Genomic DNA, 72089 nt, shown 5'->3' on the forward strand with positions numbered 1-72089 from the left:
ACCTTGACAAATGCGTTGTGGTGTTCATTGATGACATCTTGATCTATTCTAAATCTGAAGAAGAACATGTCCAACACCTTCGTGTTATTTTAGAGATTTTGCGCCGTGAAAAATGGTATGCTAAATTCTCCAAATGTGAATTCTGGTTACCTAAAGTGACCTTCCTTGGGCATGTCATTTCAAAAGAGGGCGTTATGGTAGATCCAGCCAAAATTGAAGCCGTTGTTGATTGGAAAAGTCCAACCAATGTTTCTGAAATCCGTAGTTTCCTTGGCTTGGCGGGTTACTATCGACGATTTGTGAAGGATTTTTCAAAGATTGCTAGGCCGATGACTCAGCTGTTGAAGAAAGAGTCTAAGTTTGTGTGGTCTGAAGAATGTGAAAATGCCTTCCAGGAATTGAAAAAGAGGTTGACTACCGCTCCGGTGTTGACCTTACTCAAGAAGGAGTGGACTTTGATGTTTACTGTGATGCTTCTAAGCATGGTATAGGTTGTGTCTTGATGCAAAAGAGGAAAGTCATTGCTTATGCCTCTCGACAGCTTAGAGTTCATGAAATTAACTACCCGACTCATGATCTTGAATTAGCTGCGGTAGTACATGCTTTGAAGATTTGGAGACACTACCTCATTGGAGTCCATTGCAACATCTACACCGACCACAAGAGCCTGAAATATCTCTTTACCCAAAAAGAGCTGAACATGAGACAAAGAAGATGGTTAGAATTGGTGAATGACTATGATGCCAATCTAATTTATCATAAAGGAAAAGCTAATGTGGTGGCTGATGCTCTTAGCAGAAAATCCTGTCATTCTTTGAATTCTTTTCGGGACTTACCTCCTGAACTTGCTTTAGAACTTCAAAAATTGGGAGTAAGCCTTGTAAAAAGGGGCTCTCATCATCTTGATGCCATGTCACCAACCGACTTCCACCGTGAGATCCGTACTTGCCTTCCTAATGATCCTACTTTCATATCCATTCGAGCTAAAATTCAACTTGGGCAAGCAAAGGATTGTAAGATTGATGATGATGGGTATCTCCGTTATCATGGTAGAATCTATGTTCCGAAAGTGCAAATGATTTGAGAAAAAGAGTTCTTGATGAAGCACACCTTTATCCTTACTCCATTCATCCTGGGAGGTACAAAATGTACAAAGATTTGAGATTGCAATTCTGTGGCCTAGGATGAAAATTGAAGTTATTGAGTATGTCGAAGAAATGCCTCACCTTCCAGAAAGTAAAGATAGAACATCAAAAGCCCGGGGGTTTGCTTCAACCCTTGGATGTTCCTCTTTGGAAATGGGAGTCTATTTCCATGGACTTTGTGATGGCCTTACCCAGGACTTCCACTGGGAAGAATGCTATTTGGGTGGTTGTGGACCGATTGACTAAGTGTGCTCGGTTTATTCCCATTAGAGAGACCTGGGGTTTAGAAGTTCTAGCTGGTGCCTATGTGAATGAAGTAGTACGCTATCATGGGGTTCCTAAAGATATAGTTTCGGATCGAGATCCTCGATTTTGTTCTCGTTCGGACCGCATTACGAAGGCCTTGGGTAGTAAACTGTTGATGAGCACTGCTTTTCACGCTGCCACTGATGGTCAAACTGAGAGAACAATTCAAACTTTAGAGGATCTTCTTCGTGCCTGTGCCTTAGATTTCCAAACCTCTTGGGAGAAATGTTTACCTTTGGTTGAATTCTCTTACAACAACAGCTATCAAGCTTCCATTAAAATGGCACCATATGAAGCTCTGTATGGTAGGAAATGCCGTACTCCTGTCTGCTGGGATCAAACCCAAAATGTTCCAATGTTAGGACCTGATTTGGTGACCGAGTCCATTGAACAAGTTAAAATCATTCGGGAGCGGATGAAAGACGCTCAGGACCGTCAAAAGTCATATGCTGATGTCCGTCGTCGACCACTTTCCTTTGAGGTTGATGATCAAGTATTTCTTAAAGTGTCACCTATGAAAGGGGTGAAACGGTTTGGCGTTAAAGGGAAGCTGAGCCCTAAATATATTGGACCTTTCCTGGTGATTGAAAAGATTGGTCCTGTTGCTTACCGTTTAGAATTGCCTCCAAATCTGAGCAAGGTTCATAATGTCTTCCATGTTTCTCAGTTGAGGAAGTACATTAGTGACCATAGTCATATAATCCAAGAAGAGATTCTTGAATTGGAGCCTAACTTGGTGGTTGAAGAAAGGCCAATTCGGATTCTTGAAAAAGCCAATAAGCAACTTAGGAGCAATGTTGTGCCTCTAGTCCGTATTCTTTGGCGGTGTGGAAATGTCGAAGAAGAGACTTGGGAAACTGAAGCTTCTATGTTAGCTAAATATCCTGAATTATTCTCGTAAGGTATTCCTTTTCTTACTATTTTTCCGAGTTACTAAGTCTTGTATAATCATAATTAGTAAAGATAGTATTCTTACTATAGAATTTTAAACTAAAAGTTTGAAAATGCTTGTATGATTTTCAATGGTTTTAACATTAGTGAATGTTGAATCTCGTTGTTGGTGACGTCCCAATAATGGGTTTTCTCATTTATTGGTGTAGAAATATTTTTATATCTTGATATGAATATGGGTGTTCTTGTCTGATCAACAAGAGTATCACCTTCATTGAAAAAGATACCTATATTTTCTTATAACTATAAATTCTCCTTCTGAGTTTCGAGGACGAAACTTTTTAAAAGGAGGGGTGATTGTAACGCCCCGTAATTTCGGACCGTTAATATATTTCGAAAATAATTTATTAATCAAATAAAATTTGATATTTAAAGTAATTAAAGTAAAAATAATTCAAAGAAATATAATTTTATTATATTTTGAAGAAAAGTATTTATTTTGATAGTTTCGAAATGTTTAAAAATAGTTTAAACCGTGTAAAACTTTTTATTTCGAAATAAGGGCGTATCGGGGGGAAAATGACAATTCTTTTGAACGTTGGGTAAACGAAATTGGAAATGGGTCGTATGAATACTCAATTTTCTTGTAATCTCGTGTTTAAAAACTTTGGTCTTGACGGAATTTGCATTTGACTTACGGTTTTAATTATTATCGAAACGAGTCAAAACCGACTCGAAAAATCCCGACTCAAACCCGACTCCCTCCTTTCTTTCTCCCTTTCCCGCGGACCAAACCCCCCCTTCCCCTTCATTTTTCTAATTTTTCTTCTATCCTTCATCATCTTCAACTTCTAATCTTACAAACACCATTTCTACATAAAATCAAGCTAATTTGGCCATAATTTCTTCGTTTCTACTCGGATTTTCACGAAATTTACCTTTCTGGAATCCCCTCGCCGAGATCTACAACTTAGTATGTTCTAATTTCAGTTTTCATTAAGTTGTTTTAAGACAAAATTTCGGTATTTTCGGTATTTGTGCTTATTTATGGTGTTTTTATTGTTTAATTAGGTGAAGATTTGGAAGACGAGTTCGGGGACTCGTATATTGTAGAGGATAGCGGCTAGTTGTTGTTAGGGTTTCGGTTTTGAGGTGCTAATTGCTCATTTTCTAGCTTAAGGTAACATATTTCGAGTTACTCGACGAATTATCGTCACAATCTTTGTTGTTTTTGTATGTTTGGTGATTTTTGTTTGAGTAGTAGTTTTCACATGTTAAAATTTGTTGCATGCATGTTTAATTTATGCCTTTTGTTAGTTTAAATTAGCAAAGTTGAATTGGAAACGATTAATTAATGTTCAGACGGTCTTTTACTAAACAAAAATGGAAAAAAATGGTGGTGTAGGGGGACGGCCAGCAGCCGGCAGGCCCACGGCAGCCCACGACCGGCCTTGGGGTTGGCCCGGGTCGGTCCGTTGCTTGTTTCGCGGTTTTTCGTACATTATCGGTCATTTCGGGTTAATTAATGTAGAGTTGTATAAGTCACATAAGGGTACACTTTTAAATTGAACCATACTAGTAGTAGAAATTATTCTTATATTGGTAAAATTTAGCTTATATTAATAGTTATCACATGTTACAATAGTTTACAAAATGAATTTGTAAATAATAGGCTCAGAATGAATTGTATAGGGATAATTGTAATGTTTTGTTGATTGTGCCGAAAACTGAGCCTTAGTCCCTTTGACTGATGCGATGTCGATTAATTGAGTGATTGGTCGGCCGCAATTTAACCGTGCACTGTCGCAGGTGGGTTGCGGGTAAAAATTCGGTTGTATGAATTAGATAATCGGCCTTTTTCTTGTTTTAGGCCATTTATTATATCTCTATTTCACATGTGTAGTTAGTTGAATTTAAGTAGCTTCTTATATTTTAGAAACGGCCCTAGATTCCCTGAAGCCTTTAATTTGGTTAATATTGTTAGAATTGGAAATTTGTATTGAGGATTCTGTTGGTTTATCTGCTGAATAGACATTTATATAGCCTTTCACATGATAGAATGTTAGAATTTATGTTGGTAAGTCGGACTTTTTGCCCTCTTAAGGTTAAGTGGGTGTCTTACTTGACTTGTGTGGTGAGTCTTGTGTGGTGTGGGCTAAAGTATTCAAGCTGGGACTAGCTGGGACTAGGTCCTAGGTGAGTTTTTCGGCCTTCATCATAGATAGGTCTTTATAGTCTCTGACGAGTATATGTTCACTGCTTGATAGCCTTTGTGTTCCTGACTAGTGGATTTATATCCAAGTTGGGGCATGACCTTAGTTACTTATTTTGATAGTAAGTGGTCAGCTTAAGTACTAGCCAACCCTTTGGTGGACTCCTTAGGGTACTCACTTTGTTTTTAGAAAAATAGTGGGTCTTGGGTGCGGTGGTGTGTATCCGCATGTCTAGGTCTGCGCAGATTTTAGGCTAGGGTTGTGTTGTCTCTTGGCCATGTTTTATTAATATTAACCGCTGAGCCAAGATACCGGTTCGATTATCTTCCCTACCTCGTGGTATAGACTCGAGTTACAAAGTGACTATTGACGGGACTAAGAACTTATGCCTGTCTTTGATATATTGCCCTTTCTTGTTTGATGATTCTATGAATCATAGAAGGTGAGATGCAAGCCGGCTATGGTTGATAGAGTTTGGATTACAATTTGTTATATGTTTCACATGTTAGTTTAGTTTGATCAGTTTAGGGCTCATATGTTAGAATAATTGATAAGTGAATTATTTATTATCTTGTTTACATGTTTTACTACATGTACATTAATTTTGACGATTCGTGGCTGGGAGGACTCGAAGTTACTCCCCACTGAATTGTGGCATTCGTGTTTGTATAAAATGCGATTGACAGGTTGTTGATTCTTTGTTGGGGTCACAGACGAGCTAGTGAGCAAGGAACCTTGGACCTAGTTTGGCTATTCTTTTAGTAAACCTTTTCTACTTTGGTTTTGTATATAATTTGAAGGGACATATGTCTCCCTTTTCTATGTTGGTTTGTATCCTTATATTTCCGCGTCTTTAGTTATGTATGTAAATTAGTTTATCAGCTTTTGCAGGGTTTTTGACACTCTTCTTGAGTTGGATTGGTTGTGAATGGTTTAGGAAGAACCTTTTTTGAAATTGCAGGTTTTTGACTAGTTGAACCATTTACAAACATATCCTACCAGTTTTTCTGTAGAATTTACGTAATTATTTATTTAAGGCTAGATTTAAGGGTGTCACACTTATAGCCCAAAATTGGGTGGTCCTTGTGAGACGGACTTGATGAGATCACCGTAATGATGGAGATTGAGATATTTCTCTTAATGAATCTATATCCCTTTATTTGGGTGGTCCTATTGAGAAGGACTTGATGGATTCACCGCAATGTTGAAAGGTTGAGCCTTAGAGCTTTTAATGAATCTATATCCCTTTATTTGGGTGGTCTTATTGAGAAGGACCTGATGGATTCACCGCTATGTTGAGAGGTTGAGCCTTAGAGCTCTTAATGATTCTATAGCTCATGCGTGAGTGGTTTATATAGAGATATACTTGTTAGAATCACCTACGTGAGTGTGAAGGATTGGCCTCCTTCTATGAGAGACTAGGCTATCTCTCTAGAGCACTCGTGAGAATCCCAAGGTTCATTTGGCCATAAAATTGTTGAATTGTATCGCGGAACTCGTCTGGAACTTAAGGTGAGATATGTGTTTGGAATTTACCCCGGAGTCTAAGAGTTCAAGATTCGTTCACTCTCTAGGTGATGAAAGAATTGTTCCATTTCACTATGTGTTAATTCAAATCGAAAGATATTAATGCTTAAGTATCAATCCTTATTAATATGCTCAGAATTTTGTCTATCATTTGCATTAGTGGGGGATTGTTGGAAGTAATGCAAAAGGCTAGTAATGTTGTCTAGATACATTGCATTGTAGAGAAGCTTTACATTACCTCGTAAGAGAATCTCTCCACTCTCACCACTAAATGCATGTTTATAGCCTCATTAATTCCATGTTTATGGTAGTGGTTATGCCTCTTTATAGTGCTAATTAATCACTATAAATATGAGAAGTATGTAGTCATTTGAGAAACACATCTTCCATATATCTCTACTACTTCTCTATGATAATTTTGAGCATACCATATGAGTTCCAACTCCTAATGGTTGAGTACACAACTTTTAGGAGTGTTGTGTGACCTTGGGAGACGACGCCTATATCGATTTGTACCGTAGTCGGGGCGATTTCGTTTCTCATTCAGTGGCCTCCATACCACGACACAACAACAAATATTCTCTAATTATATCTTCGCCCCTATAGTGATACTATATTTTCCAACACGAAGCAATCGTCCAAATTGTTGTACTCACGCTCCCTCCGTGTATTGGGTTTTTGGGTTTCTTTATCTCAACTTGTCGGTAGATCATGACTTTACTCCTTGGAATGTCGTAACTTCAAATCCATACATGTAACCTTATTATAAAAAGTTATGATTAACAAAGTTTAGAAATGTGACATAACAAAAATAGAATTCTGCACTAATAAGCAACTCTCACAATTTATTGCATGAGAAAAATGGAGAGGGAGCAATCTCACCTTTATCTACAGTAGTAAGTAGATCTAACCAAACCACAAAATCTAGATGAAGCTATATTAGATCAATATATAAACAGAATCAAAAGGAGTAAGTTACTTCACCTTTATGTAGCATTGAACTCCTTTTATAAACTCCTAATTGTAACAAGCTGAATATAACAAAAAAAATAAATGACTAAAAGTCACATGAGTGTATCATTATTGCTAGAAAAAGAACTCATTAAAAATGAATTGAATTTGAATGTTTAACTAAGAAGAAAGTAGAACATAAGACTTGGTAGCCATCAAGCATATGATCCAAGGAATGAATTGTTGCGCATGCTATACTTCTGTGTTCATTTGCCAACAAATTATTGCCCATTTTGACAATCCAACATTACAACATTTTGCCTTGGATCCAAATTCATGAAACGCATGGCACTGCTGAGCAAACAGAATCAAATATTATAAATAATGAATCACTTCCAATATCTGGCATTGTTTACTATTCTTATTACACCATGTTTTCCCGAATGTATGTTCATTTTACCTAGACGCATTACTTGAATCACACTTAATGGTAGACCCAGAAATGCCATTAAGAGACATCAATTATTAACAACCAAGTAATCATATAAGTGACGAGAAAAAAAGAGAACTGAAAATGAAATTAACAAAAATTAAAATTAGGGTTTGAGTAATTGGAGATTTCAGTCAAAGAACCCAAAGAATCAATCCATTAAAACTTACAATTAGAGAAAACGACTAGTAATTTACTGCTAATAAGTCAAATAGAGATTATGTAACTCACCGATCTGATTTTAACAATAAAAGTTGAGATCTGAGATGTGGGGAAAACCCTTGTAATTGATTGAACTCACTACTACAAAATATCAAATAGGCATCACTTAATATGCATTAGATTTTTTAAAAAATTCGATGTATAAATTTATACATCAGTTATTTCGAAAAAACTGATGTCTATATGCTTATATAGATATGGGACTTTACAAGAACCCATGCCTATTTAAAATGAACTTATATATTATTTTTAATTTATAATGTATACATCAAATTAATAAAAAAACCGATGCATAGCTAAAAAATACTTGGCACAAGTCCCTGAGTAAGTTGGCGCCCATATTGTCCACATCGACAGATTTTATTTTAATTATACTCCATTATTTTCAAAACCCCATCTTCTCCACCGCAAAACCCAATTTCGCAATTTCCTTCTTACTCCATCGCTGCTCCTACCGTCACCGGTCATCATCACTGCTGCTCTAACTCGGCTGCTCCTTTATCCGGTACCTGTCATCTCCTCTAAATCGTATTCATCTTAATTTATGGTTTTTTATTTCTGATTGGATTTTGATCTTTTATTTCATTTTTTCTGTTGTGCACTTCAATGTTTTTTTGGGTTCATTGCTTAGTTCTGCAACTCTCCATTGATTGCTAAATACAACTAAAATCTAGTATCAAATTGAGTGAGGAAAATTAGGGTTAACTCTAATGTTAATCAATTTTTTAGTTCAATACTTAGTTTTCCTATTGTTAATTTAGGGGTTTGTCTTAATTTAGGGGTTTCTTGTTGTTATTTAAGTGTTGTTGCTGCTGTTGTTCATTATTGTAGGTCTCTTCTCATTTTTATAATTGGTTAAAAGAAATAAAGAGTAAGCGATTGTTCATTTTTATGTTTTAATTCATAATGGCCAATACATTTTGATGGTGTTGCAATACATTACTTGTAATCAACTGCAACACCTTAATGTCGAGAAGGCAACACTTTATTTCGTACTGCAATTTTTTTAATATGCATTTTGTAGAATACAATTTGTCAAACTTTCTCATTTCATTAAAAAGTAAACAATCAATATTCCGAATTTAATAATACATGAGCTAAAAGCGGTTCGAACTTGTACAAAAAGCTTAAGAATACAGTGTTCATCTAGTGATCAATATTCAGTAGGCTGCTTTTTAAAACATAGCAGAGTATGAAACAATAAAATTGGGCATCTCAGGTGGTTCTTAGAAGGAGAGTCTGGTTCTCAGGCTTAAGATTGACCATCAGATTTTGTTGCTTCAATATAATCTTGAACAACGTCAATGTTGTCAATCGATGACTTGAAAACAGCAAATAACCAGAGCAACGTGTTTCTTAGCTACTTCGAATTGAATAAAGTTTTAGCCTGCTGAAGATCATAATATATTCAAAACTTTTCTTCGTACATTCATGAGAAAATTGAGGACAAAGAGATTAGTAACTCGGTACTACAAGAAACACGCGTTTTTGAGACCGCCTAAAGCGATCTCAAACATTATAAAGAAGGTCTCAAAACCGTTTTTGAGACCGCTTTTTTGATTTTGAGACCGATAAGTGACGGTCCGAAAATCTGGTAACAAATTCCACTTTTTGGAACCGATTGGTAAGCGGTCGCAAATTTGCAACCAACAAATGCGGTCTCAAAATCTTACCGTGGACGCTAATTTGCGACTGTCTTCGGTCCTAATCACTTCTCCAAAAATCAATTTCAAAGTGGGTTTGAGACTCTTTTGTCGGTCTGAAAAATGAATAACGGTCTCTATTTTGTGTGATACGTTACTATAGCTGCCATTTTTTCTATTACCACTAATCAAATTAAACCATGCACAAAATCAATATCTAACTATCAACGGAAGTGATTAATGAAATTTCAATCGAAAAGTCTTATATATTATAACTAAACCCAAGTAATCCATACACTTAGATACTACTCCATATACTTGGCAACCAATCCATTACTCAAACATCATATAAGTCTACTAATCAAACACTTGAACACATCGTTAACGTCTAATAACTTCTAACGCACTTGCATTGTAGCACCTTCATTACCACCAAACGTATCCTCATCGGGGTTAGGACGGGGAGAATTGTTGTGGCAAATAAGTTCGTGTTGCATTAGTAGAAAACGTTCCTCCATTGTCTTCATTACATCTTCTCTTTGTGCTTCCAATCTTTGCTCAAAGAGTAAGCGGTCATCTTCATGCGCTTTCTATAATTCTTCACTCACTTTCTCTAATTGTTCACGCGCCTTCTCCGATTGTTTTACTCTTTCCTCTAATTGCCTCGCCACTCCGGGACAATAGGAAGTAGCAGCCATAGATGTCAGACAATAGGAAGTAGCAGCCATAGATGTGAGTTTGTTTCTGGACATCTGGCTACTAGCTGAAACAAATCACCTTCTCCCAATTGAAACAATCCTGTAATTAAGAATACAAGTAAAAATTAGTCAAGTGTACAAGCCAATTGAAGTATGTAGTTAGTAGGTTAGAGGATCTGGTGCATTAGTGTAAAATAACTGACAACAATAATTCCCAAACATTCCAATTATCATACTAATTCATGCTGCTATATACTCCAATAACAAAACTGACTAAAAAGGGTAAAATAATCCACTCACAGAAACATTGAAAAAGTAAACAAATTGGCATCATTAGAGGGTCAATTTCAGATGACAAATAATAAAAGCTTCAGCTAAAATCAGTCAAAACATGATCGGATCAATCAAGCTCTTTTTAAGAGCAAAAAAGTGCATCTTCTTCAAAATTAGCAGATACCCACTTCAGTAAAAAAAACCTCAGTTACACAACCATTTCAGGATACACCAGGATGATGCCATTTTCTTCATCTTCTTCAAACATCCAGTTTCTTCACCAAACTATGAGTACAACACAATTGAGTAAAAATGGTAATGCAATTAAGAAAAAGACGGAGGAAGAAGGTAATGCAATTGAAACAATACATACGCCAAAGTTCTTGGACCACCTATCTCGTACAGATTGAGGAGTCTTTGTCCAATTCATGTATGGTACAGATTGAGGATTACTCATTCAATTTATAAGAATAAATCATTATAAGGTAAAAAAATTTAGCTGTCATAAAATTTTATCGCCATAATAAGGTGGCACTGATCTGCCTTTGTAATTTCTGCATCAAAGATGGATAAAATTTAAGACAATAATGCACCTTAAACTATAGACAACGTCACATAATTACAAGCTGAAAAACTTGAAACAATATGTTAGCATTCTAAAATTAGAATCCAGCATTCTTACACCTATTGCCTGTAATCACCTACGGTCAAGTACCAGAAAGAAGATAGACAAGCAAAACCGGCATGCTGCTTATGGTTTGTGTAGCCAAGAGATTGAGTAATGTAAACTTCAACAATATGGCTTCCAGCATTTCTTGTGGTGTCAAATTTCTCCAACAAATTCAATTTTAAAATAAAACAAACTACATAATATAAATACAAGAGTGTAATAGAAATGCTATCTTCAAGCCTTCTTTAAAACTCAATTTTCCATCTATAATTCAAACTGATATGATTCCGAGTAATACATAAAAGCATGGCTACCAATACTCTTAGAAACTCGTTTTCTTCATTTGGAAAAACTTCAACCAAAAGAAGATTATCAAAAACATAAACCAGAGAGCATGTGAGACAGAAATTTGGTTGTTGTACTTTTTAATTATTATGGAGTATTGTATTTTTGGTATGCGTTTTTTGTTTAAATGATATACAATTATTTATGGTATGAGTTTTGCGTTTATTTTTAGTTGTTATCAACCCATAGTGTAATAACTTGTTTGACATATTATGCTTGTGACTGTATGTTCTATAGGTTTATAATTTTAATTTTTAGGTTAGTTCTCTTGAAGTATTAAGTTAAATCTTTGTGGAAATATTATTAGATTGTAGTCTTTATAACGGAATAGTGATCTTGTGAGTAGGTAATTAACGGAAATTTTGAATGGATCATGAATGGATGATTATTGATCGCTTGGACCCCAGATATATGAGAGGGGTGGATCAGTTTGTCAAACATGCTATTAATCATTCAGACAACCTTAATGAAATTTATTGCCCATGTGTTAAATGTGGGAATAATGTGCTTGTTGATGTTGGAGATTTAAGAAATCACCTCTTATGTAATGGAATTGATAAAGGTTACACAAGGTGGATTTGGCATGGAGAGGATGTGTTGCCTAATAACTGTAGGGATTCAGCGGATGATGGAGGAAAATTTCAGGGGGAATATTTTGATGTAGTTTGCGAAGATCGAGTAGATGATATGATTAATGATTTCAAAGAATGCACAGAAGACCCACATGTGTTTGATACCTTAGCAAGTGATGCATTGAAACCCGTCTATTTTGGTTCTAAATTCACACGTTTATCTGCAACTTTAAAATTGTATAACCTAAAGGCGAAAAATGGTTGGAGTGATAAAAGTTTCACAGATTTGCTTCACTTGTTGAGTGAAATACTTCCTGATGGCAATGAACTCCCGAAGAGTACTTATGAAGCTAAGAAAATTTTGTGTCCAATGGGACTTAACTATGTGAAGATACATGCATGTCCGAATGACTGTATTTTGTATCGAAAAGATTACAAAGATCTAAACCAATGTCCAAAGTGTGGGGCTGCACGCTACAAATATAAGAAAACAGATTCCGAAAAGAATAAAGGAACCCCATGTAAAATGTTGTGGTATCTTCCCATCATACCAAGATTTAAGCGACTTTTTTCAAATATTAAAGATGCTCAGAACTTGGTATGGCATGCTGAAGGCAGAGTTCAAGATGACAAAATTCGTCATCCAGCTGACTCCACATAATGGAAAACAATTGATTTTTTGTTTCCTAAATTTGGATCTGATGCTAGAAGTCTAAGGCTTGGATTATGTACTGATGGAATGAATCCATTTGGTAATCTAAGTAGCCAATGGAGCACATGGCCGGTTTTGCTAACGGTTTATAATCTGCCACCTTGGTTGTGTATGAAGCGCAAATATATGATGTTGTCACTGCTGATTTCGGGACCTAAGAAACCTGGCAATGATATAGACGTTTACCTAGAACCTTTGATTGATGATTTGAAGTTACTATGGGATGAAGGGGTTGAGGTGTATGATTCTTATCGTGGTGAGACATTTCAACTATATGCCATGATATTTTGTACCATCAATGATTTCCCGGCTTATGGCAACTTATCTGGTTATCCCGTGAAATGAGCTAAAGCATGTCCAATTTGTGAGGAGGATACGATTTCAGATCGTTTAGTTCATGGTGGAAAGAATGTGTATCTTACTGGCCGAAGATTTCTCCGCCGATCTCACCCGTATAGAAGAAAAAGTAAACCTTTTAATGGAAAACCAGAACATAGAGAAGCTCCAAAGATTTTAACTGGAAAAGAAGTTTATGAAAAAGTTAAATATATCAGAAATTCATTTGGGAAACCATACAAGCGGCCAAGTCCGGATACTTTGTACAAAAAGAAATCCATCTTCTTGGACTTACCATACTGGCAACACTTGTCTGTGAGACATTGTATAGATGTCATGCACGTGGAGAAAAATGTATGCGATAGTTTGATTGGCACACTTCTTAATATTCCTGGTAAAACTAAGGATGGTATCAAAGCTAGGGAAGACCTAGTGTCACAGAAAATTCGACCTGAACTAGCACCACAAATCAGAGGTTCAAGAACTTACCTACCTCCAGCATGTTTCACATTATCGCGACAGGAGAAAAAAAGTGTTTGTGAGTGTCTGCATGGTATGAAGGTGCCACAAGGATATTCATCCAACATTAAAAATCTTGTCTCACTGAAGGAGTTAAAATTGGTGGGTTTGAAATCCCATGATTGCCATAATCTAATGGAACAATTACTTCCGGTAGCTCTTCGTGGAGTTTTGCCAAAACATGTTCGACAAGCTATTATAAGGCTTTGCTATTTTTTCAATGCAGTATATAGCAAAGTGGTTGACTCTGATACTTTGAATGCATTACAACGAGAGGTTGTTATTACTTTGTGTCAGCTTGAGATGTTTTTTCCTCCATCTTTTTTTGACATAATGGTGCATCTTGTTGTTCATTTGGTAAGAGAAATTAAAATTTATGGACCAGTATTTCTAAGAAATATGTATCCATTTGAGTGGTATATGAAAACCTTAGGAGCTTATGTGAGAAACATGAATCGACCAGAAGGTTGTATGATTCAAGGGTATGTGGCAGAGGAGGCACAAGACTTTGCTAATGATTACATGTCAAATGTTGAATCCATCGGCTTTCCAACTTCTCGACACGAAGGGAGAATAGATGGAAAAGGAACAGTTGGCAAAAAAGTAATCATGATTAATCGTGAAATACTTGATCAAGCACATCTTTATATCCTCCAACACATGGTTGATGTTCATCCATTTATAGAGGGCCATCAAAACCTTCCTAGAGAACTAAATCCTTCTAAAGGAGAGCGATGGATAACAATGGAGCATAATCGTTCGTTTATCAAATGGTTCACGGATAAAGTTGATGTTCAGTTGGAAAATAATCGTGGAGAAGTTTCTGAGAATGTAAGGTGGTTAGCCCATGGACCAATGATGCATGTCTTGTCTTATCAAGGGTATGACATCAATGGGTATTCCTTTTATACAAAATTTCAAGATGATAGAAGTACTGACCAAAATAGTGGATTGGCTTTGATGGCTACGTCGATGAGTGTTGCTAGTGCTAAAGATAATAACCCTGCTTATGATACTATGTCATATTTTGGAGTCATTAATGAAATCTGGGGGCTAGACTATGTTCAGTTCAGGATTCCTGTTTTTCGTTGTAAGTGGGTTGATCGTAGAGGAATTCACATTGATGAGATGGGGTTCACATTGGTAGATTTAAAACGTGAAGGTGTGGACCATGGAAAAACGCTCCACTCAAATGCTTTTTCAAAATATTTTTAATTTTAAAAGAGTCGCCACTAAATTTTTAAATGGAATTTAGAAACCAATTTTAGAGATTTGAATTCGTGTGACTTTACGTGTTAGGAAGTTAATTTAATTTCATTAAAATAACACCCAACCCCGCCCGTTGCAATAACGGTCTCTACTAGGTGAAAGATGGCTATTTCGGAAAGATAACACATGCGTATGCAACCATTGAATTTAAATCCTATCATGCGAATTTCATTCTAAGTCGTTTAAAATGCATTTAACTTCGTCGAAGTGGTTTAGCATGTGAGGTTCATTGATTAAACTAGAAAAACACATCCAAAGAGAGGGATAGGAAGGCTTACGCTTAGCATAAGATGTATTAACAAACATTAGTGGTTAGCTCATACATACAATATAAATTATGAATAATGTGAATTAAAATCTAAAACATAAACTAATTAAACTAAGGATTAATCAAACAAAGTCAAACAAGGAAGCAAATTAAAACACAAAACTTGGACAAACCCGTGCACTGCACGGATCTGAAATTTTCGAAATATGTCAGAATTCACCCGTGCACTGCGCGGGTTTTGAATTAATACATTGCTAATTACAAAATAAATACTAAATCAATGCAATAAATTACGAAAATCTACCTAAATTAAAATTACAAATTATAGGTCTGGAAAATCATAAAAAATCAATTTTTATATGGTTAAAAATAAATACACATAAATTAAAAAAACTCGATTTATTAAATTGCCCTATTCCAACACGAGGATATGTAAATGAGACGGGGTGCACGACCGACCGATATGGCGGATTTCTTTCCCATCTCAAGTCAACGCGGGTGCCGGAATGGTACTTTAACTCATACTCAAACTATTCTAGTTTCGATATTGGTTAGACGATGTTAGACAATGGTTAGTAAATAAACAATAAAAAACGAAATAAAAAGGAGAGAAGGGAGTTTTAATGCACCCTCAACCTACATGTATCGTTGACACCGTCTTGGGTCGTAATCAATCGTAGATTTTATCTCGAGGGGCCGTCGTCGACGAAGACAATTGAAATTGAATTTTGAAATCACGAAACAAACACGTTCAAAAGGCAGACTTGAGCAGCGATTTTCAATCGCTCACCACGACTTCGTTTCTCAACGATTTTTCAAACCGAAAGATGTTTTGGAAACTAGAAAGACTAAATTTTGTGAATATGGAAACAAACCAGAAGCTTTAATGGGATTTTTGCACGAGAATCAAGGCTAAAGACCACGACAGAAACTCAAAAACACGATTTGTGTCCCTGTTTTCGAGCGGCTGTCACGGCTTTAGTTTAGGGTTTTTTTGGACGATTGATGGTTCTTATTTGCAGTATGTTGTGAGGATAACTTAGTGGAATGAATGTATGGTGAAGGGGGGGTATTTATAAGGAGTTTCGAAGGGTAAAAGTAGGGCAACAAGCAGTCGGCCTGTTTCGCATAGCTGCTGTCCATCAGCTAATTCGTGGGGTTTTTAGGGATTGTATGGGGGTTTTCTTGGTGGTTAAGCTAAGGTAATATGGGTAGGATACTAGGTTATGGTGTAGGGTTAATGGGCACGGGTTTGGTAGCTGTTTGGAGCGGGTTTTGGGCTCGGGATTGAGCACGCAAAACAGGAGGCCTGCTTGTGTTGCGGGCTGTTTGTGGAGTATTTGGGACGGGAATTGGATGGGTTTTGTGGTGTTCTAGGTGCTGGGTTGTTGTGGGTAATGTGGAGCACGGGTGGGTGGTGATGGGTTGCGGGTTTGGACCAAGTTTGAGTCGGTTTAGAAGGGCTTTCGATGGGCTATACAAACACGGGTAAAGGAAGGAATTGGGCTGTGTTGGGGAGTGTTTAGGACGATATTTGGGTGTGGATATGGGGGTTCGAACTGGGGTTGAATGGGTAGAGGCCTAGGTTGGTTAGTGTACTCGAGATTCGTGCCAACTCGTAAAGAAAACGGGCCCAAAAACCGAGCTAAAATCGAGCTCCAAAACGCGTGGTTGAAACGAGTTTTAAATTTTCAAATTCGGTTTTTCAAATCAAATAGCACATTTAAAATGAATGATTTTTCAAATCAAAAAATATATATTTTATTTTCAATAAAATAAATTTAAGGAAATGAATTCAAATTAAAACAATAAAATGAATTCACTTAAAAAAGCTTTAATTTAAATATCATTTAAATTAATAAAATACTCCATCGACAACGCTCATTCCACATCGTAAAACGAGCCCAAATAATGACAATGACAACTGAAGAATACATGTGTCCTATCATCATCGGGTGTTTGTCGGGCTTTCTATAAATTCCAATATCGACAGATATGGGTATCTACAGAGCCCCCACTTTGACTGAGGCTTGGACAGGGCGAAAGTCAAAGTATACCCCAGGTCCCTCTCGACCTGAGGATTCTGCAGGTCGTTTAGAGTCCATTAGACTTGCGTATGTAAGCTCGCCAGCCATAAGAAGAGATCATACCTGAAACTTCGTCGGGGATTGACTCTTGCTTCTGTTGTGTCAAATTATCATCGTTAGTCATCAACCCATAAATTGCATATATGGTGGGTTGAGCCTTATCCTCGGGCGCCTACGTATCCGTTTCTGACGGAATCAAACCCGCGTCGTAGTTCGGCTCGATGGCCTGTAGCTTTCTGCTGCTTCGGCTCGGATGCCAATATCCCATTGTTCATGTGAGTAAAGACAAAACTTGCGCTTTGCTTATCAATTTCGTTGTTCTGCTAGGGAGAACGATTCACTGAAACTGACGTTTCTGTTGGGGAAATGTCATTTCCGTGGCATTCTGCTGTCGATCTTTGTTAGGAGGATGCCATCCTGTCTGTTTTGTGGTGGTCTCTGGAGCCGACGGCGACAGAGCCCCCAGTTGGAGCATATTCTGCAAATTTAATCATAATATATAGCACGCGATTCACGTAGCGACATTTCGATACTTGAAATGGTCATCGACCGAATTTTGATGGGTCTCTGGAGCCGACGGCGACAGAGCCCCCAGTTGAAAGAAAAGGAAAATGGGCTATCGACCCGCGGACATGAACATTGCTTAGAAAAGGTGGGTCATTGACCCGAACTTTGAATATCTTGAAAATGATTGTCCTCTTCGAGGCGAGAATTTATTTCAGTTTTCTGGATCCAAATGATTTTTCGAATCAACACATAATTTTATTTTCAACAAAATTAATTGCGAAAAAATTATTTCAAATTTCTGGAGTTAAATGATTTTTCAAATCAAAACACAATTTTATTTTCAAAAAAATAATCGCAGAAGTTTATTTCAAATTTCCGGAGTGAAAGCGACGGGTAGACACGACCTTTTGACGAAAAGACTCGGACTTTCTGACCCGTAACCAATGTGGGCGTAACCCAATAAAATCCGTAAGTGTGTACGGGATGTTAATTCAACACGGGACGCGCAGGGGATGAGATTGTAAATTAGTCACTTCGGTGCACGAACTATGACAAATTCCGCAAGAGAAATGAGCGAACAAAACCCGGGACGGATAGGGCCCACTTGGCGCGCTACACGGGCCCTACACGGCCAAAATAGAGGAGGTATGGGACTTGCTTTCTTATTTCAAAAAGTTACCAAACTTCCTAAAGCTAGTAGGCTTCCAAGTTTCCAAATTTCCTAGAAGATTTAGGTTTCCAAAACCTAAAGGAATTATACTTCCACAATTCCTCATCTCTTTTCATATATAAGGAAGGGCTAAGGGTTGAGATTTCCCACAATTTCTCAAACAGAAATCTCTCTGCTTAAAAGAATATCTTTCTTAGAAAAAACTAGTCATGAATTCCCTGTTTGGGACCATGAAGGGATGGGCGACAGAATTCAAGGGTTTAGAAATCCAAAATCTGAATGCGGCGAGAATTCAACAAATTATTTTCCTGAGGCAAGTCATGATTCAACCCGCATTTCTTAAAGAGTGCCTGAGAGTGTGGGATCCCGAGCATCATGTCTTTGCTTTTCCGGAGGGAGAAATCTGTCCCCTTCCTGAAGAATTTACCGTCTTGGGAGGATGGAGGACCACGCAAGAGCCTGTGGTTCCCGACTTTGTGTCCAACTGGACCCGAAAATACCGCGAATATCTAAACTTGTCGCGTGATAAAGCTCGTACCATCGTCGATGGTGGAAAGGTGGACCTGCTTGCGCTAGTGCATAGATTTCGGCGTGCGAATGACCCAGATATACCGATCATTTATCGCCGTCGCGCCTTTGGCCTCATTCTATTGCATCTTTATTGTTTCGAGGGGGCGATAGAAATTCCATCTTATCGCGGCCAAGCTAGACTAATCCGAGTCGTGGAGCAAATGGAGAATGGTGCTAATCCTGCATGGATTATACTAGCTGAGACTATTAAAAGCTTGGATGCACAAAAAGCCAATCCGGATGCTGTATTCATGGGATCAACCCGCCTACTGTAAGTTTGTCTTTCTTCTCTTTTTTCCTCTTTTTTCTCTTTTCTTCGTCTCTTTTTTTTTTGTCTCTTTTTCTCTTCTTTTTTCGTCCATTTTCTTTTTTTCTTCGTCTCTTTTTCTTTTTTTTCGTTTTTTTTTTTTCTTTTTTGACCTGCCTTTTTCTGGCTGTCTAACAGGTATGGCTCAGCGAGCGTCTTGGTTTGATTGATCCGCCGTTGAAACCAGAAGATTATCATGTCAGAAGTCTCACTAATCGGCGACGGCGCTACGATTCGAGCAAGGATCCGATTCGGCGAAATATCTTGATTAGCGGAACAGGGTCTCACATTCGCTGGTCCTTACCATGGCTTCATTTGAGCTCACTTACCGGGCTCGCAGATACTGATCATACACGGTATGTCACTTTGTTGGGCTTGGATCACCCTGTCTATTTTTACCCGGACCGAGTGCTTCGCCAATTCGGTCGTCAACAAATTGTCCCTGCGACGGAGGCTTCGCGAGGTCCTGCTTTTGTTATTTCTCAGGGTAGATGTCATACTTGGCTCCACGCGTGGCGCCGAAGGACCGTGTGGCGCATTCCCGAGCCACGCGAGTCTACTTGGGTTTCTCCTTCATATCTCAAATGGACTACAGAACCGGGCCTTAAAGCAAGGAAGAAACTACAGAAAGATGATGCCATTGATCGGGAGAAGCATGACAGGGGGTTAAAAAATCGACAATTCTTTACTGGGTCGATTCCGGGCCCGACTGAGACCGAGACTAGGCCTGACGAGAACCCTAGGGCTAAACCTGGTGCTCCTAGCGTGTGGGACCGACTGGGTACTACAAGTGGTGACGTTCCGACACTTGCAGAGAGACTTGGCCCTCGACCAAGCGTAAAAGAGAGATTGGGCCCGCGAGAAGACAGCGTGGTCCCCCGAAGAAACGGACAAGAAGTATGATGGGTGAGACATCGTCTCGTAGTGACGGGACACGCGACCCAACTAAAGATAGGTGGTAGTTACGACTCTATTATTTAGTATTACTATTATGCTTTTATTTGCTTTCCTGTTAGTTTGATTTGTAATGGGTGTCGCCCGGATTTATCAAAATAAAAGACACGTATTATTTATTAGAAATCCTCAGTTTCTGCATTGAATATTTCATTTTTATTGTCGTTGTACCCTTTTCAAGGGTTGCCTACGTATCTGCTTTTCAACAGAATCAAACCGAGGTCATAGTTCTCTCATAAAACATTTCAGGCAGTGGCAACAAATGCCAAACTTAAAACTTATTCAAATACATCACAATTCAAGTGTTATTTCATAACTTTGAGGGTGAGGTCTTAAGGATAGTACTTCTTCAACTGATCCAGTTCGTTGGATTCGAGAAATCATTTCCATCCAAATCATCAAACGTCCGCGCCTCCTGTGAGTATCTTCTTCACGAGATAAGGACCGGGCCAATTAGGCTTAAACTTCCCTCTTGGATCGACCGGTAATAGAGCCCTTACTGATTTGAGAACTAAATCGCCTTCATTAATTCCCCTGGGCTTCACCTTCTTGTTAAAAGCCCGCTCTATCCTTTTCTGATAGAGCTGAACATGATACAACGCATTCAAACGACGCTCATCAAGCAACACCAACGAATCATATCTGGCTTGGACCCAATCCGCTTCCGGGACCTGGCTTTCGAGCAAGATGCGTAGGGAGGGTACTTCCGATTCGATCGGTTGTCTTGCTTCCATCCCGTAAACTAGATAGTACGGGGTTGCCCCTGTGGTTTCGATGGATGTTCTATATCCCCACAACGCGAAGGGTATCTTCTCCGGCCACTCCTTGTAATTGTCAGACATCTTTCTCAATATAGTAGCCACCGTTTTGTTAGCGGCCTCCACTGCTCCATTTGTCTGAGGTCGATATGGGGATGACTTATGATGCTTGATTCTATACTTTTCAAGTATAACGGCTGTCTCAGCTTGAAAGTGAGTTCCATGATCACTGATGAACTCGTGCGGCACTCATTCGTCACAAATGATGTCATTCTGAATAAACTTGGCTACTTGCTTCGCATTTAGCACTTTGTAAGACTTGGCCTCTACCCACTTGGTAAAGTAATCAATAGCGACTAGGATATAACAATGCCTTCCTGTTCCAGAAGGGTTTACTTTTCCGATGATGTCGATTCCCCAGGTTGAGAAAGGCCAAGGTGACGTCATGGTGTATAGCATAGAAGGTGGTACATGTTGAATATTCGCAAATATTTGGCAATTGTGACAATGCCGGACATATCTGCGACAATCTGTCTCCATTGTTGTCCAATAGTATCCTAACCTCATGATCTTCCGAACTAGCATGTGGGAGTTCATATGCGGCCCACATTCCCCGTTGTGGACTTCTTCCATGACCTTTTCTGACGTTGTCTTGTCGACGCATCGCAACAGGACACCCCCGTCTTTGTCTTCTTATACAATTGTCCATCGTTAGTTTTAACGAATTGGGCGGATAACATTCGCAATGCACGCTTTCCACGTGTATCGAGGTCTGCAGGGTATTCTCCTGCTTCTTTGAATCTCACAATGGATGCATACCAAGGTTCGGCTTCGCTTTCCTCGGCATCATCGACAGCATTTACATAAGCTGGTGAAGACCTTCGTTCGACACACAATGGCATGCTATCCATATGATCAGGGATGTTTATCAATGCTGCCAGTTTTGACAGTGTGTCAGCGAACTGATTTTCCTCCCTTGGGAGGTACACATATCGCACCTCTTCGAAGAGTTTTTCTAGCTCTTCTATCTTAGCCCGGTAGGGTGCCAGGCTGCTACTTTTGATCTTCCATGACTCCGTCACTTGATTGATGACCAAGGAGGAATCCCCGTGTACTGTCAACTTCATGACTCCTAACTTGTTAGTGCTCTGCAAACCAAGTAGGCATGCTTCGTATTCCGCGGCGTTATTTGTGACGGCGAAGTCCAATTTGATCGAAACTGGTACGTGCTCTCCTCTCGGTGAAATGATAAGGATACCTATTCCGCATCCCATGTTATTCGAAGCCCCATCGAAATATAGATCCCATACATCATCTTCGACATGGACAATATCCTCATCCGGGAACGACCAAGTGTCAACAATGTCGCTTTCTTCGACGGATTATCGGCCAGAAATCGGCAACGACCTTTCCTTTTATCGCTTTCAGCGACACATATTTGAGATCGAATTCCGATAGCATGAGGGTCCATCTTGACATTCTGCCGTTTAGCACCGGTTTTTCAAACAAGTACTTGATGGGGTCTATTCTGGAATATATACTCACACTGTAGCTGAGCATATAGTGACGTAGCTTCTTCGTTGCCCAGACTAAAGCTAGGCATGTCTTTTCTAATGTTGTATACTTTGATTCATACTCCAAGAACTTTTTACTAAGGTAGTAAATTGCTCTTTCTTCTTTGTCAACGGTTTGTGCCAGCATTGCTCCCATCGCGGTATCTGTAACTGTTAAATACAGTGATAAAGGCGAGCCGGCTACAGGCGGACTGAGAACTGGCGGAGAAGATAACACTTCCTTTATCTTGTCAAACGCGGCTTGGCATTGGTCATCCCACATAATATGCTCCCGAACTTTCAATTTCTTAAAAATTGGTTCGCAGATCATAGTTAATTTTGAGACGAAACGGCTTATGTATTGCACTCGGCCTAAGAAACCTCGAATTTCTTTCTCGGTTTTAGGATGGGGCATTTCCATAATGGCTTTAATCTTTGATGGGTTGATTTCGATGCCACGGTGGCTAACGATATGACCCAAAAGCTTGCCAGAGGTGACCCCGAACGCGCACTTCTGTGGGTTTAATCTCATATTATACTTTCTCAACCTCTCGAAGAATTTTCGTAATGCCATTAAATGGTTATTACGTTCCTTCGATTTTACGATCATGTCATCGACGTAGACCTCTACTTCCTTATGAATCATATCATGCAACAACGTCGTTGCTGTTCTCTGGTAAGTCGCACCTGCATTTATTAATCCAAACGGCATCACTGTGTAGCAATAAGTGCCCCATGGTGTTGTGAAAGCAGTCTTGTGCTCTGCGATTTCCCTATCAATACCCGGCATATCTTTGTAGGACCAAGCAAATACATCTTTGAATTCATTCAACAATTCAACAAACCCCTTCCTTTCTGCGGGATCTAAGGTTGTTCCTATATTAAGCTCCTGAGGTTCTAAGGTAGTCCCCATATTAATGAACGGTATCTTCGATTCACAGAGCTTCTTTGGTCGTATTCTTCCAACCCTTTTACTAACTGGGGAGGCGGTTCCACCTCCTCCTCTTCTTCTTCTACCTGTCTATCCTCGACCTCATTCTCAACGTTATTAAAACAATCAATTGAATCGCAATATAAATGAGACAAGTCGTAAGCAAACTGATTCATCTTATTATTGATTTGAAATCTGCGCAAATTGCGTTAGCATTTGGGCCAACCGATCGAGGTCGGTGGCGAGATAGGAGCGATTCGGGACAGCCCCGAATACCAGCACTAGGGGAGGTACGGAAAAGGAAAGATCTGGGAAGGGGTATCTTCGACACCTAAAACCCTAGACTTAGCCTTAGGACTTATGTCAGACTCAGACTCGGACTCAGACTCAGACTCAGAATCGTCATCAGGCTTGAACATTTGCCCTTCTCCAATGGTCATCTTGAAAAGCGAACCCTTGTTGTCGGTCCATTTCATGGTTTTCCGCCATCCAGATGTATTCCTCTGAGGATCTACATCAGTAATGAGGGTAGATGGATCGAAACGATCACTCCTTATGATCATGTTTACCAAGACTTCGTTTGGTATTTCCGGCTTCTTTTCCTCTCCAAAGAGGAGACCCATAGCTTTCCCATCTTCGATCGGAACATACTCCTTCTTTATTCTAGCTACTGCCATAATGTCTTCGGGAATATAGAAATAATCACGGAATACTTCGATTCCGGGGACCAGCTTGTTGGCCTTTGAGTTGAACAATGGTTCGGGGAAGTCTAAACTCGACATTTCCTCCCCGGCTATCACAAAGTGGCCGTTTAGAGTTAGCAAGTACGGCCCCATCTTTATTTCTCGGTCTTCGATCGAGACTCTCTTTCTCAGGGAGTCTTCTTTAGTTGGCTCATACCCAAGCCCGTATCTTGTCCCCTTAGGCACTGGCGACTTCAATTGAAATGCATTTTCCCTTCGGGGGTACATGGAGTACCCGAAGTACTTTCCGGTCTTGAAGATTGTTTTACAAACACGGCTTCCCGTATATAAGTCCATATTCGGTGCCTCGAAAGTGGACTCAATTGCGTTTACTACCTCAAAACCACAAGACTCCAAGGCGGTATTATCAGTTTGCACTTCGGAAGTAACATCTCCTCCCATCACAATTATAGGAGTAGCATCGATGGTCACTACCTCTCCCTTGAGAGGGATTTTAATCTTGCGATGGAGGGTAGAAGACACGGCTCCAGCTGTGTGAATCCATGGTCTCCCGAGCAAAATGTTGATAGATGAGGCAACATCTATCACTTGGAAATTGACTTTGCGCTCCACCTTTCCCACATTCACGCTTAAAGTGACGAGTCCGGACACTTGACGCACTGTGCCATCGAAAGCCCGAACCGTTTGCGTAGTGGGTGCGAAGTCGCTTTTCTCGAATCCCAAAATGAAAGCGGTCCGTAGTGGGAGAACATTAACTGCAGACCCGTCATCGACCAGGGTCATTGGGAGTCTCTTATGACGGCATTCTACCGTGATGTACATAGCGAGACAATGTTGTGGCCCAAATGAGGGCAGGTCTTCATCAGAAAAAGTTACGGCATTAGTGAGCCGAGGTTGGTTTTGAGCAACAAATGAGACCACGTCATCTTGAGTAGTGTGCGGTGACACGGTCATATTCATTAAGGCTTGAAGCAGAGCTTGTCGGTGTTCAAACGAGCTCAACATTAACTCCCAGATGGAGATATCTGCCTTAGTCTTTTGTAACTGCTTGATGAGGGAGGCCTCTGAGGTCGACCCTTCACCAAGAGCCTGGACTGAGGTGGCCTCCTTGGTGGGTGTCTTACTTAGGCTGTTCTCCAAAGATAGAGATATGGTTTGCCTTCTCGACACGATAGGGACGTCCCGATCGAGTCAAATGATTAGATTCGAGGACATCTTTCCTCAATTTAGAAATTTCTGCCTGAGTTCGGGGAATAATCGCACCTTCGGTGAGATAGATATCGTCTTCATCGTCAGCCCAGACCCCATTAATTTCATTCTCGCTTCGGAGAATGTATGGTGTGCAATCGATAGCAAAATCCCCAATTCGAACTTCGTTCTTAGCTTGAGGGATATACTCAGAGCAGCTTACATAGACCTTCCCCATGAAAAACCCAGTGAGACGGCAGATGGGTTGGATTAAGTGAGATACATCGGTATTGTCTTCGACGAATACTGTATTGGCATGGTCGCCAAAAGGATTGTTCAGGTTGTTAGGTCGGACGGTGGGGATGGGGAGCGACCCATTCTCGATCATGTCTTGGATTTCATGTTTAAGACGGTAATAATTTTTGGTATCATGACCTTTTCCTTGATGATAACCACAGTAGGCGTTGGGCTTATACCATTTACCCTGTCGATCCGCAGGCGGGTCCGGAGTTGGACCAATTGGGTTCAGTTTCCCTTGGGCCGAGAGCCTTTGGAGGGCGTATGCATAGGTACACCCGATGTCAGTGAACGCTCTTGGCCCATGGCGTTGCGATCCCTTAGGAGCTCCTCCCAAAAGACCGATGGCTTGGATATGATTGGCAGAACTAGATGCCTTAGCTTTGGAAGAGGAGGCACCTTGATACCCTTTTGGCTTTTCAGCCTCAGCAGAACGAACGTCGTCCTCAATTTTTCTTCCGACTCGAATAAGGTTTTTGAATGAGCCGAAATGTTGATATTTGATAGCGTCACGGTAGACAGGTCGAAGATTTTTGATGAACTTATCTACTATTTCAGTCTCCTCTGGCCTTTTGGCCAACTTCACGCTTTCAAATAGCGCCGGTGGTTGAGGAATTCAGTAAATCCCTCCTTATCCTTCTATGTCATCACCTCGAGTGTGCGCACAGTAGTCTGAATCTCAGCATTATCAGCAAAGTGTTTGCAGAACTCCACCGCTATATCTTAGAAAGTGGGGAAATTCTTAAGCTCAAGGCTGTAGAACCACGCCTTCGGGTGTTCTCCTAGGGATTGAGCAAAAATGTGGGGCAACATCTCGGCGGTACCCCTTTCAAATAAGGTACTCCTTGTAGGAACGGATATGTTGTAATGGATCTTCCGTCCCTTTGAACTTTGGGATATCAGTTAGGACAAAATTGGTTGGTAGCTTGTCCTGGACCGGCATGTACCCTCTGGCATTCTCATAATGCACATTTTCCCCTCGGGATAGCTTCAACTGTTCCTCTATTAGTCGGAACCTCTTTTCGAATTCAGTTTCCAGGGGCGGTGGTATGGGAGCTTCCACCGCGATCTTGGCTTCCACAGCCGTCGAGCGTTCCATCATTGCGACCAAAGTGTCGTTAATGCCTTCAAAGGTGCCTCTGCGGTAGTCATACTTCTTGTTTGTAGCGGCCTTTCTACAATAAAATCCCGAGCGAGTATCAGTTATCGAATCAAAATCCCCTGCACAAACAGGCTCGACTCATAACAACATGACGGACTCTATGCGACTCGATATTGGGCTTAGACCCGGAGAGCGAGCAATTGGGCCCCCTCGGTTTAGGTCATACACGACTAGGGACGGTTTTTCAAACCTAAAAACTGGCTATAACTTGACATGGATCCTACGGACGAACTATTCTGGCTCGTTGGAACGGGTCCTAACCGTGATACACACGTGGCTTGGGTTTTAGACTCAACGTGATCATGAATCCGACATGACAAACCCGTGTTCAAACCAGACATGGCTCTTGGGCTTTGTGACAAACGCCCTAGGTGGCCTAGTGGGGACGTTTTGGTGGACTGACTTGGACCAAATGGTTGACTTTCATGACTCAGACCCAAAGATCGGTTTAGGTGACTCACTTGACAAGTGTTCTAACCAAACAAAGGCTCACTCGAGCCTAAGGGTGGACTAGCTCGTCTATATCGAGCAAGCAAAAGCCCAACTCGACTAACCCGACCCCACTGACTCAAACTCTATTCTAGGTTTGGGTTGGACCAGGATCTGATTCGTCGAAATTTGAAATCGAGAAGGATTGAATTGACTTTTAAAATGGGCAGCACTTCGGCTTGAAAGAAGGTTCAAAATTTCGAAATAGAGGGCCGAAATTTTCGAAAAGAAATGGACTTGAAAAAGAATCAAATTTTCGAAAGAAAAAGAAGATGGATTTGAAAATGCTATTTTGAAAACATGACCCGGGATTCACATAGCATGTAATCATTCGCATTTTAGGGATGCAATGCATGAACTAGACTCTTCTAAGTCTCGGTCAGTCCTCTAAAATGGGTCTATGCTAGTGAAACCGCTTTGTCGGGGAGTCCACATACCGTCATATGCCCGTAGCAATATGCCTCGTATGCAGCTGCCTACCTCCACGGAATCACCTTGATACTTAAATCGGACATAGTGGACATCAATATCCTCCCTTGGAATTAACCCAAGAGATTCTTTGGCCCGCCTAAAGTCTCGGGGGTTTATGCATGATTAACATAAAAAAAAATGTGACAACAATCCTAATAGCCATCTTACACTTTTCAAATTTCACTGTCCCCAGCGGAGTCGCCAAATTGTGGACCATGGAAAAACGCTCCACTCAAATGCTTTTTCAAAACATTTTTAATTTTAAAAGAGTCGCCACTAAATTTTTAAGTGGAATTTAGAAACCAATTTTAGAGATTTGAATTCGTGTGACTTTACGTGTTAGGAAGTTAATTTAATTTCATTAAAACAACACCCAACCCCGCCCGTTGCAATAACGGTCTCTACTAGGTGAAAGATGGCTATTTCGGAAAGATATCACATGCGTATGCAACCATTGAATTTAAATCCTATCATGCGAATTTCATTCTAAGTCGTTTAAAATGCATTTAACTTCGTCGAAGTGGTTTAGCATGTGAGGTTCATTGATTAAACTAGAAAAACACATCCAAAGAGAGGGATAGGAAGGCTTACGCTTAGCATAAGATGTATTAACAAACATTAGTGGTTAACTCATACATACAATATAAATTATGAATAATGTGAATTAAATTCTAAAACATAAACTAATTAAACTAAGGATTAATCAAACAAAGTCAAACAAGGAAGCAAATTAAAACACAAAACCTGGACAAACCCGTGCACTGCACGGATCTGAAATTTTCGAAATATGTCAGAATTGACCCGTGCACTGCGCGGGTTTTGAATTAATACATTGCTAATTACAAAATAAATACTAAATCAATGCAATAAATTACGAAAATCTACCTAAATTAAAATTACAAATTATAGGTCTGAAAAATCATAAAAAATCAATTTTTATATGGTTAAAAATAAATACACATAAATTAAATAAACTCGATTTATTAAATTGCCCTATTCCAACACGAGGATATGTAAATGAGACGGGGTGTACGACCGACCGATATGGCGGATTTATTTCCCATCTCAAGTCAACGCGGGTGCCGGAATGGTACTTTAACTCATACTCAAACTATTCTAGTTCGATATTGGTTAGACGATGTTAGACAATGGTTAGTAAATAAACAATAAAAAAACGAAATAAAAAGGAGAGAAGGGAGTTTTAATGCACCCTCAACCTACATGTATCTTTGACACCGTCTTGGGTCGTAATCGATCGTAGATTTTATCTCGAGGGGCCGTCGTCGACGAAGACAATTGAAATTGAATTTTGAAATCACGAAACAAACACGTTCAAAAGGCAGACTTGAGCAGCGATTTTCAATCGCTCACCACGACTTCGTTTCTCAACGATTTTTCAAACCGAAAGATTTTTTGGAAACTAGAAAGACTGAATTTTGTGAATATGGAAACAAACCAAAAGCTTTAATGGGATTTGTGTACGAGAATCAAGGCCAAAGACCACGACAGAAACTCAAAAACACGATTTGTGTCCCTATTTTCGAGCGGCTGTCACGGCTTTAGTTTAGGGTTTTTTTGGACGATTGATGGTTGTTATTTGCAGTATGTTGTGTGGAGAACTTAGAGGAATGAATGTATGGTGAAGGGGGGGTATTTATAAGGAGTTTCGAAGGGTAGAAGTAAGGCAACAAGCAGTCGGGCCTGTTTCGCATAGCTGCTGTCCATCAGCTAATTCGTGGGGTTTTTAGGGTTCGTATGGGGGTTTTCTTGGTGGTTAAGCTAAGGTAATATGGGTAGGATACTAGGGTATGGTGTAGGGTTAATAGACACGGGTTTGGTAGCTGTTTGGAGCGGGTTTTGGGCTCGGGATTGAGCACGCAAAACAGGGGGGGCTGCTTGTGTTGCGGGCTGTTTGTGGAGTATTTGGGACAGGAATTGGATGGGTTTTGTGGTGTTCTAGGTGCTGGGTTGTTGTGGGTAATGTGGATCACGGGTGGGTGGTGATGGGTTGCGGGTTTGGACCAAGTTTGAGTCGGTTTAGAAGGGCTTTCGATGGGCTATACAAACACGGGTAAAGGAAGGAATTGGGCTGTGTTGGGGAGTGTTTAGGACGAGATTTGGGTGTGGATATGGGGGTTCGAACTGGGGTTGAATGGGTAGAGGCCTAGGTTGGTTAGTGTACTCGAGATTCGTGCCAACTCGTAAAGAAAACGGGCCCAAAAACCGAGCTAAAATCGAGCTCCAAAACGCGTGGTTGAAACGAGTTTTAAATTTTCAAATTCGGTTTTTCAAATCAAATAGCACATTTAAAATGAATGATTTTTCAAATCAAAAAAAATATATTTTATTTTCAATAAAATAAAGTTAAGGAAATGAATTCAAATTAAAACAATAAAATGAATTCACTTAAAAAAGCTTTAATTTAAATATCATTTAAATTAATAAAATACTCCGTCGACAACGCTCATTCCACATCGTAAAACGAGCCCAAATAATGACAATGACAACTAAAGAATACGTGTGTCCTATCATCATCGGGTGTTTGTCGGGTTTTCTATAAATTCCAATATCGACAGATATGGGTATCTACAGAAGGATATCAAACAGAGCCATTTATAATGGCTAATCAGGCAAAGCAAGTATTTTATATTAAAGATCCGACTGATGAAAAGTGGTCCATTGTTCTTCATGGTAAAAAGAAGTTCATGGGTCAGGAAGGCATGGACGAAGTGGATGATGAGTTGCCTCCTTTTTCTTGTGGATTGCCTTTAGCCGTTGACGATGTAGATGATTTTTATCTACAAGATGATCATGCTGAAGGGTTATGGGTTGAACATCCAAAGACCAATATATAATACACTTGGATAATTAGAAGTTTTTCTTAATTATGCATCAACTCAGAAGTTGTAATGTGTATGCTTTCATGTAATTTTGCGAGTTGAATGTTATATAATCAGACTTCTTTATATATGTTCTTTATATATGTTGCTATAATTTGTGAATTTAATCTTATGTAGTCAAATGATAATGCTGATTATGCTACTGTGTGCATCACATAGGACTTTTTCCTAAATTATGCTACTGTCTCACTTCTATATATAATTATATTTATATAGTCGAATGATTATGCTGAAGGGATATTGTTTATGTTATGCAGGTTTCTATGTCCTCTCAGGAGAAATCTCCACCCCACTCTCCACCCCACTCGGATACTGAGAATGTTCCGAAAGAACGAAAGGGCAAAGGTGTAGTGTTAATGAAGGAATTAACAGCTTTACGTGATGCGGGTATAAAGCTGGAAGTTAAATTTAATGATCTTGGCGAGGCAATTGAAAAGATTGGTGATAAATATAAGAGCTACATTGGGGTGTTAGCACGTACGAAAGTGCCAATTGATATTCGCTCATGGAAGCATGTAGGGGCTGACTTGAAAGAAAAGATTTGGGATGATGTTTTGGTAAGAAATTAATGAATTCCGCTGTTTATTTTATTATTACTTATGTTTCTTTTATTATTTGCTCCCATATGTCCTCTTTTGCCTTGGTTTGGTAGAAGTGATGTTTAATCTACTTTCTGCAGACCATTTTTGACGTTCCAGTTTCGAAGAAGACGCAAGTTATCACTATTGCAAACAAGATATGGACGAACTTTAAGTCGAAGCTGACTTCTTTGTATGTGTACAAAAATCCATTGAAAAAAAGAAAGCGGCCCTGTGATGCTGATCCACTTAAAAAATATGAATACATAACACCTGAAGTATGGAAGAGATTTAAAGCAATGCGTATGACCAAAGAATTTCAAGTGAGTTATTCAGTTAATAAATGTATTAATTAGAGATTTAAAGCAATGCCCCACCTTGTCCCCCCTACCCATTTTATTAGAGGTCTTTACCCGTCTGTTCGCCCCACCCGTCTATACCAAGACCTATTGTTCAGGAAATAGGGATGAAGAGATATGGTAGTTTAGATTCAAGACTATGAATTGAATAGTTTATGCTGCTAAACCACTATTAGAAAAAACCCCTATTGTGTCGGTTGTAGAGGGCCTTTTGCGTCGGTTTTGGACTGACGTATATCGAGGGGTCGTATTTGCTACGCGTCAGTTGTGAAACCGACGCAAAAAGTTCAACTTTTGCGTCAGTTGTGTTTTAAAAACCGACGCAAAAAAGCACTATTTGCGTCAGTTTTGTTTAAAAAACTGACGCAATTATATGTACAACTGACGCAAATACTTCAACATTTGCATCAGTTCTTTATAGAACCGATGCATTTTCTTTACTTTTCACGTCATTTGTTATTGTAACTGATGCAATTGATATTTTGTTTTAGGGCCAATTCATTTTCTCATTTGCATCATTTCTTTCAAGAACTGACACAATTTATTAATGCTTTTTTTTTATATATATAAATTTGCTGCCGAAATTACATAAAACTCACAATCCGAAACCAAAACTTAAAAACCAACAACAATAAATCCAACCAACCACTAATACATCACATGTAAAACAACATTACATCTTATTCAACCCAACAACGTTCCAAATACAATCCAAAGTACTAATAATCCCACAAACGTCTTAGTTACTAAATTAATCTATACTAAATGTTCGTTAATCCGCAGAGAAACAACACCTTGAACTAAGGCCAACCAAGCTTAAATTAATTAACAAATAACAGCATGAAACAGAAGCTGCCACTGCCAGTGAGCAAAGAGAACCTGAATGTCAACTCCTCTCTCAACTTATGAAGCTGCATAAGATACAATGAAGATTACAAAGATCAACAATGAGACATATTCCATTGTAATAATCAGTAAGCTTTGTGTGAGACTATATTACTGCAAAACTCGTACAAATACACATATTAATATTACTCAATTAATCAGTAAGCTTATCTCACAATTAGACAATCTCATATAAGTATTTGTGATAATCTTATCTATTAAATGAGAAAGCTAATAGATAAAAACGGCTAAAAATCATGAAAGATAAGCTAATAGTTGAAAATGGCTGAAAACCATGATAGATAATATGAAACAAGAAACCAGAGGATGAGAGTCATCACCGCCAATCTGGCTAAAACAAGCGGTTACATTACTCCTCTAGTTTTTTTATGTCTAATTTTTCAACAACCCTTCTCATGAAGGACAGTTTAACAGCCACTTGAAAGTTGAAAACAGAAGACAAAAATGGAAGAGAAAAGCACATAATAAAGCAAGGGGAAATGTAACATTCTCAGCCAAATCATGGTCACGAGGACAAATGCCTATTTACAATACTACCAGATTCTTTCACTAATTCCAATGACAAAAACAAATAAAAAAACAGTGAAAAACCAGCAAACCCAAAACATAATGCTCATGAAGAAATCACTGATTATTTAATGATGTGGAACCATATTTCAATTGCATTTTATCCAATTAATCTAACAGTTGGTCTTCCTTAAAACGGTCATATCCGTCTTAAGTTTAAGTGGGTCAAGTACTACACCATATAGATAAATGAGACAAGTTTTTGCCGTTCTCTAGGCATTTTATAAGTCAGTTTCTTGTAAGAACCGACGCATTAAGCTTACTTATAGGGCAAAATTGCATTCCCGCCAAAAGTAAGTACTTTTTGCATCAGTTTTTTTAGAACTGACGTAATTCAATTGACGCAATAGGCGGTTTTTCTACTAGTGAACGTAAGAATATGAAGGGTTTTGATTTTTAGTGTTTTTAATTAATTCTTACTTGACTTACGATTGAGAATATGGTTTTTGTGTTTTGGCCTTTGGTCCATTGACGCCATAATTGTTTAGTCCGTATTTGTTTAGTCCGTATTCGTCCATTTAAATAGCGGGCTTGACGGGTTGCCTATGGACATATTTGTTTAGTCCGTATCAGCTCTAGTATTAATTTCTTGACAGAATTCCAATAGTTTGAGTACTTTTATATTTAGAGTTGACGAATTATACTAATATTATTTTGCAGGCTTCCAGTGAACTAGCTGCAGAGAGGCAAAAAAAGAATAAATACCCACATAGAATGTGTCGTGGAGGATATCGGAAAAAAAGGTTAAAATTGGAAAAAAAAAAGTCTCTGGAAGCCAAGAAAAGTGGTAAATCACCTCCAAAAATTAGACGAGGTGATTTATGGATAGAAGGAAGAGTAAACAAAAACAAAGAATGTCTTAATTCCGAGACTGATGCTGCTATTGAGAGAATTGTGAGCTTACGAATATTATTTAGACAACTTTCATTGTTCATTGCTTGAAATTGCTTATTTTATGTTTCTTTGATTTTACAGAATTTGGTGAATGAACAAGTGGCAAAAGGGGAATTTCTTCCTAGTGGAAAGGTTGATGTATTGACAAAAGCCCTTGGAACTGATAAGCATTATGGTCGTGTACGAGGTGTTGGGGGAGTAGTGGGGCATAAGCAGTATTTTGGTAAATGTACATATCGTCGGAATGAAGGGGTATCCAAAGAGTATTTGGACATGTTAACCCAAATGATTACCCAGAAAGTAACCGCAAATATGCAAAAAGAGAGAGAATTTATTGTAGAGCAAAGAACAACTGCTGCCTTTGAAAAAAGTAACAAAAATGGAAACAGTTTCTCTGTTGAAAATGATCGTGTAAACGACGCTGAGGTAAAGACAAATTGTAAAAGTGGAAATGCTAGTTGTTACGAACATGATCAACCTGATCCGTTTGATGAGATACCTGAGAAGGTATATTATGTTTGGATATATGTATAATGTACATTGTTTGGTGTTAATTTCATATAACTATGGCTTGATTGTTTAACTTTTGGATTTTTATTTCAAGGGAGCTGAATGTCAATTAGCTGTGATTGACATAGAGATGCACAATGTGGCGCTTGGAAGAGTTTTTCGGTCCCCAACTCAGGCCTCTAGATCTCATGGTCAAGCATTTGGAGAAAATGAGGTGAGAGTTTCAATTGAAGTTGTCTTGGAGGGTAAGGAGGATGTGGAATTACCTGTCCCAACAAATGAATTTTTTACTGTTGGTGATGCAATTGAATCTTTTATTCGATGGCCGAAAAATTTAATCACTTTTGGACATCCTGAGGTACATGCTCTTCTATTGTGTTTTATCTATTTAAAACTTGGCATATGCACCTGTACTTAGAAGAGTTTTTCGGTCCCCAACTCAGTAGTTCAATTTTTTGCTGATTAACATTCGTTAGTTTCATCATATTCTTATACCGTATTTGTGTTCCCAATGTAGAGTAATCATGAGATATCACGAGAAAGGTCAAAGAAGTATACAAGTCGAAAGCAAACAAAGTTTGATGTCGGGACGTCGAAGAAAGTAGAGAGTGACAAAAGCAAAACAAAGGAGTCAATGGCGAGATCGAACAGTACTATGAAAACTCTTCTTAATAATAAATATGATTCTAGAAAGTTGATGTCCAAAGTTGTTGATATTATAGACGATCGTCAATCATCTTCACTTAATTTAAGCGAAAAAGTGTTGGGTTATAAGCAAACAGTTTTCCTCTCCAAGGATGACATGACTCAACTATTGAATATGAAAAGACTAAGTATATCATGCATTCAGGCTTTTATTGGGTAAGTGACTACTCAGGCTTTTTTGTGGAATTGAAATGTGAAATAATGAGTATGAGAATAACAAAGCTCTCTGAGATACTAATTTAGATTAATTTGTATATCATAGGTGCTTGCATAGCATATGTGACAATGACAGATATGGGTTTATTTGTCCGCAAATTTCTTCAATGGTTGGTCAAAGTGTAGATGAAGCAGCAACATATATCTCTAACTGGCTGAAAGCAGGGAAAAAAAAGATTTATTTAGCTCCGTATTATCACGAGTAAGTATATTTGTCTTTTTTATGTCGAACTACATTGTTAATATGATATTATAGTTTTCAAATATTTGATGTTCAATGTTGGGTTTTAATTTTACAGTAATCATTGGATGCTTGCCATAATAGATATTATAGAGCACAATCAAGTTAATTGGTGTGATCCAATAGGAAACTCAGAGATTCCAATATTTAAGATCGTACTTAATACGTAAGCTCATCTTAATTACGATTGTTATAAAATATTCATTGAAAACATGAAGGTAGTTGTATAGTAACTTTTTTTCCCACAATTCACCTATGTCATAGGTATATAAGAGTTTATGGCTATGAAGGGGGATCAAGGAAGTCTAGTAAAGTGCCGCAATGGATAAAACTTGATGTAAGTATTTCTCATGTTATATAACTTGAATGGTTGGTATCCAGACTTACAATTGTTGCGTAGACTTTGTTCACTATTTTGAAGGAAATGAATGTGTCATTTATACTTATGGCATGTTGTTTTAGTGTGCTCGTCAACCGGTAAAAGTAATTTACTACATTATGCGATACATGTTAGAGATCGTCACTAGTCCTAATTCGATGTGTTCTATAGATGAGGTAATTTTTTTGTTTTTCATTCATTGTTTGAAGTTCACTGTACATTAGTATTTTTTGCCATCACCTAATAATTTTCATGTCCTACTAAGTTCTAATTTAGTGAGCTACAACCCTTGCAATTGTACTGAGGTTATTTTAAATCATCACCGCACCCCAAACCTGTCCCCTTGGCCTGAAAATTGTTACCATCAGTGCATTATACGATGAATTACCAAGGACATATTTGTTAGTAGCGTATTAGTGCTTTGATAAAGCAATTTTCTTGACTTGCAGCTTTTTCAAGATACAACATCATATTCACAAGACAAAATCGACGAGATTCGTGATTTATGGGCGGATTATTTTCTAAATTCTTAGTAATATAATGTATTAGTTTGTCGGATGATGGGTTTGGTTGTATATATGAAATATTTTGCTCACTAGTCAAATATGTAAGATGTATTTGGTGGCTATGACTTTAGATGCTGGTTTTTGCTTAATGTACTGGTTCATGCTTTCATTGATGAAAGACATATTCTGGCGGATAATTAACGTATTTAATTTTTTTTTTAAAAAAAATAAATAAAAAGTATATGCATCGGATTTTTTAAAAAAACTGATGTCTAATTAGATAATAGACATCGGTTTTTAGCAAAAGTATGATGTCTTTATATGGAATAGACATCAGATAAAATTCAACTGATGTCTATTGTCCAAATAGACATCAGACTAAAGTCTGATGTATAAGCAAAAAGAATATACATCTGTGAACTGTGCATCAGTTGCAAATCCCATGCGTATTGATGAAAATGTCAGATGTCTATAATGATTTTTGTAGTAGTGACTGTGGCTGAGCGCCTGTGGCCTAATTAAGAGTATACCGGTGATAGATGAAAGGGCTACTCACAAAGTCAACGACGACCGACGAGTTTATGGTCGGCGGCTGCTTGTGGTACTCAGGAGATGGAAGTTGTGAGATGAGTGAGAGGGTTATAGTTTTCAGAAGGAAGTAAGGAGTAAGGACTGAGGAATATGGAAGACGAAGACGTGATTTACCTGTTTAGTTTTAAATACTAAATTATACTCCGTATTTTTATCTAAAGAACCTTTTTTTTTAGTAGATGATTTCTTTGATATTAATAAGAAACCATTTACCTTTGAAAAATGGTTTCTTAGACGATCCCCAAGCAGAAGGTCGAGATAATCGGGTCACCAATATTTTTCTTCTTAATCACACCTTAATTATCTTGACCCACTTTTATCCTTCCAAGCAGAAGGTCACGACCTAGGTCAGCAACCCAATTATTTTCCACTTTCCAGCCAATGAGAGACTGCCACCTACCGGGTCACCATACTCAACCAAAGGTCACCTTCCCTTTGTTTTGACGGTTGTACTTTTTTTTGTTTCCAGCCAATGGAAGAATGCCACCTACCAGGTGACCAACTCAACTCAAGGTCACCAATTGACCCTGAGTTATTCAAGGTCACCAAATTACCACCTTAATACTCCTTAATTACCGTCATTAGGGTGACCCAACAAGGTCACAACCCAGTTGGTGACCTTGCTTGGGCATGGTCTTAGAGAAAAGAAACCATCTAAGTATTTACATGGTTATTTATTAATGATCTCTTATCTATATCAATTGGTCTCCCTTGTGACGGGTTACCATTTGTGGCGGATATTTTGTGAGTTAAAATGGTAACAAAATGGGTTAGTGGAGAAAAGGGACCACATGAATAGTGTTGCAGAGAGAGAAAAAGTGGGTACTTTGTGAGGTAAAATGGTATCCGTCACTCAAGAGTGACGGATATGTGCCGTCACAAACAAGAATTTGTGTATCTATATATTGTAGTAGTGATGGGAAATATGAATAATAACGTGTTGCATCTCGAACTCACAAGCCAGACAATGATATACGTTGTTACTAAGCGAGCTACACTTCATGAACCTAGTTACATAATAATTGCATCAGTTCCCAAGAAAATAACGATTGACAACCGATACGGTATGTTACGACTTACGAGTTATTAAAGTTGTCATAACTAATTGAGTTATTAGTACAAAATAAAGTAAATGCAGTTCAATAACTTTCATTTACCTGTTCATTTTCTAATCAAACCTAGATGTTCTCGGCATTGTTATATATGTTGAACCGAGCTGCCAAATAACCAGACATAATGGCCAGCCTTTAGACATATGCGAGATATTCATCATTGATCACATGTGTGTGCTCCCCGATCTAGAACAGTTTACCTAAAATTCTTGCCAAGGAATAGTCCTGCATATTGCTTACTTTGTTTCAAATTTACTTACACTTCTACCCAAGTAACACTCGTAGCTATCTGGGGTCATCTAGCGAAAAAAATATCCGAATACCTACACCCCATAGCAAGGTCGTTTCCAATTATAGGACTTACCGATGCCAGTATGTCTTACCGGAAAGGTGCGTTATACTTTAATACAGTCTTTTGCAGCTACATTCATTTAATAATTTTTAAATTCCATGAAAACGATCGCTTAATTTAATTTAATATATAGGGTTCTTGCTATCCACGATACATTCGACATTTATCCTCTTAGAACCTATGGGTGACATGGCTGATTCGCTTTTTGATTGGTGAGTATTGCAATTTTGAGATCTTTAACTGTTAACCTCATATAGACCTGGCTTGTAATAGTTTAACATAAATAGGAGGCTAAAAAAGAGGGACTTACTAGATGCAAAGAGGTACCACATATTTGGAGTGTGTCTCCCATCCAACGTGCGCAATGTAATATCAATAGAAAGCTTGCTTGCAAAGGCGGTAACAAATTGCTCTGGTTATTTTCCCAAATCTACGATAATTGAACCAAGTACAAGGGTTGTCCTCGCTACCTGATGTGCCTTCTGTTATTATAAACGATACCCGGTCAATTGCAGATTATAAAGTAAAACCACCAACGATGTAACTCATGGTGAAACAATTCTCTATTAAAATTATAAACAGCAATAGTCTTAACAGTAATTGTGTTGTAATAGAGTGATTGACATACATATACTTACCAAACGACGCTCGAACATGCTCACAGGTTAATGACAACTTACCAGAAGAATGCCACTGGTTACATGCTAGGCTCACGGCAGTCTGTTGCGGGGGGATGCATCTGTACAAAGGATGTAGCAATTGTGGTTCGGGCATTAGTGAAGATGTAGGTATTGTCTGCACTTGTAATGCGCGCATGACGAAGGATGTTATCTCTACACCGAGGTAAGTCAACATATACTAGTGCATATTTAGTCCAAACAAACTCTTATCCACTAAATTTTACATGCAAATAAGTTTCTCGAAACAGGATGTGTATAACATTTGACGTAGCAGACGGGACTGGTACCTGCACTTTTTCGGAATTCACTGACAATGCAGAAAAGATGCTCCAAGTAAGCATTCAGGCTATGTACATAATGCCTGAACAGGTAGGTCTTATAGATAATTACCAATACCGCAAAATTACAATTGTGTACACATCCTAATTGCCAACACTGCCACAAAATATTCACTCCGTCCAATTATATTGACTGTGTTCCCACAACATTTAAAGATCAACTATTTATACAAAGCTATCCGTTGTTGCACTACTAATCATTACTTTTCATATTCTTTGTTATAGGAAAAAAAGGATTACCTTAACCACATTGAAGAACGGTTAAGGACTGTTCCATTCTACATTAAAGTGGTGCCAGTAGCGTGCTATTACCGCAGGGGGCAGCTAAACTGGGTGCTTTCACAGCTTTCTCTCATGTAAAATAAGGCGACTCCGCAGCCAAACGATCTGCTTTTGACGGACTCCTGTGACCAGCACACATTTTGAAGTTACAACAGTAATAGATTATAATCCCCTAATTAGGGTTGAGAATTGTATTCATCATATATAGATTTTGTACAAGAAGATATTACCTAATATGCAACAATATTTACGAGATTTACCATAACTAAACCAGGCAAGAATCTATATCTATATTCTATATAAAATTATAAAACAACAACCATACCACTTTTTTTTTCCCGCCTACCTCATTAACCTTAACCCAAAACCCTAATAAAGCTGCTTGCTCACAATTATGTTTACTGCCGTCATCTAATCAAATGTTATTGGTTTTCATCTTTCTTCAAGATCATTTTATTTACCCAAAAATTTAAACTGCAATTTTTAATGACATATACCTCAATCCCTTTGCATCTTTTTTTTTTCAAAACCTTCGATCTCCCTATTTAACTGTTCAACTATATTTGAACTTTGAAATACAAATCTAAGTTTTATGCGTTCATTTTCTAACTGGGATCGTTCAAGTATAATATCCAATTCTACGCATTCAACGAAGGTGCAAACTGTTCTCAGGTATCACTTCATCATATTGTCCATCAACGAATTTATTTACATACTTAATTTTAGGGTAGATTTTCTGGTAATATATGAGTTGGATATTCTAATATTATTCTGTCAAACTACTTTGTGCTAAACTTTTAAGTAAATCATCTAATTCATAGTATAAATTTGCGTGATTTACTATAAAGAATTTACTTATTTTTGTTGCCCATGTTTGCGTTCATTTACTGCAGCGCATGCCAATTGTGCACCCGACTTCTCCTTAACATACATATTTGATGGGTTAAGGAATCTTCATTATTCACATTGATAATCTTCATTCAATTTGATATTTTGTAAAGATTTTATTTTGAATTATTTTGGGACAATTGCTATATAGCACGATTCTGATTAATTTGAGTGGTTCTAAATTAGAATGGTTAATTTATACTCCGTATGTGATTCTGATTTTATGCATCCAAGGGCTTCATAGTTGATATGTAACTGGTTTGTCATAGCTTTGGCACATTTCCATAATTTGGGGTATCCAAGTTTCTCAACCGAATGAATAAAGATGAAGCTACATACGCACGGGAATCCGTTTTGGGTTTTGCTATCAGTAATTTGATGCGTATCTTATCATTATACTACTCTCTTCATTATATTTATCCTACTTTGACAATATTAAAAATCAACCATTTGGATGGCTTGGTTGTATAGGAGTTGTACTACCTCCATCTCGGTTAATAGTAATCAATTTTTACTTTTAGGTGTATCAGTCATTGGTATTATTAGTATAGTCTATCACATGTTTCAATGGGAACTGGAATACAAAGACAAACTGTTGAGTAGTATTCATGAATAAGGGCGTAACTCTGTATAAGTGACTCAAACTGCGGAAATATGTCAATTATCGAAATGTTCAAAAAGAAAAACTACTACAAATTTTATGGAGACACGTACTAAACAAGTGGGAAAAATGATTCTCATGCATGCTCATAACGGATTTGCTAGGTAAATTGATTTTTTGTGTGTTTATATTTAGTAATCCTTGATAGTTGCTAATATTGCATTTTAATTTATAAAGCTCCCATCATCCCATTGGTAAGTAGTGTACCTCTTAATTCATGTTAATCTCATTTTTTCTTTTAAATGTGTGTTTATTATGGTGACCGGTGAGTATGTCGTTTAAGTCCATACTCCGTATATCTCAATTATCTTTCTGCCTCTTCTTTTTACCATTTTCCCCTCCACGATGCACCCAATCACATGGTTCAACTCATCATTTTCAATAATTGAATAATTTTAGGGAATTTGGAATTGGACGGAGTTGTAATTTATACTTATATGAATGAACCTATTACGTAATAGCTCTACATGATTTCTATGTTGCTTCGGAAATTTGCTGATATATACGCATGTATGTTATATATGTGTACGTGCTAATTTGGCTTATTTATCGTTCGCTCTCTCAAATTTTGTTAAACAATGCATGGACGATTTAGACAAATCTGATTGTATATCATTTACCTTGATATGTGATATACTATTTTCGTCTCAGTTATTTGTTTACCTTTTATATTCATTGAAAGGGTATTTTAATTGAAGGTAAACAAATGACTGAAACGAAGGAAGTATTATTTTGTGTTCTTCCCCATCTTTTCATTTTTAATTCATAAATGTTGAAGTATTTAAGCTCCTTCTCAAATTTTTAATTCCCCTTCTCCTCAAATTATTGATTTTGTATCTTTCTACAATGAATTTCTTAAGAAAATCTTTGACCACGGGATGTGTGTATTTAGATGGAGGGAACGGCCGGGGAATGGCACAAGTGACTATTTTTATTTCTTTATGAAGATTTTAATTTGTCTAAAAGTGATTAGTTGCTTATGTCGAGTAGAGTTGCAGTCGAATTATCTTTAGTAAAAGAAAAATAACGGTCTTCTCACTTTTATGTGCAGATTTTATAAGACAAGTTTATGCAGAAGAATGTCACAAGATTATAAAAAACGAGCGAGAATAGTACTCTTTGTGAGCAAGATTGCTGCCAAATTGATTTCTCTTGAGTTTTGACTATAGATTATCATGTAAGCGTACCAATTTGTACTATTTGTAACTTTGAGTCTTAGACTTTCGATCAATTTACGGCGCCCTACATTTTTAGGGGTTTAATCAATTTATGATTAAGGGAGTAGATTATTATTTTTTTTGGCTACACGTAACTATGACGCTCTAAATTTTAAAACAAAAAATGGAATTGTTATTTACTTCCCATTTCTCATTAATGTGACCCAAATGTTTCTCACTATATTAAGTTTTTTGATACAAGTTGTCCATAGTTGGTGAATTACTATGTGTACTCCGTACAGTTTGGAGTTGGGCAAATCACACGCCTATTGTTCCAATTTGGCATCATAATTTTGTATATATATATATATTAAGTTACATACCCGTGCAACTTGCACGGGTCCTAAACTAGTATATTTACATATATTTACATATATTTACTAATACACCCCCCCTCCCCCAGTCGGAGCGGGAGGAGGACGGACGCTCAGGCTGGACTTAAAACGAAGGAAGAGATGTCGCGGGAGCCCCTTAGTAAAAATATCGGCATATTGATGCTCGGAGGGGACGCGAAGAACACGGACTTGATCAACCTGAACTTTCTCGCGAACAAAATGTATGTCCAATTTAATATGTTTCGTACGCTGATGCTGCACTGGATTATTAGATAAGTACACAGCAGAGATATTATCACAGAAAACAAGAGTGGCGCGTCTGATAGGAAGATGCAACTCAAAAAGTAAATTACGAAGCCAACTCGTTCCAGCTACAGCATTAGCAACGGCCCGATACTCGGCCTCGGCACTGGATTTTGCAACTGTAGGTTGTCTTTTCGAGGACCAGGAGACCAGGTTGTCACCGAGGAAAACACAATAGCCGGAAGTAGACCGGCGTGAATCAGGGCATCCGGCCCAATCCGCGTCAGAGTAAGCAGTGATAGTATGCGGTCGAGACGGGGTGATAGTGAGCCCATGATCGATAGTGCCCTTTATGTAGCGAAGAATACGCTTTAAAAAATGGTAATGTGGTTCACGCGGAGCGTGCATAAAGAGGCATACCTGTTGAACGGCGTAGGAGATTTCGGGTCGTGTGATCGTTAAATATTGAAGGGCCCCAGCTAGGCTCTGATAGAGAGTCGGATCAGTGACCATAGGACCGGCTGTGGCACTCATTTTCGCCCCGATTTCCACAGGGGTTGAAACGGGATTACAGTTGGACATGTTAGCGCGTCCTAGAATGTCTTTGGCATACTGTTGCTGAGATAGAAATAGGCCACCTGAATTTCGAGTGACAGTGATGCCCAGAAAATGATGCAAAATACCCAGGTCCGTCATAGAAACCTCGCGAGACAAATCATTAATAATACGACGGACAAAAGATGGACTGGAACCGGTGAGCACAATATCATCCACATATAAAAGTAAATAAGCAGTGTTCACCCCCGTGGTGATATATGAACAGCGAAGTGTCGCAAATGCTACTACGAAATCCCTTGGACAAAACAAAAGTGGTAAAACGTTGGTACCATGCACGCGGAGCCTGTTTAAGGCCATATAGAGACTTACGCAAACGACAGACATGGTGAGGAGCCGACGGGTCCACAAAACCCGGAGGTTGATGCATATAGACTGTTTCAAGAAGGTCACCATGTAGAAATGCGTTCTTAACATCAAGTTGATGGATAGGCCAGGAGCGAGATACAGTAAGACTGAGAACAGTACGGATAGTAGTAGGCTTGACAACAGGGCTAAAAGTTTCGTCACAATCAACACCAACCTGCTGAGTCTTACCATTGACAACTAGACGAGCTTTGTACCGTTCTAATGACCCATCGGCCTTAAACTTGTACCGATATAACCACATGCAGCGGATGATAGAAGCATCCATAGGACGTGGGACCAAGTCCCATGTATGGTTTTCTTGTAAAGCATTAAATTCGGCCTGCATGGTCGTATTCCAATTCGGGTCGCGGAGTGCAAAGTGAGGCGATTTTGGTATTTGGCTGATGGTAGGCGAGGTAGTGGTTAGGAGGGACTTGGGTTTAAAGATGCCATTCATGGCACGGGTTCTCATGGTATGAGTGGGTAAGGGAGGGGGGAGGGGGGAGGAGGTGGAGGTGGAGGTGGTGGTGTTGGTGTCCTGGGGGTTGCGGGAGTTGAGGCCGGTGTGGGTTGGGGTACAGGGGTCGGGTTAGGGGTGGGATATGGGGTTGAAGAGGGTTGGGCAGGGGACTGGTTTGTGGCAGGGGAGTGGGGAGGGGTAGGGTACTGGTTGGGTGGTGATTGGGGTGGACTGGGTGTTTCGGCAGTGGGTTGTGAGGGATGGCCGAAGTTGTCAAATAGGTGAGGGGACAAGGGTGTGTCAGGCGGTTGGAGGAATTGGTATGTATCAGGTTTAGCTGTGAAGGAGGACGCGAAAGGGAACACGGATTCATCGAAGGTCACATGGCGAGATAGTATGATTTTACCTGTGTCGAGAGAAAGGCATTTGTATCCCCGATTTTTAGAAGGGTAACCAAGGAAGACACACGAGGTGGACCGGGGCGCAAGCTTATGTGGTTGCTTGGCCGTGAGATTAGGATAACAGACACAGCCAAAAACGCGGAGATGTGAGTAAGATGGTTCTTTGAGGAAGAGAGCGGAAGTGGGTGAGCGATATTGTAGGAGACGAGAAGGGAGAATGTTGTGGAGATATGCAGCTGTGTGAAGGGCGTCGATCCAATATTTGGGAGGCAGCGAGGCATGGGATAATAAGACTAACATAATTTCATTTAGACGACGTATCATACGTTCTGCTTTGCCATTTTGTGGGGAAGTTTGTGGACATGAGAACCGGAAAATTAAGCCATTTGTATTTGCGAATGTCCTAAAAGAGTGATTATCAAATTCACGGCCCAAGTCGCATTGAAAGAATTTAATTGGCAAGTTAAATTGAGTTTGACAAGGCAGGCAAAATGTTGAAATTTAGTGAACACGTCCGATTTTAATTTAAGAGGATACACCCATACAAATTGCGAAAAATTGTCGATTAGGACCAGATAATATTTGTAACCAGTGTGACTTAAAATAGGAGAAGTCCATAAATCGGCATGTATAATATCAAAAGGAGATAAAGTAGAATTTTGAGACTCGATAAACGGCAATCGTCTATGCTTACTAATTTGACAAGACGGACACAAACGAGTTACATGCTCTTTATTAAAATTAATGCTAGAATGACTTCGAAGACGCTGAATGATGACGGGACTAGGATGACTGAGCCGGTGATGCCATGTGGACGAGGTCAGACCGGCAAAAGGTGTGTTGACGGATGTGGATGACTCGGAGGAAGACACTGGATACAACTCGCCATGACTATTGCTCCTCATAATCGTTTTGCCAGTCTGGAGATCCTTCACAGAAAAACCAAGTGGGTCAAATTCGACGGAGACATTATTATCTTTAGTAAATTGTCTGACGGAAATAAGGTTCTTTATTATGTTGGGTGTATATAGGACGTTATGGAGGTGCAGGTTTCGGTCTTGTGTAGCGATTGTCGAGGTGCCCGTTCCCCGAACTGGAATAGTGTGGCCATTACCAACAAAAATAGACCGAATATTAGATGCATTAAAAGAGGGAGTAATATTACCTACATCGGAGGTTAGGTGCGACGAAGCACCCGTATCCATGTACCACTGACCATCAGTTGGATTGAATGCCATAGCATGGAACGCTTGGCCAAGATCCGTGAGCTGTTGTGGTTCGTAGTCAGTGACAAACGCCTGGGCAGAGGGAGGAGGGCCAGGAGAGGCAGTAGCACGCCAAGGGGAACGTGTGTGTGCAGGAGGCCGAGGGGACTGTTGAGCAGTCCAGGGCTGCCACGGCGAAGACCAGCCCGGTTGAGTGGGGTACGGGCAAGGTGGAGCATTCCATGGTTGCGACCATGGAGGTGGGGACCAGGGAATCTGAACCCAATTTGAAGGAGCAGCGGTTGAGGGTGGTTTAGAGCCACGATTTTGAGAACGACCACCGCTGCGGCCATTGTTCTTTTGTGGACGACCACCACTTGTTTTAGCACGTGGTGGATTTGAAGACGAGGGCTTATGATCGACCCAACCAGAGCCAGAACCGTCAGCAGTTGGAGAGGAAGGAGCAACCAACGCCGTAGGGGGCTCTTCACGGCTCGCTTGACGTTGTTGTTCAAGTTCCAACATGCTACACGCGTTGGCAAAAGTGGGAAGGGTCTGATTGATGTAGGCGGCTGTAGTATCGTACCCGGATGTTAAACCACGAACTAGTTGGAGTACGAGACGTTGATCGGTAACATCGGCATCGACATCTTTTAATTGGACAGCAATTTCCTTGAGGCGTTGACAGTAGGCCTCAAGAGATGGCATAGACTCGAGCTTGAGCGTTGAGAACTCTTGTTCGAGGGCGGCAGCACGAGCGCCCTTGTTATTCGTGAAGATGTTCTTCACGCGAACCCAGGCCTCGTAAGCGGTGGATTCTTCTTCAAGGACGCGCGAAAGGAGGTCGTCGTTAAGTGTCCCGTAAATCCATTGAAAAACATGGGCATCAATCTCGCACCATTCAGCGTAGGTACTGTCGGTTTCAGCCGGCTTTGGTGTTCCATCGATATGATGAAGCACCTTGTACCCACGAGCGTGCAATTTGAAAAGCTTAACCCATGACGAGTACGGGACCTTGACGCCATCAAGGACACGAACCTTATGCTGGATGTTCGTGACCGAGTAAACAGGATGAAGTTTTGTGGGGGGAGGAGCGGCTTGTCCAGACATGGTGACGAGAGGTCAAACACACGGCTGAGTAAGACAACGGTGGCGGCTAGTTTAGGATTTATGCTAACCTAGTCTGATACCATAATGGATTATAATCCCCTAATTAGGGTTGAGAATTGTATTCATCATATATAGATTTTGTACAAGAAGATATTACCTAATATGCAACAATATTTACGAGATTTACCATAACTAAACTAGGTAAGAATATATTTACATATATTTACTAATAAACAGTTTCAAGTATGAAACCAATGAATGTAGACATAGGCGCGCTATTAACACGTTCCGGTTAATATCATTGTCTAATTTATCGCATTTGTAGTCGTAGGGTTATATGAAGCTTTTTAAAAAGACGTTCTCGTTGTTATGTGAAAGTCCTCATATTTTCCCTACGGGATTCACTATTAGAGTACCGTCCAAACAAATATGCACCGGGACAATGTGCCAAATTTCTTTTGCAACGTGTACTAGACAATTTGCATTTACGCTTAATGTACCTACTATGTCATATGTGCTGCTTTTTCACACTGATAGTTCCTCTTACATTCAAAAGTATATGGCATTTAGACATTACACAATGAAATATTTTGTACTTCCTCCATTCAACTCCACTCTACCATCTTTCCAATTCAATCCATTCAACTCCACTCTACCTATTTCCTAAAAAAGAATGTCAAATGACCATTTTATCCTCATACCCCATTACTTATTTACAATATTTGCCACTCATACCCCACTATTTCTACCTCAAACTCCACCCTTTTCCACTCATTCCCCACTTAATTACATTATATCTCATTATTTATTTACAATATTTTCCACCCAACCCCACCCTTCTTAATATTTGTGCAAAATACAAATAGGTAGAGTGGAGTTGAATGGAGGAAGTATACCATTTCAATTCAAGGTATTCAAGAAGGGTTTCAGTTAACAATAAATCTTGAAATTGTCGAAATGGAAATACTCCTTAGTAAAATGTCACGATATTCAGAAGAATGCAGACGTTTATAAAACTTATCGATGTCTAAACAGTCTGCGACAAACGTGATATAACCTTTGAGACATTATCAATAATTTTTTTTTTTTTTTTTTTTTTTTTTTTTTTTTTTTTTTTTGATTAGGTAAGAAAACTAGGTTGATCCTCTAGAGTAGGACCAACCTATCTCATCCTTTCGAATGAGGGAGGTAAGTTGAAGCCACCGGCTATCAAACCACCTCGAAAGAGTTGGACATGAATGTCCAACCGAAGCCATGAAGTCAGCAACCTTGTTGGCTTCACGAAAGCAATGTTTAATTATCACTTCATCGAAAAAATGAAGGTCTAATTTCACATCCTTGATAATACTAGAAATTTCCCACGGAATTTGCCAAGTACCTCGAATCGAGTTAATAACACATAAGTTGTCACCCTCCACAATTAACTTCGAGATTCCTAAGTATTTAGCTGCTAAAATACCTTCTTTTAAAGCAAGTGCTTCCGCAACAAGGATACTATTGGATCCGCACTTATTTGCTCCCAACAAAACAACTTTACCATTGTGATCTCTTATAGAATATCCTAAAGCAGCTTTATTACCTTCTATTCTCGATCCGTCAAAATTTAGCTTTAGGAAACCGTTTGTAGGTTTTTCCCACCAAATCTCTTCCTTACTAGAATTGTTTCTAGCTGACTCTTCTACCTCAGGATTGTTGAGATCCTTAAATCTAGTCACATTCCATGTCTTTGTGCTATTATTACATAAAGTAATAAGTTTGCTGATACTTAAATTAACATTATTAAAGATAATATCATTTCTATGGAACCATGCATTCCACCAAATAAAAATAATCTTTATAAAGTCGTCTTTTGGAATTAAATCCTTGAGATAATTAAGTTTCGTCAGAAAACTTTGACTTGTAATAATACCATAATTTGACAAAAACTCGTTGAAACTAATAATATTCAGGTCTTGGATGACAGACTCAATCAAGGGACATTCGTAAAAGAAATGATCTTTGTTTTCAATAGGGTTGTTGCACAAAACACAATGAGGTGGGACATCAATATGACTCTTGAGAAGTCTACTTTTCGTTGGAAGACCGTCAACACAGGCTTTCCAAAGAAAAAATTTCAATTTAGGAGGAATATTCAATTTCCAAATCCACTGAAATTCACATTTGTCAAGAGTTTGATCGAACAAACTTTGCGCTAAGAAAGTTGCTGTTTTGGTAGAGAACTTTCCATCTACGGACAACCCCCAAATGAGGGTATCTGGAATATCATTATGTGGCACTGGAATATTAGTAATCTGATTAACAATATCGTTATTCACTAAAATGGATAATTTACAAACATCCCATTGTTTGTCTGAGGTTATGAAATCTTTAACCAAAAGATTAAGATCACGGTTACTATCATCATCAACCATACTGCTTGTAAGTGGGTGTGAAAAAACCCAATTATCAGACCAAAACTTAATGTTGCTACCATTACCTACCTGCCATCTCAGTCCTTTTCTAAATAGAGTCCGAAGACTCATTAGTTTACGCCATTGCCAAGAAGAGGTTGAATTAGGCTTATGATCAAAGAGTGAACAATTTTTCAAGTATTTTTTAGATACCACTTTGACCCATATACTTTCTTTATCCATAAGAATTTTCCATAAAAGTTTCATTTGAAGAGCTTTATTAGTCGCTCTAAGATTTAATTCCTAAACCACCAACCGACTTTGGTAAACAAACTTTATGTCAACCAACCAAATTAGGAGAACGCTGGGAAGGATTCTTATTCCAAAGAAAGTCTCTATTAATTTTATCTAATCTATTATGGATCGATGAAGGGAGGAGGAAGCTTTGCATCTGAAAAGTTCCCTTCGCGGCTAAATTAGCATTAACAAGAACTAGTCTACCTGCTTGAGATAGAGAATTCGCTTTCCATTTCGATAATTGAGTGCAAGAGGATTGAATAATGTTCTCGAAAGTATTTTTAGTCACTCTGCTATCAATTATAGGACATCCTAAATACTTACCCAAATGGGCTTCCTCGTTCATATGAAGAATGCCTCTAAAGGATTCACGAAGAGAACGCTCAATATTTCTGGTGCATTGAAAAGTGGATTTGTCAAAATTAACAAATTGTCCCGAAATCGTGCAAAATTTATCTAAAATAGACTTAATAGTTCTACAACTCTGGTTAGAGGCTTTAGCGAAAATGATAGTGTCATCCGCAAAAGTGAGAAAGGGAATTTTCTCCACCCCGGATCCAATTCTAATACCAATATCACTAGAGCTAACATCACTATTTTTTTGTAGAGATCTTGCTAAAATCTCGGCGCACATAATAAAAATATATGGCGAAAGCGGGTCTCCTTGTCGAATACCTCGAGTGGGTTTAAAAACGTCTCCCGGTGTTCCATTTACTAACACCGAGTAAGAAATGTGTTTATACATGTCATAATCCATGAAATCCATTTAGCATTAAAACCCATTTGCTTAAAAGTTTCCTCGATAAAATTCCATTCTAGTCTGTCGTATGCTTTCTCCATATCAAGTTTGATTGCAATCCAACCTCCTTTGCCCTTTTTACGTTTAAACGAGTTAAAAATCTCGTGTGCTAAAAGAATATTATCTTGAATGAATCGATTAGGTGTAAAGGCACCTTGAAACGGGTGTATAATCTTATGCAAGACACTTCGTAGACGATTAGTCAAGATTTTTGCAATAATTTTATAAATTGTTGAACAAAGACTAATCGGTCGAAAATGGTTTGCCGTTTGAGGATTTTCAATTTTAGGAATCAATGCAATGAAAGTATGATTTATTTCTTTTAGTAATTTCTCAGAATGGAAAAATGCTAACACTGCATTAGTGACAGAATTTCCTACAATATCCCAGTATTTTTGAAAAAATTCTGCAGGAAATCCATCGGGACCTGGGCATTTATCTGCGGCTAAACTAAACACAGTTTGTTTAACCTCTTCCCTACTAATATTACCTGTAAGAAATCTGTTATCTTCGTCTGTAATTAATCCACAAATAGACTTAAAATCCTCATTCTTGTCGAAATTACAAAGATGATTTTTCGCAAACCTAAGTTTAAACTCCTCGGATATTTCTTGCTTAATGAGGTTTTGATCAATAATACAAGCACCATCCTTATTAATAAACTGTTTAATGCCATTTCTACTACGTCTAATCGTGGCATGAGTTTGAAAAAACTTGGTATTATTATCTCCAAAATTAACTTTGTTTATACGAGCTTTTTGTTGCCAGTAAACACGTTTATAGTCAAGGAGTGCATCCCGCTTTTTCAACCATCTCAATTGCGCGACTTCTAAATTGGTAACATGAGATGTGCCTAGTTGATTTTGAATATTTTCTAATTTTTTTTCAGCAATTGAAAGTTGTCTAAAAACATTTCCAAAAGTAGACTGGTTCCATTTCTTAGCCTTTTGTTTTAGCAATTTGCATTTTTGGGAGAGACAGAACATATAAGATCCCTGAAACTGATATTGCCAACAACTTTTGACCATTTTACTGAAATCATTCCGAAGGGTCCACATGAGTTCAAATCGAAAAGGAGGGGCTTTCTTATGAACTTGGTCATGGAAATTCACAGAGATAGGACAATGGTCGGAGCTAGTGAAAGCATGATGCACAAACTGCATGTTTGGATATCTACTAATCCAATTAGGAGACGCTAAGGCTCTATCAAGTATTTCAAAAACATTTTCAGGGCCACTTTTCTTTTTTCTCCAAGTAAAAAAATTACCGGAGAAAGGGAGATCTATGCAATTTGTATTACTTAAAAAATTAGTTAATCTCATACAACGCGCATTCGTTACCGTTGCACCCCCTTCTTTTTCACTAGGACTCTTAATCTCGTTAAGATCGCCTAATAATAAGAAAGGCAAATCAAGACCAAGTATAAAGTTTTGGAATTCATTCCAAAAGTCCGTTTTTTCAGCCGCTTGAGCAGGAGCATAAACAAAAATAAGACAAAATACCACATTTTTCGTTAAGTCACACACTTCACAAGCAATGAATCTATTCAACTTAAAAGTGACATTTATCGAAAAGGACATTGAGATAGACTCTTTCCAAAATAACCAAATACCACCTGATAAACCAGTACTAGGAATAAAATCACAATTATTAAACCCAAAACTCGCCATTAGATAAGGTTCGGGTTTAGAAGACGATTTAGTGTCACATATAGCTAAGATTTTAATTCCATTTGACGCGCTAAAGAAATTAAGTTCTTCCGCAAAATTCTTTCTTTTGGTACCCCTAACATTCCAAAAAGCAATATTCATAAGGGATAATTAAAAAATGTAACCAAATTGCTTAGACAAAGTTCAGTAAAACCTCCATGCCGCTGATAAAGCCCGACACCATTGGTTACTGAAAAATTCGGGATAACCAAATTGTATTCAGACGAAGCCTTAGAAACTTCCCCACAGCACAAGTGCAAGTGAAAGATGAACTGGTGCATAAGTGACTTTATAATGTGACATAATGCTAAATTCATTAAAGAAAAGAGTAACCGTAACCAACAACGATTATGTGCAATGTTATAAAAATGATGGATTTTAAACACATACATAAGAGCTCTGAAACTTTGTTTGGTTTTAACTGGGATGACAAGGCCCCAAACAAGCTTAAGAAAACCACAGAAACAAATTTCTACACTGCTTAAATTATCAAGACAAAATCTAAACCAATAAGCAGCACAAACTAGATGGTCACAGAATTCATTATAATTGATGACAAATGCTAAAATTTGCCAACAGTTAACCATAAGATTATCCAAGAGAGAAATCTCGTCAATTCCAAAAATTAAAAAGATCTTTCCGTTGGAACCTATAGCAAAGCGACAGGCTAAAAATCTGTCAAAAGTATTTGAGAACATGGATCCCGTGGCTAAAAAACCCCATCTCAAAATGACCCAATCAAGCTTACGAGAAACAAGGAATTGAAAGTCTACCCTCCTCAAATTATGAGGCCAGTATCTAAACCAAAACCGAGACCCAATTTGATGGTCAGAGGACTCATCAAAACAGGTAAAGAATGCTAATAAAGGCCAACAAAAAAGACAATCAAGGCGATAAATATCACTTAGAGATCTATTACCCAACCATCTTGAAACATAATCGAAAAGAGAAGGATAGAAATCATCAAAGATGACCCTAAATCCTCCAAAGGGCAAAAAATAGCACATTTAAGTGTCAAACATGTCACCAACAACACTCAAAAAGATGTTGTCAAAACATATAACATCAAAGCAACAAAGGATGAGTTCAGTAGAAGAATTGGACAAAGGTACTCCTTGATCAACAAAAAACCATCTTGACAAGATGGTTAAGCAAGCGAAAAACATAAGCTTATTGCAACAATAATTTGCTAGATAAAAGTTGGCTTTGGGAGGACCTATGTCCAAAGTCTCTTTAATGTAGACAATATCTTTGAATCTTGCTCTCTGTTCTAGATTGGAGAGCAAATCAATGTCCACAAATAAAGAAAACAATGGACTAGGCACAAAGGGAGGATTCAGTAAGAATACAAACCCAAAATCGGACAAAATAACGAAAAAAAGACAACTTACATCCGACAATGGAGACCTACAACAAGAGCTAAAACCCAAACTGTCCTCCTCAAAAGAAACCTCCAAGAAGCACAAAAACAAGGTTCTTTCCTCGAAAGGGTGTCTCAAATTCTTGTTATAAGCAACAATAAATGGAGGAGGCTTGGTTTCATCGGGTCTTCAACCGTCAACGGAATCGGAATGTTGACGTTTGCAGTTTCCTCCCAAATCGAGGAAACCAAAAAAATGTTTCCCTTCTCGGATTGAAACTCCTCCTTTTCTTCGATTAGCCGCAGACCGAGAGCAAAGCAAGTAACCTCGCTACACCAGAAACGACATAACCACTCGAAACCATGGTATAGCAATTTCGACTTCCAATTTAATTGAAAAGAGTGTACATTTCTGAGATTTTCCACTAGTAGAACCCTCCAAGAACATGATGAGAAATCAAAAGAGGGAATAGAACTAGAGAAAATGAAGATCTGAAAACCAAAATCCTCAAAATAGAGAAAATTGGAGGATTTAAAAGAATGATGCACAAAAAAATCGAGATTTGTTTGTGATGATGGCAGAGAGATGATTAGAGTACTTGGAGCACATGACCATTGAAGTGGAGCATGAAGAGCTCTAATTGATTTTTCTTTAAGCAGTTTTCTTTTTATTGATTTTCTTTTTTTGGGTTTTTTCATTATTTGAGAGAGTTTTCTCTCACTACTCCATATAAACTACCTTATTACGAGTAGTATTTAACTTACACCCACGAACAAACCAATAATCAACCAACTCTAAATTGACTACTCAATTTAATACGGAGTACTAACATGTGAACCCATCTCACAATAACATTCATTTCATGAAACAAATCCATACAAAAATTTATGCAACATCAAAACTTATCCCTAAAAAATTAATGATTCGTCACCTCTTTATAGAGAACCTGCGTCAAAATGACTAGTAAATTACTCTTTGATTCCGTATTGTCGATGGTAATCACCCCAATTTACAACCCAAAAAAAATGATGATTAGTCATAAAATGTTGATTAGTTACCTTAAGAGAAAGTTAATGACTTGAATTTTCAAATAAAAATAGGAAAACAAAGAAAAGTTAAGAGAGAAAATGGTGGATCATGCAAAAGCAAAGTGTTCGTCGTCGTTGCATCTTCTTCTTCAACTTCAACTTCATTTTCACACTTCTTCTTCTTCTTCATCCATTTTAGGGTTTCTATCCTTCACTTTCTCTCTCTAGGTAATTCAATTATTCACGCGTTTTCACGCAATTCAATCAACTTTTCCGTAATTTTAGCGCTTCACCTTTTACTTTAATGTGCTTTGCTTTGATTTTCAAAGCAAAGTTGGTATTCTTTTCCGTCAATTTACTTTATTTTAATCCGATGTTGCAAGTGTTTTAATTTGTTTTCTTATGATGTAAGTGATTAAATTGTTTATACTAATTGTTTGATTGATTAATTTGTGTTGTGTAATTTAGTTTGGTTTAATAAATTGTGCATAATTTGATAGCATAGTTTTGAATTTTTTAGCTTGTTATTGAAGTTGGATGCTTAATGTTGTTAGTGGAATGAGAATTGAAGTTGCTTAAAATGTTATTGATGTTAGAGCTATAGTTTGATTATAAATTTGTGAAATTTGGTGCAGGAATTCGATATTTCGGCTACTTGTTGGTTCAAATTAGGTTCAACAAGAACAAAACTTAGTGTGTTTGGTGATTCTTTGGTAGAATATAAAGGGCGGCATAAAATATACTCCTCCGTCCTAAAATCGATTGATTGTTGTCTTTCGTTTTGGCAAAAATGAGGAATGAGGAAAAGACCAATAACTAAATGACAAGTGGAACAAATTGAATGAGAATGATCAAATTACTCATCAAGTTCATTCTTAAAATAGAAAGGACAACAAATGATTGAGACACCCCAAAATGGAAAAGGATAACAAATGACCGGGACAGAGGGAGTAACACAAATAGGCGTTACACTATTTCTAATTCAACTGTATGGATTAGTAGTGTAAAACACAAACAACTGTTTAGTTCACTATGTTTAAATGACATGTTAAAATGATTCCCAAAAAATTAGCAGGGGTGGCGTTCTACAATGAACCCGTAGGTGTTCTATCAATAAGACCATCCCCAAGTAAAGGTCGCGCTAATTAGGTCACGACCCTGTTTTACTTTTTATCCTACTTTATTTATCTTGACCTATTTTCACCCTCCCAAGCAGAAGGTTACGACCTAGGGTCATCAATCCAATCATTTTTCATTTTCCAACCAATTACATCTCTCCACATTATATCACTTTTTCATATATATATTTTTTTATTAATTATTAATATTGTCAACCAATCACATATCGCCACATATAGGTCATGAGTTGGGTTAATTTGCTCCACCAAAGGTCACAAATTGACCTCTTCTCTCCAAAGGTCACCATAATTTTTTTGTTAATTGATGATTAGTGTGACCAAGTAAGGTCATGACCTAGCAATTGACCTTGCTTGGGGATGATCTAAGGCTGACGAATTAAGCCGAGTTTTACCCATCTAACAAGCACATCTACGACGTACTCCCTCCATTCAACTCCACTTTACATGTATTCCTTTTTCGTCCATTCAACTCCACTTTACATGTTTCCTTTTTAGGCCAAGAAAATGACCATGTTATCCTTATTCACACTTCATATTTACAAAAAATGTCATCCATACCCCACACTAATCCACCATAAAACCCACATTTATATTTTTTTAACATTTTTAACCCCACCATTCTCTTTCCCTATGTACTTTTTATAGTTTTTTTAATCCGTCCCTTAACATCCGTGCAAAAAGCATACTTACGAAGTGGAGTTGAACGAAGGGAGTATTAAACAACACAATGCACACATAATTCGAAGGCTAGTCTAACCGGATATTTACCGAACTGTATACTGTAGCACGCTTTAACACTGTTATAGGAGCAGAGAATTACTGTTGTAGGAGATCTAATCCATATCCCCAAAAATTATTGCGGCCTGTCTTTCTACAAAGGACACCCAGTCTACTTCCCCATAACAATTGGTCTCCCTTGTGACGGGTTACCATTTGTGACGGATATTTTGTGAGATAAAATGGTAACAAAATGGGTTAGTGGAGAAAGGGGACCACATGAATAGTGTTGCAGAGAGAGAAAAAATGGGTACATTGTGAGATAAAATGGTATCCGTCTTCAGCTTGTGACGGATATGTCATGTCTTCAATGAGAATTTGTGTCCCCATAATGCTCAGCCGCCCATAGGATTACCCCTACTCTAGTACTAGACATATATATACTACACCTAATGTCTATATAATACAAAATCATATATAGGACATTACCAAATATAATATAAAATAAAAGTTTAAAAAAAGGAGTGATGGTTGTTGATCACGCCTTACTTATGCATACACAAATATAAATGCTTTTAATATTATGCAAGCAGCAAGATAACACACACAACTACCACTAATTCGAACACTGTCAATAGCTTATCATAAAACACGACCCTACCGGCCAACTCCTAATGTTAGAAATTATGCCTTGAATTTGTGTCGAAGATGGACTAAGACAAGAAGAAGCATCGAAGACAGCAAAAGTATATGCGAGTTGTGCGTATGCGAATAGCACGCATCCCTGAAGACCTAAAGTCAACGTGGGAAATTCACTAATGTGCAAAGCTACGTGGATTTACGTGGTTGACAATTTGATCGTCTTCAAGTGGGTTCCTTGTCCGTATTTAGTCTTTTGTTTGTTTTAGGAAATTAGTTTATTAATTTCCTAATTGTCTTTATTGCCTAATTAGACTAGATCTCTTATTTTAGGGTGGAATAAATTTATATAAAAGCCCTTATATTAGTCTAGGTTAATTAAGGAGGTGGAGATAGTATTAGTGAGCACAATCTTATGAGAGTCGATTTGTGAGGTTCCCTTCGGGAGGAAGCTTCAGTTTGTTCCGGGCTTAAGTAGATTGACGTTCGTCTGAATTTGGAGATTGAAAGAGTCTGTTCGGATTTTGGCGGCCACAAGATCATTTGTCCTTCATCTCGTTTGGGTAGTCTCTTTTGTCCTTTTGAGATTACTATTTTGTTGGTAGAATATGGTATACTTTTGGCTCATATTAAGCGCGTGTATACCGATCTACTTTTGTACTATTATCTCCATAATTGTGAATTTTGCTCTCCTTCAGGGTGGACGTAGCCAGTTATTTTACTGGTGAACCACGTATATCTGTGTGTCATCTTTATTTGTTATTCGCTATATTTATTCTTATCACCCTAATCAATAAACTATTGGGTAACGGGACGCCTCCGTTACAACAATTGGCACCAGAGCTAGAGTTCTGATTTGGGATCTGCTTCCGCTGTAATTGTCTTTTAGGCGTTAATTTGGGTTTGTTGACATATGGGTGGAAAGATTTTGGGAGCGAATATTTTTTGAAAGTTGACATACTTTTGGGTTTGGTGAGTTTGTGGAAGGATGGTAGTGTTGGCGGTAAGGTGGAGTTTGCTACTATATAGGTCAAGCTAATGGATCCTTCAAGACAAACTTACAGCTGTTTTTGCGTCTCAATGAGGCAATTTGAGTTCCAGGTGGAGCTATTTGGGTTCTTGAAAAAAGAGCCGTTGGGATCTCGTAAGAGGGGTCATCTAAAACTTCGACGGGAGTTTATTCTGTGGAGCTTTTGGGTTGGACTGTTTAGTCTAACAATTTGCATCTTTGATGTAGGTGATTTGTGCTCGCATAGAATGCTATTCTGGTTTCGACTTGGGTATATGTTGCCTTGGTGTAGGCATGTTGGTAGTGTTCGCGACACTTTCTTTTGTACCAAGTGAGACTTTTGTTTTGTTCATGGCATTTGTGTCCTTCTATGGGCCATTTGGTACGACGGTACATTTGGCCATGATGTTTGGAGGGGATTTTGTTTTGGAATTTAGTGTGTGTTTGTTTTTGGTACACCGGTCCATCATAGTGACATTTGATATCTCATATATTTGTGTTGGCGTTTAGTAGTTTTTGCCCTCTTCGGAGTTTGCTACGGTTGGCTTTCCTATTGGTATGAAGATATATTGGGTACTTAGTACATTTGGTAGTCGCAGCTTGCTACATTGGGTACTTTGTATATTTGGTCACGTTTGTTACACACTTGGTTCGTTTGTCCATTTGTGAGTTGTGTTCAAGTCAGTGGAGATTACTGGGACAAGTAGTGACTTGAGGATCGACTCAATTGAAGCTGATTTGGGTTTTAGTTCGTTTTTGGATAATTCAAGTCAAGGTGGAGATTGTTAGAAATTATGCCTTGAATTTGTGTCGAAGACGGACTAAGACAAGAAGAAGCATCGAAGACAGCAAAAGTATATGCGAGTTGTGCGTATGCGAATAGCACGCATCCCTGAAGACCTAAAGTCAACGTGGGAAATTCACTAATGTGCAAAGCTACGTGGATTTACGTGGTTGACAATCTGATTGTCTTCAAGTGGGTTCCTTGTGCGTATTTAGTCTTTTGTTTGTTTTAGGAAATTAGTTTATTAATTTCCTAATTGTCTTTATTGCCTAATTAGACTAGATCTCTTATTTTAGGGTGGAATAAATTTATATAAAAGCCCTTATATTAGTCTAGGTTAATTAAGGAGGTGGAGATAGTATTAGTGAGCACAATCTTATGAGAGTCGATTTGTGAGGTTCCCTTCGGGAGGAAGATTCAGTTTGTTCCGAGCTCAAGTAGATTGGCGTTCGTCTGAATTTGGAGATTGAAGGAGTCTGTTCGGATCTTGGCGGCCACAAGATCATTTGTCCTTCATCTCGTTTGGGCAGTCTCTTTTGTCCTTTTGAGATTACTATTTTGTTGGTAGAATATGATATACTTTTGGCTCATATTAAGCGCGTGTATACCGGTCTACTTTTGTACTATTATCTCCATAATTGTGAATTTTGCTCTCCTTTAGGGTGGACGTAGCCAGTTATTTTACTGGTGAACCACGTATATCTGTGTGTCATCTTTATTAGTTATTCGCTATTATTTTGTTCTTATCACCCTAATCAACTAACTATTGGGTAACGGGACGCCTCCGTTACAACAATTCTTCTTGTGCGGAAGCGTGAATATCCCGTGTTGGGCCTCTACTGCATCTGTGTCTACTGTCCATAATAGTACGATATTGTCCGCTTTGGGCCAAGCCCTCACGGATTTACTCTTGGGCTCCTTCCCAAAAGGCCTCGTACTATTATATTTTGTAGACAATTATAAAGATGATCTTCCATCTTTATTCTACCGATGTGGGACAAGGGTTTGCACCCTAACAATCCTCCCCTCAAACCAAGGACCATCATCATTGACTCGGACCTTGACCTCCATGGAGGACTCTCCCATTCTACAACCCCAACTTCTAGACACCCGAAACATCACAAGTCTTGATAACTTCCCCTTAGCCGACACACCATGCTACCACGAGCCATGTCTTGCACCACATGTCACCGCCTGGTCATGTGAGTGCCCCCACATGCTCCTGAGCCTCCATGTCCATGTGCCCTTCTTGGGGAATTTGCTACACATGCATATCGAACATCCTCTTTATCCAATATACCTTGGACCGGGTCCGTCACTTCAGAAGTCCTAGAACACAAACGGTCTCTGGCATCCAACCTGGAAAGGAGCCACCAGACCCGTGGCACCCAATCTGACAAGGGTCCACCTGATCAACAGTTCTAGTACACAAATGGTCCCTGCTGATGCATCCTCGTGTCTAGCCCGAGTCGAACCTTGGGCTCTGATACCACTTGTTGTGCGGAAGCGTGAATATCCGGTGTTGGGCCTCTGCTGCATCTGTGTCTACTGTCCATAATAGTACGATATTGTCCGCTTTGGGCCAAGCCCTCACGGATTTACTCTTGGGCTCCTTCCCAAAAGGCCTCGTACTATTATATTTTGTAGACAATTATAAAGATGATCTCCCATCTTTATTCTACCGATGTGGGACAAGGGTTTGCACCCTAACACCTAAGGTATGTGTTCTTTATATAAACAAATTTGCGGACCAATTTATGTATGCTATCACCATTAGTTAATGAACGTCATGCTTAATCCTAACTACGTTGTCCACAATACGCCTATCTAAACCACATTGGACTTTAAACCAATTTCAAGTATCTAAAGTATATGTTGTTATCAGTGGGATGATGGTTAATAGACATATATATGTAGTGCGACTTTCAATGCATAATTGTAATTTTGGTGTAAACTATAATCACATATTTCAAACTTATGTTGTACTTGACGTTGTAAGCAATATAACATTTAGCAGACCGTATTAACATTTGTACATACATCTATATTTTCTAACAAATCAAAGACTTAATAAGCATATTATAATTTATGTAATAATCACATCTTGCATATACGTCTTACAGGTATGAACTGAAATGGCTAACCAGATAACTGTGCCGTACCACCCGCTGCTAAAACAAATTTCAACTGTGTTACAATTCTCAGAACCTTCTTATCATGTACTGGATCTGTATAAGAACAGCACATACGTATCCATCAAGACGAACATTGATTCAATAACTTTTAGTTATGTAGGTGGCCGCGCCACTTCAATTGAGGAGTCGTGTGAGGTTGATGCATGGAAAGCTGTGCATAGCATAATCAGGAAGTGGGGAATTCTTGTAGAAGATCTGACCTTTGAGAAGTTTTGCTGTTCGAAACGCTGCAAGCAACTCTACAAGCTAAAACGGACAGAATAGGAGGGTGTCATCAAGCGCAGTGGTACTAGAGATTTAGAACTAAGAGCAGCTAATAGTTACGATAATGTTACTCATGTCGTGCTCGACTATATGCCTTTACTACGAAAGGTTTTCAGAAGCATTGCAGTTCAATGTACACCAATGGAAACGGTAAGACACCACGCTGACAGTTACATGTCTTGGATCACAATACAACCTTTGGTAAACAATGAAGCAAAAGAGATCTTCATTAGTCCTGTTTGCAGCTCACTCTCGGCTACAAAGAGTTGCTTAGCTAAAAAGGTGCTAATGTACTTGATACCTGCATACAACCTTGGAATTATTGATGTGAACTATGGCTCTCGAGGCAAAGCTATAGCCTCATTACTGTGCGATCTAGAGCGAGAGAGCTGTCTAATAATAAGGGAACGGATTACCAGATTCACCGAAGAATCCATGTATTCAGGCATACTTGTAGAGCAAGACGAAATGGTAGCGGATAGTGCAACCGCCCACATCCCCAAAATTACCCCGGCCCCCGTTCAAAAGAGGAAAATTGGAACAGCCGCCTCGCAAGTCCAAGCAACATGGTTATATGCCAAGCAGGCCCTTACCCTGTCTTCTACAATGTGCCTCGTCACTCAAGGTGTATAACTAAACGCCTACATTATGCATAGTTACCCAATGTGCTATCTCATCCGGTTATGCAATAATGTGTTGATGCCTTGTGCTGCATATCTACGTATCTCTATTGTCGGTTTGCTTGTTATACGCTCTTGGTTGCATTCAGCCCTTGAGTCTGGGCCATCTTGCGGCGTCGGTAATGTATAATTTTTATTGTGTAGCGGTTTTAATATTAGGTTCGCTCCTAGGCAACCGTACCTATGTACACAGGCAACAATATTTAATATTAATCGTGTACGTCATTATTAGCTATGCCACCATAAATTCGCTGACTATGCAAAGAAGACAAATAACTTACCTTTTGATTGCACTAATACGTTATGCAGAAATGCCCTCTCCATATAAAGAATAGTTCAAAGTCTCGGCTGTAACAACAAATTCAACGCAAACTATACTTTTATGCTTATTAATGAATGTAGCAGTTTCAATATCACAACATTTTCTGTAGAGATTTGGTAAAAGTGGCCTCCGTAAATGTGGAAAGTGACCGGACACAAGCATATTAGCTATAGACGTCCTCTCATACTATTTGTATAAATTACAGTCAACAGTTCAACACCAATATCCTTTTCCTAAACTTGTAAATTGTAAATAACACAACTTCCTGAAGTATACTAATGACCCAAATGTACAGTTTACACGTACACCGTTATTAGCACAAATAGGATCCTACATCTTGTACATAGTATTGTACAACAACCCATATACTATATATATCAATCTAAGTCCAACAAAAATAAAAATAAATCTTAGGTATCTCTTTTTTCCCTAATTCTGATTTCTCTTCAGTCGACAAACCCTCTTCCTTCCCTTCTCTAAATTTCTCTTAAACGACAGTCGACAAATCTCTTTTCTCCATAATTTTGATTCTAAAATGGTGAAAGGGAAGCAATTTACATCATCATCGAGGAAAAACGCATCTAACAATATTTCGTGAACGAGAAGCAATTTATATCATCATCGGAAGGAAAAATGCATCTAACAATACTTTGAGGTAAATTTCTACAGCAATTATACGAACTATTATTAAAAGAATACGAACTAAAAAATACGAGCACCTAAGAATACGAGCTATTAAGATAAGAATATGAGCTAATGTAAAAAGAATACGAGCTTAAAAGGATCACGAACTTAAAAAGACGAGCACATAAGCATACGAGCTATTAAGATAAGAATACGAGCTAAAGTAAAAAAAACACGAGCTTAAAAATACGAGCACATAAGAATACGAGCTATTAAGATAAGAATACGAGCTAATGTAAAAAGAATACGAGCTTAAAATGATCATGAGCTTTAAAACACGAGCACATAAGAATACGAGATATTCAGATAAGAATACGAGCTAATGTAAAAATAATACGAGCTTCAACTATTTTCATGCATTATAAATTTTGATAAAAAAATTCCTTCAAGCTCAGTTCCGCATAATCAATTAATTATAATAATTTAAGGGAGAAGATGATTAATTAACTGGATGATGGAGAAAGATGAAGAGAAGTTAGAAAAATATGGAAACAGTGAATGAGGATTAGATTGAAAATTGAATTAGGTTACATTTTGTTGTAAAAATATTTGAAAAAAGACTAAAATAACTTTGTACATCCAGTTGTATAGTCTTGGAACTGCGTTATTAGCGGCCCGTCAAGGAAACCGTAATACAACATAGGACACGCAAATCACAAAAAAGGAAAAAAGAAAAAAAAAACGAAAAATACATAGCAAGAGATATGCACATAGAATTGACACTACATAGAATAGTCTACTGTGGGTGTTAATCTTGCCCATACCTTTGCACTGCCAAAGGTAAGGCAACACATTATTTACAAATCTCTAATATTGTCTTACAATCAACTCCAACTACTATAACTATATTTCTCCCTATTCTATTAATATAACAAAGCACCCTCATCCATTCTTAAATCCAGAGTATGTAAATATTATACATTCTATGTCTTTATTCATGAATTGGGTTTATATTTACAAAGTGAGGTTTTTTGTTTGCCTAATAATATGCAGGGTACCTTAAAACTCACCATGGGACCTGAATAAAAAAACGCAAAGGAACTTGTGAATACTGCTGGATCGTATTATATCGAAGTTAAGGTGATCACGAAAACAAAGGTGCATTCTTCACTGGAAAACGAACAACTAGATTATCAACTAATCACTTTAAACGATGAAGAGGTAACATTTAGATATTAAACCAAGTGGTGTTAGTCCAGTGGTAATCGGGTTAAACCTTGAAGCTTGCAGAAATGCAGGAGTTGAGAGGTGCCAGGTTCGACTACCAGCGGGGGCGATGATCACTTGGCCACTGCAGCGTCCGAAGGGGGTGTCTTACATGGTTCATGTTGTGGTGCGGGATTGCATGGGCCCGGGGGATTCAACCCCTCGTCATCAAAAAAAAAAAAAACATTTAGATATTACTATAATTTTTTACAAATTTTGTAAACCTAAGAGATGACTCTATCAACCGGATATAAGTTAAACAGAGATCTTATGTTAGGAAATATTACACTTAACAGTACCCTATTATGACATGCGCTTATACCCTTCACCCATTTGTTATTTTCTATAGTTAGCATTTTGTAAACAATTTATAGAAATAATTGATTAAATGAAGATATTCTACTATTGTTAGGGATCTAAACTCAAAATGATCGTATACAAAGAAGACTTTGAAAGGTTTGGCAACATTGTAGAGGAAAGAATGGCTTATGAAATTCTCAATTCTAAGGTGGAGGTCATACAAATTCAGAACTACGGAAATGTAAATGATCAGGTGTATCATCTATCGTTTTCTAACGAGACAGTTCTACGGCCTTTTTTTGGCAGAGCATTTGCTTCTAGGCCTAAATACATGCCAATACCATCTATCCCAAGGGCAATTTCACTATACTATCGATATGGTAAGATATTATTTGTAAAATGACAACTGTTTCTTTATGTCTACAAATCCCCAAGTTTCAAATACGTGCTGTTATTTAGTTTCTGACTATGCATTAATTTATCTCTAGGCGTGATGGGGGTTGTTTTATATGTCGATCCAAATTATCACGTCCCGAGGTTAAGTGCGCATCCTTAGGATGTCTGCGAGGTTGTGATTGTGGATCAGAGGTATGTGCTATTACAAGCAAATATGGTCTTAACCTTTAAGTGTGACTGCTAATATTGAATCTACCAAGTTATCGATTTGCTCTCTGTTCTGCATAGTTCTGAGCAGGTGGTGGTACTCATAGTCTGGGAAAAAATAGCTACTAAAAAGTGCAGGTGTTCTAGCAAGATTTCACATACAGATAAAGTCTTGACAGGGATTTAATTGCAGGGTAATCTAACTCAATTAATTATGCATGATTAGTACGATTGATAACTTAAAGAATGAACAATAAAGTAAAAGACAGAGATTTGTACGTGGAAAACCCTGGGAATAAGGGAAAAACCATGGGCAGCAAGCCAGGAGGGAGTAATACTATCTTTCAGTGTATCCTAACAGGGAATGTGCATGTTACGCTAGAGATAGAGTATAAATGCTTAATAAATATGCTTAAGGTGATTTCAATAATGAAATGAGAGTAAGGATGACTGAATAGTGGATGCCCCTTCTTCTTTCTTATGCTTGCTATTTATATCTTGTTTGCAACGGCTCTCTAACGTTTGTTTTGGATGTTCCTAAGCAATAGGCCTCGTGTCCTATTTACCCGGAGGTAGTTGTTTGACTCTACAATCCGCATGCCGCTATATTTGCTCAGTGCTCCATACTCTTCGTATATTTTGTTGAATAAGTTTTCCATGAAAGTAGGAACCGTTTTTCTAGGTTTTAGTTGTGCTTTAGTTGTTGCCTGGCTTGTTCTAGTAGTGCCCAACATACGGCTGGTGAGTTATTCCTTCAGGTCCGGCCTGGATAGATGGCCTGACCTGTCTTTCCCTCCTGGCTGGCACCTGCCTGGGTATAGTATGCTTTGTATTGAGTTACTTTCGTTCAGGCTAGGCTTGGTATTTCTTTGCCTGACTTTTGTCTGATTAGGCAGGACAATTCATGGCTCAACAATTGCCCCTTATCTCCTTATTTCCATTGGATCTGGCGAGGAATGAGGAGATAAAAAAATCGGGCCAGGCAAAAAATATAAGAATCTTTACCGGAAAAGAATTTGAGTCCCTTTCAACTTCCTAATGGGTGGTGTCCATAAATGAGGTAGGTTCATCAAACCCTAGGAGAGTCATGATCGAACTCATCCACTTGCATTATCCATTGGATTATTTTTGCGGCTATAAAATGCTTTAAGCCGTCATTTGATTCCATATTTTTATTCTTCAATTCTTCAAACTTTCTTTCTCTCTTCTCTAATTTCTTTGTGAGACAAATTTCCCTGTTTCAATAATCTTCATACTCTAATCAAGAAAAAATGGTCGGTGGAAGAAGAAGGGTTGCTGCACCGAAGGCTGCTGAGGCTGATAAGCCTCCGGTGGTGGTAGATGTGCTAGAAGTCATCCCTGAGGATGAGGTTATGGAAATTTCTGCTCCTGCAGGAATTCTGTCTATCGCACATAAGGGTGTCACTTTTGCCCCTGTGAAAACATTGCCTGCTTCATTTCCTAAGGCCAACCAACTTAAACCTTCTTTTGAACGTTTCTTGAAGTGTAGAGGTCTACTTCCTTCTGATGCTTAGGTCTCGGTCCCTGAGAGTGGTCCAGTCAGAGCTAACTGGTGCAGTCCTAGCTGGTTTTGTATTTTTGAATGGGCGTTCAAGGGGGGTTGCAGGCTTCCTTTTTCTCCATTTATGGTTAAGGTTATTACACTACTACAGATACAGGCTATAACAACGGTCAAAAACCGTTGTTATATAAAAAAGCGGACGTTGTTAAAGCGTCCGTTGTAGAAGGTTTTAACAACGGTTGGTTTACTTAAGGAAACCGTTGTTAAAACTATTAACCACGGTTTTATGTATAAAAACCCGTTGTGGAAAGTGTGACTCAATTTTGGGGGGAAAGTTATAACAACGGGTTGTAATATACAAAACCGTTGTTATAACTAAAGACAACGGGTTGTTTTAAAATAACCGTTGTTGTTTGTTCTTAAAAAATAATAAAAAAAATAAATTAAATATTACTAGATGCATGCATAATTACGGCCTGTTAGAATTCCAATGCATGCATTATTACTGACATTCACTGTACATATGAACGGATAATATGGAATGAGAAGGGTTAGTAATAGGATTTGAAGCAAAGATTATTGAGAGAGATGATGATGATTATGGCACAACTTCCTAACATATATATTAATTAAAAAGCAATTAACTCAACCCACACATTGCTTAGTATAAATACATTGCATATCTCAACTAACATTTCCATTATCTCATATATTCATCTCCAAACTCTAACTGTTAAAACAAACTCTACTTAATCTTTCAAATCAAACTCAAAAACTCTAAGAAAATGAATGATTTCATCCTAAAGACTCTTACCATGATCGAGAACAACAACAACTTCATCCGCTGGTTCCTCCATATTGAGGAAAGTTTCAGGAGCTACCTTGCGGATGCTCGATCCGCACCGAAGCACGCCAAAGAAGATGGCTTGACGGAGCAAAGAAAGCCATTTGCGCTATATGACGATATAGCAATCTGGCATTAACGGAACCTCCAAATAGCCAAGGAGGAGAGGATGGATACGATAGAGCACAATAAGATCCTCCATGAAAATATAAGAATTGCATTTTTACATATGTAATTTTTTTTTAATTTATGTATTTATAAATATATATATATATATATATTAATTATGTTTATCTTACTTCTTCATCTTGCTTCTTCATTGTTTTAGTAACTAATTATGCGAACAATACTTAAACAAATAACATAATGGTCGATAAAAACACATATATGCAAAAGAAATAAATAGAAAAAGAAAATAATGACGATGACAAAGGATGACGGCGAGATTTACCTGATAAATACAGAACGTAATAGACGATGAAATCACAATGACGGCGAGAAGATAAAGCGACGATGAGAAAGAGAGAAATAGAGAAAGAGAGAAAGAGAGTGTGTATGTGTTTTGTGTTTGTTTGTCTGCTGTGTTTGTGTTTGTGTATTAAGGGTTGTGTTTTGTGGCTGCAGCAGACTTCTGTTTGTGTGGTTTATAGTATGGAAGGTATTGACAACGGTTATTAAACAACAACCGTTGTGAAATAAGTTTTAACAACGGTTGTAAAAAACACCCGTTGTTAAATATGTTTTAACAACGGGTTTCAAAAGTAACCGTTGTGATTACTTTTCACTAACTTTGCGCCAATTTTGCGCCAAATTATTAACAACGGTTCCGCATGTGTGACCCGTTGTTAAAAATAATAACAACGGTTTTTATAACTATACCCGTTGTACTTGATTTTAGTAAAATTCGCGCCATACATTCTACAACGTCTATTGTGATTTTCGTGAATAATCGTTGTTAAAGGGGCGTTGTAGTTGCCTAAATTTGTAGTAGTGTTAGGGCCATCAAGGTTGCTCCTTTTCAACTTATGCCGATGGTTTGGAAGATTGTTCAATTTGTTGAACATCTATGTGCCAAGCACAACTTGGTGATTACTCTTGAGGATTTCAAGAATGCGTATCATTTGAAAATTAATACCACTAGACGTTTCAAATTTCGAGTCAGGGCAAAGATGACTCATCTGATAACCAACTTTGACTCAGGCAATGATAAGGGTTGGGCCACAACCTATATGTTCATCAGAGCAGATTTTGTTGCCCCTGATCTGGATTATCTCAGCTATCCGGCTGTGGAGGGGGGGGGGGGGTAAGTTCTTTTTCCTCCGTTCAATTCAAATTATGATAGTATGTAAATCAGATTTTAATGAAAACTTACTTGTGTTGTATCATAGTGGCTGACTGGGCTTATGATCCTGATGCTGAGGGGCCGGCTGATCGGATTGCGGCTTTAATGGCTTTGCCAGGTGAGGAAAGGGTGTGGCCTTCTTGCCTTGGTCAAGAGCCCCTGCCTCGCTTCAGGAAGGCTAAGCTGAGTACTTACAAGGCTGCTAAAAGTGCCCAGGCTTCAGGGGCCTCGTCATCGGGCAGTAAGTTTTTGTCTTTTCTATGTTGATTTTGATGCTTGAGCATATGATAGTATTGCTGATATAGAATTTTGTCATGTAGCTACTAGGACTTCTGCAAGGATTGCTAGTTTTGGCTTGTCCCTGGTAAATGCAGGCGTTTCCCAGATTACAGAGGAAAAATTCCGGAGTAGTGAGGCTACAGGGAGTGATAGTATGCTTCAAATCCAGGTCCCTGTTCATCAAGCTCAATTAGTGTCTCCTCCGCAGGTTGTGGTTGATGTTGATGAGCCCAGTCAAGCTGGCAAGAGAAAGAGGTCGGATGAGGTTTCTGAAGGAGTTGGTGGTGAAGGCGTGAGTGCGGTCAGGGAGGTCAGGGCCACGCTCGCTGATGTTCAATTTATGTAATACCCGTCCTTTTAGGAACCCGTTGACCAATATTGACCGACCTTTGAGGCAGGTGTTAGCCTTTAGGAATGCGTGCCAGAGATGCCTAGTGGCTTGTTAGGCTTCGAGGATGAGTGGTACTCGATAGAGTAGAGGCTACTCGATCGAGTAGCTTGGGTACTCGATCGAGTAGGGGCCACTCGATCGAGTAAGTTGGTTACTCGATCGAGTAGCGTCTTTACAGCGGGGATTTATAATCGTGTTTTGATAAAACCGCATATCATTTCCGCCTCCTTCCTTCAGACCTAGATGTCGCCTCCCTCCTTTTCCTTCACCATAATTCCTTCCATGGGAGCTTTAGAGGACGCTAATGCCTTGAGGATAAGTTACTTGAGTCGGGTAGAAGTCTTAACGCCGATATGCTATGCGTAGGTATGTCATCATCATCATCTTTGTCATTGTTGTTCCTTGTAGGACTGTGATTGTGGTAATACGCTGTTATGCGATTTGTATAGGGGTTGCTTGCTTGGTTGATGTCATGTGTTTGATCGAGGAGTTGTTGCGGTTGGCTAAAGGTAGGTTCGCCTACTCAGTTTCTGTTGGTTGTTTAGTGTGACGGTCATTGTATTGCTTGTAGTGTCGATGTGATTGACTGTGGTAATCGGTTGATGTTGTGCTGTTTCGTTGGTTGTTGTTGTTGTGCAGCTGATTGTGATTGACTGTCTGTGGTTCTCGAGGTGCGTCCTCGGCTGAGTAGGGTCACTTGCGGGAGTGGCTTCACGCCCTAGTTTCGCCCTCCGAGGAACCCGCCACGGGAGGGAATGTGCACATTAATGGGACAGGGTTATCGCTCGGTATGATGAGCGGGGCTTAGGTGGGAATGGCTGCGGTCCCCCACTGGCAGGGCTGGTCCAATGGACAGTCGGTGACGATGATTGGCTGGAGTGGTTATGGTTTGTGTGTATGCTTGGTTGTGTGTGTAGTATGTGGATAGTTGTGGTTGTGTCTTGTCTCAGTTGCTGACCTTGTGTGGTTGTTTCTTGCTTGCTTCTGTTGTGTCTGCCGTGATCCCTTATGGTGAGCAGTCAGTCTTAGCAGGTGATGTCTTGGATGGTAGCTGGAGTCTTGGCGGGACGAGTCTTCACGAGTCATGACAGGAGTAGTCTTCATAGTGTTTGATGAGTTGTATCAGTTGTATCAGTAGTTTGGTTATATCACTTGTAAAATAATTATAAATGTTCTTTTATCGACTTTTGATGATTACTTTCCTCGGGCAACCGAGATGGTAATGCCCTTATATGCTAGGGAAGGTCTTGTTAAGGCTCCTTGGTATATGGGGGTGTTGCAAAGTGGTATCAGAGCGACGATTTTGGAACCTATAACAAATGAGCCTAATGAACGTAGTGAGTCTAATAAAATAAACCTGGTGTATGTATATTGGGAGCCTCAGCTGATTGGGTGAGTAGGCGCCCTCATTTCAAAATCATGGCCCCATTGTGCTTAAGCCAGTCACTGGGTATGAGAATGTTGAGTCGGCAATTATGTGCCTAATGTGTATAGTCGTCATACTAGAATTGTTCGTGGTAAAGTTTCTGATAAAGTTAACATGTGTGAAATGGTTATGTTAGAATCATATGTGATAACGTTCCTAATGGAGCTAATACGAGTGTGATGATAATGAGAAATGTGAAAGTTTGGACACGAATAGAAGTGTGTGAAAGTGTAGGAGTGCGGGGTAGTGTATGGAATGTGGGATGGTCGTGGTTGCTTCAAGTTATTGGTAATGGTAGTTTCTATAAGAGTTTATAAGTCTTATAATAGTAATAATAATGATAGTTAATGAGTTGTGGATTTGTGATGATAATTATCAAAATAGTAATGAATGAATGTGATATATGAATGGTTGAAAGCTTCCGCTTGTGACATGATTAATTTGAGTAGACTGATTTGTTTACGCTGAGACATAGTTGCATTGCTAATAGACTCGGATGATACATGATATTTTAATGTTAAATGAGTGCTTAGAGCAATAAGATTATAAGTTTCATTAGTGAAGTTATAGACAAAGGATTAAACATGAAATAATGTGTTAATGGTATGCGTGAATGGTTTAATAATATGGTAAATCGTTTTGTACGATGGTTGCTATAGAATGGAGTGAAATATATCGTGGTTGGATAAAACCGTTGCGTTACATTTGAATAGTAATAAGGTGCTCTGAATGATTATAGTAACCTGTAACGATTTCCGAATTTGGTTTGGAATCGACACGTGTTGTTGTTTTGCAAGAATCTTAGTAAACCTCGTAATTCAGACCATGTACCTAATCTTGCTTGACCGAGTATGAGTGCGTA

The 72089-nt window shown here is 38.6% G+C and overlaps 4 protein-coding genes and 2 long non-coding RNA genes across 6 annotated transcripts; 3 read left to right on the forward strand and 3 right to left on the reverse strand.

Moving 5' to 3' along the window:
• Window positions 1-9445: 9445 nt before the first annotated feature.
• LOC141634405 (uncharacterized) lies at window positions 9446-10798 on the reverse strand. Its single transcript, XR_012539124.1, has 2 exons — window positions 10733-10798; window positions 9446-10644 (listed from the first exon to the last, which is right to left on the reverse strand). It is a non-coding gene; the product is annotated as an uncharacterized LOC141634405 (long non-coding RNA).
• A 942-nt stretch (window positions 10799-11740) lies between these two features.
• On the forward strand, window positions 11741-12607 carry LOC141627844 (uncharacterized). Its single transcript, XM_074441055.1, has one exon. The coding sequence runs from the start codon at window positions 11741-11743 to the stop codon at window positions 12605-12607; it is 867 nt and encodes a 288-aa protein (XP_074297156.1).
• Window positions 12608-20543: 7936 nt separating this feature from the next.
• LOC141627845 (uncharacterized) lies at window positions 20544-20987 on the reverse strand. Its single transcript, XM_074441056.1, has one exon. It carries the CDS (start codon window positions 20985-20987, stop codon window positions 20544-20546), a length of 444 nt encoding a protein of 147 aa, XP_074297157.1.
• A 509-nt stretch (window positions 20988-21496) lies between these two features.
• LOC141627846 (uncharacterized) lies at window positions 21497-22030 on the reverse strand. The gene has a single exon (XM_074441057.1). It carries the CDS (start codon window positions 22028-22030, stop codon window positions 21497-21499), a length of 534 nt encoding a protein of 177 aa, XP_074297158.1.
• Window positions 22031-32375: 10345 nt separating this feature from the next.
• Window positions 32376-34830, forward strand: LOC141627847 (uncharacterized). Its single transcript, XM_074441058.1, has 4 exons — window positions 32376-32399; window positions 33669-33902; window positions 33984-34409; window positions 34507-34830. Exons 1-4 carry the CDS (start codon window positions 32376-32378, stop codon window positions 34828-34830), a joined length of 1008 nt encoding a protein of 335 aa, XP_074297159.1.
• Window positions 34831-40334: 5504 nt separating this feature from the next.
• Window positions 40335-42761, forward strand: LOC141633890 (uncharacterized). Its single transcript, XR_012538644.1, has 2 exons — window positions 40335-40486; window positions 42415-42761. It is a non-coding gene; the product is annotated as an uncharacterized LOC141633890 (long non-coding RNA).
• The last annotated feature ends 29328 nt before the right edge of the window (window positions 42762-72089 follow it).

The sequence above is a fragment of the Silene latifolia genome, chromosome Y (assembly GCF_048544455.1).
Source record: "Silene latifolia isolate original U9 population chromosome Y, ASM4854445v1, whole genome shotgun sequence".
Lineage (NCBI taxonomy): Eukaryota > Viridiplantae > Streptophyta > Magnoliopsida > Caryophyllales > Caryophyllaceae > Silene > Silene latifolia.

Excerpts from the sequence above, each read along its gene's own strand:
- LOC141627846 (XM_074441057.1), bottom strand. The coding sequence starts at position 22,030 with ATGAAGTTGACAGTACACGGGGATTCCTCCTTGGTCATCAATCAAGTG.
- LOC141627847 (XM_074441058.1), top strand. The coding sequence starts at position 32,376 with ATGAAACAGAAGCTGCCACTGCCA. Across the intron at positions 32,400-33,668 it reads AACAGAAGCTGCCACTGCCA|GCTTCCAGTGAACTAGCTGC; the intron begins GTGAGCAAAGAG and ends ATTATTTTGCAG. Across the intron at positions 34,410-34,506 it reads TTGATGAGATACCTGAGAAG|GGAGCTGAATGTCAATTAGC; the intron begins GTATATTATGTT and ends TTTTATTTCAAG.
- LOC141627845 (XM_074441056.1), bottom strand. The coding sequence starts at position 20,987 with ATGTCTGACAATTACAAGGAGTGGCCGGAGAAGATACCCTTCGCGTTG.
- LOC141627844 (XM_074441055.1), top strand. The coding sequence starts at position 11,741 with ATGGATCATGAATGGATGATTATTGATCGCTTGGACCCCAGATATATG.